Below are 72089 nucleotides of genomic sequence, written 5' to 3'. Positions count from 1 at the left end.
CATTATTTGTTCCTTTTTTTCTGACTCTGTAAGCAAACTTTGGTAAGTGTGTGAGAGAGATGAAGCTAAGTGATGGTCTGAATCACAGTGATGATCATAACAACAATGTGGTCAAGAAGGAAATTGTGGAGGAGGACGAGCAAGTTTATGCTTGGGAATGGCCAATATCAGCGGAGACTCTCAAATCTGTGGAAGACGATTTGAATCTGACCCAGTTGTCTAACAACCCACCAACCTGTCTCCCTCGATCCCTCCCCTTCTTCCATGGTTTCTCTTCCTAAAAACTCTATTTCTCTCTCCTCTCTCTAAATTTTCATAATTAAAGTTGGGTTTAGTTTACTTTTTTCAGGGTAAACAAAAGAAGCCCAATGAAATCAAAGACAAGATGTCTCCAGTGAAGACGAAGAAACGTTTGGGTTCAATATCAAAGCATGTAAGAGCTCATTTCTTCAAACCCATTCTTCATTTTTCTGCAACAGTACCCTATATATCTGTTTCTCTCTGATGTTATATATATATATATATAGATAGACACCCACACACTTTTGATATTGGTGGAAAACATCAAATTGAGCTAACTTTCTGCATGCTGTTAATGTGCTTGAATGTTTGTCCAATTTATGCAAGATCAACTTCGACTTGGTGAAGCATATGCCCTGATTCTTTTGGTTAGGGCAAATGATTCTGGTCACAAGCATTTGCCCTAACCGTAGTTCCTCACTACATCAACCAAAGTCCATTTGGTCTTAAGGGTCCTGAATCCATGTTGCTCTTTCTCTTGATTCCTAGTTTATTGAAAGTTGTCAACCCGTCTTAATTGTTCCTTCAATTTCTCACAAGTAAATACAAGCAACAACATTGGTAAATATTAGTAATTTTATCCTATAACATAGTAGGTTTTTGTTAAGTGGAGTGCACTATCAATGGATGATTTTGACTATTTCTTGAACAGGCAGTACCCGATCATGCAATAAAGTTGTCAGTATGTAATCTCCTGATTGCTTCGATCTTTTTATAATTTGTTGTGTTTATGTAATGACAATAGTAACTTGTTGATTGTACTTGAAGCTGTAAGCGAAAAAAGGCTGCAAGTAATGTGTTAAATAGTCCCGGTGAAGTTAAGTCATCCATTATGATTGGAGCGGAGGAGGTTCAATTGAGTCTAGGTACTGAATTTCCTAACTTTGGAAAATGAAAGTGGGGAACAATATGAGTTGAAATTCATTGCAGATGTGCAAGGGCTTAGTGCAGGGTGGAGTAAGTTTGCTACTCTAAACAAATTGCTTGAGGGGGATGTTTTGGTCTTCCAAATAAATAGAGGCTAACAAATTTAAGGTGCCATTCTGAATTATGTTCTGTTTATTCAGTACATTTTTGTTGATTTTTATTCAACATTTATGTTTAATATTTTCAGACAGAAAGTAAGTGAATGATTATGTGTGTAACGATGCAACGCTACCTTTACAGCTCATAAACTCGAGTAGAATGACTATTTACAAAAATGTACATTCCAAAACATGTCACGGAATTATGGAATTGACATTATATCACCATTGTATTGAATATTTACTTCCAAGTTCCATATGTGTAAATAATTAAGATTTCTAAATTATTTTATATCAAATGACAACTTTTAAGTGAGATTTGAGAGTTTAGTAAAGTAAATTGGCGCTAGTATAGACGATCATGCTTCTACGTAGATGTAAAACTCTGACATGCATAAAGGAGCTTCTTATAGGTTGAAGGTATAAGAATGAGGACCTGGACAAAATGTGAATTTGATGGGAAAGGACTGGATATCTGGAATAATTTCCTAAATTAATAGCCAACTTTGGTCTATAGTGTGTCTTGGAGATAAAAGAACATGTGTGGAATTGAGAGGAAAGAAGACACAAAAAAAGTTTTGCCAGGCTTTCTTCATCATGTACATGTTCCACAGAAGGATATCTCACTGTGAGACTAATTGTTTCCTTGAGGTTTGAATGTATCTTATTCATTATATTTTTCCACTGGGTTTGAATTTATCTTATTAGTTATAATGTTTTAAATGTATCTTATTTATTATATGTCTCCATCAGGTTTGACTATATCTTGTTAATTTAGTCTAATTCATCAATCCTATAGCACACTGGATCTATCTGCACCGACCAGCCCTCAAAATGAGAGAGAATTTTCATCCACTAATTTTATGCGAATTTAGAAGCCTTAGTGTTAGATGAGGATTCCAGAGTAATTGGCGAGAATGCAGCCAAACAAAAGGGAACCAAAGGCAGGTTTATGTTTTACTACTATCACTGGAATTTCTGACAATTGCTTGAAAGGAAAAGCATTCTTTGAGGGAAATGGAGCTTCATTATTGGTGGCTATATTATGTAATTAGGTAGGAGCTAAACCGTGGTTAAAGTTTGTTCCTAGATTGACAATAGGCTGGGAGCATTTAGGGGAGTAGGTGGGCACTAACATCCGAGATGGAGCTGAGAGTCCTTAGAGGGGATAAGAGTGATGGTCGGTTGCAACAAATTACCTAGCTAACATTGCAGAGGATGTGGAACCTGCTGCAAGTGATAGATAGGACATTAGGAGGTTGGCTACGTCTTATGCAAGTCATATTCATAGTGAAGCAAATTAGATAGCTGATGCCTCATGTAATGTGGGTCTCCAGTTGGATCAGAACTTTGTTATGATTACTCTTACATGTTCGTTAATTTCTATTGGAAAATAGGATGAAAGCAGTTTTCCTTGTTGATTTATTTAATCTATTAATCATCTTTTTTCTTGCTATGTTTTACTTAATTATTATAATTACAATGGGCATACAAGAGAGAAGACAATTTTTTGTAGTAGCATATAAATACCTTACTTCTTTTGACTGCATGTTCCATTTATATATATATATATATATATATATATATATATATATATATCTACACTTCTGCAGGCGTACATAATAAGGGCAAATGATTTTACGGAGGTATTGGATGCTCATACAAAACAAAATGATGCAGGTTAGTTGACTGATATATCTCTTTGGTAATTCCATTATTAATTAGCATAGCTAAGACAGTTGTTATTTGTTATTTAATTTTTTCAATATACGTCTAAGACGACGAGGGTACAATAGCTTTCAAGAACAAGAAGAGGAAGGGTTTGAAGTCTCTCCCACTAGCTATGGTCCAAAAGAAGAATTAAAAGACAGGCTTGTTAAAATCAGTATCTAGACTTGTGTGGAAGTGGAACAATCTGAAAATGATAGTGATGTGATTGCTTGTGAAGTTCTTGTAGGTTCTAAATTCTCCAGTTCTTCTGCTGCGTTTGGAGACATCAAAAGCTTTGAAGACTTGAAAATTACTGGTAAATAGATTATGTATCGATTCTGAGCTCCCTGAACATATATGGACTAAGTACTATGAGCTCTGCTGCAGTAAGCATTCATTTCTTCTTGCTAATATTCTCCAGGGACTCAGTTGTACTTTAATTACTGCTATTACCTTTGAAACTGTCAACATTTCTCATGCCATAAGAGGTTGCAAGCTTACAACCTCAATGGACAAAGTTGTGAATTGCGAGAAGACCTTGAAATCTTTTGAGCTTCTGGACATGAATGTTGGAATTTTTCTTGCTCGGCTGCGCAGGTTTCAGACCCTTGCTTTTGAATCAGAAGATGGCTTGAAGGCAAAGAGGTACATCGAGGCTAAAGCTCAACGTGTTCGAGTAGAAAATTTAATACGACGTCTGGAAGCAAAGCTTGTGCAATTGAAGGAGGCGTCTGAAAAGTTTGATGCTGATACTGAGACTCTGGAGTCAAAAGCTGAGAGCTATAAGCTCGAGTTTCAGAAAGAAGTTGATACTCCATGGTAATATTCTATATATGTATAGCATATAACAAGAATATATTCTTGTATTTTCTCAAGTATGGCCATTAGTTTTAGTAACATTATAGTATACAACTTTCATCAGTGTGAAATGTGGATGCTAGACAGTTCGAATTTGGGGTTGTTTGTCTAATAAGCTTTTATGCCGATATTCCATTTTTTTTTTTTTTTTTTTGTTTTTTGGATAAACAATCAATAGATGAACCACACAGGTTTATTTCATGTGTCCTTTATCCAAATTTTTTATGTTTGGATAAACTATCAATTGAGGATTGAACCACCGCCGCATAAAATCTAGAGTACAAATCTATAAATTTGAATGGAAGAAATATAGAATAAACTTTTTCTTTGTATCAGCACATAATTTACAAGTTTACATGGGTTCTTTTTATAAGAGGGAATACACGCACATAACTATCTGGCCTAATTAATAATTTCCTAATTTACAATATTTGACTAATATTCTATTTACCACAAATATCCTCCAAATATTATATTTACAGCTAATAATATTTGGTAGTATTACTACCGAATCTTTCCTTTTTAACACTCCCCCTCAAGCTGGTTTGAAGATATCTTCCATAGCCAACTTGCCAATTAGTCTGTCTAACTGTCTTGTAGGAAGTCCTTTTGTAAGCACATCTGCAACTTGCTCGGTAGTAGGAATGTACGGCATACAGATCAATCCTTTTTCGAGCTTTTCCTTGATGAAGTGTTTGTCTACTTCCACGTGCTTTGTTCTGCCATGAAGCACTAGAGTGTGAGAGATCGAAATAACAGCTTTATGGTCATAGTACAATTTCATAGGCAACGGATTAGAGACCTTTAATTCATCTAATAGTCTCTTAATCCATAACACCTCACAAATTCCATGAGCAACTGATCTAAACTCGGCCTCTGCGTTGCTTCTTACTACTACATTCTGTTTTTTACTTCACCAGGTGACAAGGTTACCTCCAACAAAGGTGCAGTAGCCAGAAGTTGACCATCTATCAATAGCACTCCCAGCCCAATTCGCATCAGTATAGGCTTCAACTTGCAAATGCCAACGGTTTTTTAATAGTAGACCTCTTCCAGGGTCCCCTTTAGGTATTTGAGAATTCTGTAGACTACATTAAAGTGTTCTCGTCCAGGTTAATACATGAACTGGCTAACCATGCTGACTGCAAAAGCAATATCTGGACGTGTATGCGACAACTAGATCAGTCTTCCAACAAGTCTTTGATATTGCTCTCTATTCATAACTTCTTTATCTTTAGAAGGCTACAGCTTAAGGTTGGGCTCAATGGGTGTCTCGGCTGGTTTACATCCTAGCAGACCTGTCTCACTAAGTAAATCAAGAATATATTTACATTGATTCACAAATATACCTTCTTTGGATCTAGCAAACTCCATTCCTAGAAAGTATTTTAATGCACCCAAATCCTTGATCTTAAAGTCAGTTGCAAGCCTCTTTTTTAGTCTCTCCAATTCTTCATTGTCATTATCTGTTAAGACTATATCATCCACATAGACAATTAACACTGTAACCTTGCATTCTCTACTGTGTTTGTAGAACATGGTATGGTCAACTTGGCTCTGACAGTAGCCACAATTCTTCACAGCTTTCCCAAATCTCTCAAACCAAGCTCTAAGAGACTGTTTGAGACCATATAAAGATTTTTTTAGTCTACAGACTTTATTAGGTCCCAATTTTCCCTCAAACCCAGGTGGTAGATTCATAAGGACCTCCTCCTCAATATCTCCATTTAAAAAGGTATTTTTTACATTTAACTGGTGTAATGGCCAGTTGAAATTCACAACCAGAGATAACAAAATTCTGATTGAGTTTATCTTGGCTATAGGAGCAAAAGTTTCTTGATAAAAAATTCCATAGGTTTTGGTGAACCCTTTTGCTACTAGTCTTGCCTTGTACCTCTCTATGCTACCATCAGCTTTACATTTCACAGTAAAGACCCATTTGCAGTCTACTGTTCTTTTTTCTTTAGGTAAATCAACTATCTCCCAAGTACCACTTCTTCTAAGAGCATTCATCTCTTCCATTACTGCTAACTTCCAAATCGGATCATCAAGAGCTTCCTGAATGTTTCTCGGGACAAACAAGTGTGAGATTTTTGAGGTAAAAGCCCTATGAGTATGAGAGACTTTTTCATAAGAAAGGTATTTGGCAATGGGATATTTTGGATTTGGATATTTGATTTGAATACCTTTCCTAACAGCTATAGGAATATCAAGGGCTGATGGTTCTTGGTTAGGAGAAACAATAGGAACTGAAGATGAGTTAGGAACAGAATTACCTGTGATATCTGGAAGTCCATGTCCAAGAGGAATAGGTTGACTTTGACTCTTTTGATGAGGTATTCTCCGAGTATAAACTAGAGGCTCAGTATTGGGGAACTTTAGTACCCGGTTGTAGTGATTCTTTCCCTGTTTCAGATACAGTAATGTTTGGCACTATATGACTAGGATTCCCTTTATTGTTTTCATTGGTTTTATCACATTGTTCATGACTTTGAATTTCGGGAATAACAGTAGGATGAGGTGAAGGAGTCAAAATCACATTTGGTAAAGGAGTAGGAGATAAATCCCAAAAAAAAATTTCCATCACCTCATTCTACCCCTGAAGAGAATTTTTGGGAAAGTAGGATTTATTTTCAAAGAAAGAGACATCCATACTTACATAAAATTTTCTTGTTTGGGGATTATAACACTTATATCCCTTTTGATTATAAGCACACCCTATGAAAACACATTTTTCAGCTCGAGGATCAAGTTTGGACCGAATATTATTGGGTATATGAGTAAAAGCTATGCAGCTAAAAACCTTTAGAGGTAAATCTGAGTATATCCTTGATAATGGAAAAATTCTTTTGAATCATTCTAATGACGTGTTATATTTTAAAACATGTGAAGACATTCTATTAATCAAATATGAAACTGTTAAAACAGCTTCCCCCCAAAGATATTTTAGAACATTAATTAAAAACATTATAGCACGAGCCACTTCAAGTAAATGTTTATTTTTTCTTTCAGTAATTCCGTTTTGTTGAGGGGTATCCACACATGTAGACTGATGATGGATACCATTTTCTTTCAAAAAACTCCCCAAAATTTCATTAAAATACTCGGTTCCATTATCGATGTGAAAAATGCTAATTTTTGCTTGAAATTGAGTTTCAATCATTGTGTAAAAATTCTTTAAAATCTTTTCAACCTCAGACTTTTCATTTATCAAATAAACCCAACATAAACGGGTATGATCATCTATAAAGTAACACACCATTTTTTCCTAGAGATAGTAGTGACTCTTGAAGGTCCCCAAACATCACTATGTATTAAATAAAATTGTTTTGAAGAAGTATAAGGTTTTGGCAAATAAGTAGTACGATGACTCTTAGATAAGTAACAACTCTCACAATAGAATGATGAACAATCCAAACTTTTAAATAAAGCAGGAAACAAATGTTTAAGATATGGAAAGTTAGGATGTCCTAGTCTTAAATGCCAAAACATTATTTGTTCGTAAACAGAGTTAGAACTAACACTAGTAAGGCCCTGAGCCTTTTTATTACTGGAAAAGTCCCCATCAAAGTATTAAAGTCCATCTATTATCTTAGCACTGCCAATCTTCTTCCCTGAGCTCTGGTCCTGAAATTCATAGTAAGAATCACAGAAAATTACACGACAATTAGATTTTTTAGTTAGTTTACTCACAGACAAAAGGTTACAGGCTAGTTTAGGGACATGGAGAACAGATTTAAGATCTATATTCTTAGATAATTTTATCAAACCTTTTCTTTGTAATAGGTGAGAAACTATCATCTGCAATTCTAATTTTTTCAAGGCCAGAACATGGTGAGTAAGTGCTAAAAAGATTGGAAAGGCTGGTCATATGATCAAAGGCTCCAGAATTGATGATCCATGGAGTATAATTTAAACAACAAGAAAGGGTATTAAGTGCACTACCTGTTTATGCAAGAGAAACATTAGGAATACCAGATGAGGAATTAAATTTCAACAGCTTCAGAAGGTGATCCATCTGCTCCTTGCTTAAGGGACTTGTCTCAGCTTCATTAGCAGTAGGAATCGCACACCTATTTCTGTCACCAGGCTTGCTACTCTTCCAATTTGCTGGTTTTTCGTGGATTTTCCAGCAGTTCTCCCGAGTATGGTGCGGTTTGTTGCAGAAGTTGCACCAGACTTGTGGTTTCTCTTCAGTTTTTCGCTGAAAATTGACTGCTTTATTAGCAGCAGTTTCTGCAACAATAAGGGCGGAACTCTCAACAGGTCCGCTGGTAGTCTTCTTCCCCAACATTACATGTCAGTGACTTTCTTCTCTTTGAACCTCAATAAACACTTCACCAATTAGAGGAAGTAAAGTCCAGCCAATGATCCGTCCTCGTACTTCATCAAATTCCACGTTGAGCCCAGTAAAGAATTTGTAAATGCGATAAGCTTCCACGGTCCGTTTGTAGTGATTGGCATCTTAGTGGATTTCCATTCATAATCATTGAACAGATCCATGTCCTACCAAAAACGCTTCAATGAATTAAAATACTTGGTGATCGAGTCTTCTCCCTGCCGAATCTCACCAAGTTTTAGAGTCAATTCGTAAATCTGAGACTGATTTCCCAAATCAAAGTACATTTGATTCACGTTATCCCAGAGCTCCTTGGCCATGTAGTAGCACATATAGTTAGAGCTAATATCCTCGTCCATGGAGCTTACAAGCCAAGTCATCACCGTTGAATTTTCTGCATCCCAGGTCACATACGTTGGGTCCTCCGATGCTGGTGCCTTCTTGTCTCCCGTCAGGTACCCGATCTTTCCCCATCCTCTGATGTACATCCAAACTGACTGGGACCACTGTGATACCCCTCGGATCCTAGACACGAGTTGATCAGGCCCAGGCCCAAACCCGAAGAATATCAACCAATTAATATTTAATGAACATAGATAAAAATTGAAATAATAAGAAATAAATAGAAATGGCTGAAAAGAATTCTGATTGAAAATCCTCAAAATAAAATTGTTCAAATCCATTAATCCAATACCTCCAATTATTTAACAACTCGGGAATCCATCTAGTGGACCCCTACTAAAAATCCCAACTGTAAAATAAAATAACGGTAATCAAAATCCAAAGCTAATAATGAAGCAGTCCTACATAGTCGGTGGAATGGAAGTCTGTATCTGCTCTGCACAACCAAGCTCTAACCCTGGAACTGACGAGTGTAATACCCCTAATTTTAAAAGGATAGTCTCGGTATTTATTTAATTATTTTATCGCATTTTAATTGAATTACTTGCTTATTTTGATTTCGTGGCCATTTGTAAATATGTTTTTATTTGAATTAATTATTTTATTAATTAGATGTTTAATTGTTGTATTATGGTATATTTTAAATGTTGTATTAATTAAATGTTTAATTATTGTATTATTTTTATTTGAATTAACTGTTATATTAATTTTATGGTTTATAAGTTATATGTTTAAATGTTATTATTAATTAAGTGTTTTAAGTTATATGTTCTAAGTTATATTATTTTAAGTGTTTAATGGTTGTTATATTAATTAGATGTTTAATTGTTGTATTAATGGTATGTTTTAAATGTTGTATTAATTAAATGTTAAATTGTTGTATTATTTTTATTTGAATTAACTATTGTATTAATTTTATGGTTTATAAGTTATATGTTTAAATGTTGTTATTAATTAAGTGTTTTAAGTTATATGTTTAAAAGTTATATTATTTAAGTGTTTAATGGTTGTTTTAATTGTATGTTTAAATGCTTTATTAATTAAGTGTTCAATAGTTATTTTAATTGTATGTTTAAATGCTTTATTAATTAAGTGTTTAATGGTTGCTTTAATTGTATGATTATTAGGAGTATTTAATTTAATTAAATACTATTAGTCGGTGGATTCATGTATGTATTTAATTCTATATATATATAATATAATATTATTTAAACTAAATTACGTATTTAATTTAAAGTAATTAGAATTGAGAAGGGGAAATGATTATAAGATATTAGTATATTTATATAAGTTGTATGTCTGTGAAAGGGTTGAAAATCCTATTTACGCAGACACTAAGGGAGGTAGGAAAACAGAGGGGTTTAAGAGAGAAGAAAGGAAGGAAAAGATTTAGGGTTTTAAATCAAAAAAATCCAAAGGCAAGTTCTATTTCTTCTCTTCCTCTTTGACTTGTGTTCTATACAGACTTAGATCAATTCCAGGAGAATTAATTGGATTAAAACAAACTTTTTACATGTTTAAAGTCTGAAGTTACAATGTAACTATGTATGTAATGGGTTTGTATATTCTTTTATAATTTGATAAATTGATGTATGATTTGTGTTCTGGATTATTTAAAATATGTTCATATGATGTATATTGGGTATTGGGACATTTTGGGAAGAGGAATCAGAACTTTGAATCTCCAACAATGGAGGTTTGAAGAAGACGATGTGCAGTGCCGTTTTGGCCGATCGAAGGACGGGTTCAGTCAATCGATATGTCGTAGGATTTGGGAATTTTTAATGATATTTATACTGTTCATGTTAATAGTTGTTTGGATTTGTTTTAATTATTTTAAATAGTTAAAATAAATTCATGGAGGTTATGGAATGCATGATTATAATTATTATGCTAAGATATTAAACAATATGAAATTTTAAATGGAGTTACTTGTTGTTAATGGAGAATATAATTGCTTAGATTTAATTTAGCAATTTAATGTGGTGTATATATGATTTAATCATGTAGTTGTAGTATATTATGATCATATACATGACTGATTTATATTATGCTCATCTCTGGATTTAATTGATGTGATATTATATTTAAAATATTATGTGATGAAATGCACCAGTATGGGATGGTGGCATTATAGGGATGGATTAATTTATCAGTTAAGTCCTACCTGTTTTGTATAAGGGAATGGATTAACTAAAATGTTAAGTCCTACTTATATTTAAGTCAGGTCAACAGAACAAATTGAATGACTTATAGAGGATTAATTATAGTTGGATATGATAGATTATATATATATAATTAGGGTGCCATGATATGAGCTTGAGTCTCAGGATCAGTGGTTAGGACGCGTATATCATCAGGGATGTGTAGCTAGATATAGTGTAGTTGTGTGCCCTGGTAGGTATAGGTACTCATGCCCACTATATGTGCGTTTTGCGTGATACCTACTATTCAGGTTGAGGCAACCTTATAGTCTAGTGAGGTTTCTTTAGTGTGTATTTATATATATATATATACGGACTACTAGTTACTGTAGGATTGACTGGGATGTATACGTGTATCGGGTCTCTGTTTAGGATGTAGTAGATTAGAACTTGTTCGTGAGCCTGACCCACTATTATTTTTTTCAGGTGTTCGACAGTTCCAGTCTTAGAAGTTGTTCGTGCTGGGCAGAGACAGTCTATCATCACTCTTCCGATTTGACGTAGGAGTCTTCCTTATGTTTTAGTTTTGATTTCATTTTTATTTCAGTATTTAATTTCAGTTGTTTATGGTTAGGGGTCCACATAATGGATTCCCGAGTTGTAATAATATTAGATATTTTTTTGGATATTGTCCTTTGGAAGATTATTTAATAAGTCTTTTAACGAGTTATGATTATTATTATTATTATTTTTCCTTTCCTTTTATTTATTTATTATTTATCCTTCTTGTACTTTATGCTTGTTTATATACTTAATTTTATGGTATCAATCGGATCTGTGCTCGGACTTGATCACCCGTGGCTCTGGAGTTGAGGGGTATCACAGTTAGTATCAGAGCACTCCAGGTTCAAGTGTCTCTAGGGATCTATCGTTTTAAAACTTCCGCGTAACGTATTCTTTTGTTTGGAGCCTAAGTTTAGGAATCATTGTATTCCTTTACGGTCCGTTTGAAATCGAACTGATGTCTATCTTTCTATATTAACAGAATGGTTAATACTAGAAGAAGACGGGACAATCAAAGAAACAGGCAGCGAGCGACACGTAGGCAGCAGGATTTCCTACGGCGTCAGCAAATTGAGGGAGAACAACAATTGCCTAAGTTTCAGGAGGAGCAGCAGGAGGAAGATTGTAATACCCCTAATTTCAAAAGGGATAAAAATGGAATTTAAATTTTATTTTTGTGCATTTTAAATTGATTTTGTATCTATATGCTTATGTGTCCAATTGTTTGTTTATTTTAATTCATTGTGTTATTTTTTTTAATTGTTTGTTTATTTTAATTAAGGGTGTAATTCTTTATTTGTTTGTTTATTTTAATTAATTGTTTTATTTATTTTATGTGTTTTAAGTGTTTCGTTGCTTGCTTATTTGATTTAATTAATGGGTTTTATTAAATTAATTATTTATTAAGTATTTAATTTTTGAACAGGGTAATTATGTAATTCCCATTAACTGGAGTTTTAGATACATTTTAGTTAGGGTTTTTGGAGCCGTCTCATAAGCATCTGATATGTAACTAAACTGGGTTACTTTGTGGGCCGACGAAGTTAGGGCTCTGTGGATTAGGGTTTTAATCTTGCAATTATAAATACCTCAGTATATGTTAAACCTAGGGTTACATATTGTCATAGCTTTTACACGGAAAAGTCTACCAAATAGAGAGAGTTACAGAGGGAGTTTTAGTGAGAACAAAGCAGTTTGTGAGAATTTCGACTGGGGTTCCAAGGTTTAACCAAGGAGAAGGAAGGAGCAGAGGTTTTAGGAGGTTAGACAAGTTTCAGTGGATGTTGAAAAAACTGAGACCAACGGCAACAAGGGTTTGTTTGCAAACCTATTCAGGCAAGTTCTATCTTCCTCTTTCCCTTTGGGCCGTATTCTGTGCACCTAGATAATCTCTAGGGTTTAATCAAGCAGAAACTAGAATTGATATGTTTATTATGTGTTATATTGTTGGTCTGTATGTGTTGAAATCAATATCTGTTACAGTGTATGTAAGTGTTGTTTCAGTTTTCTGTACTTTAAGCATATGGTTTCTATCCTAGCCTTAGTTTCTGTATTTGATTGCAACTCTTGTAGACACAATATAGGAACTCTACTGGGGTTACACAAAACTCATAGGGATGTTATTATTCTGTTTTAAATACGTGTGCAATCTGTTCCATTTATATTTCTGCATATAGTTTCAGTTTTGATACTAAAAGCTTGGTAAGTTCAATAGCAACCTTAAGCTTTGTAATTGATTTAAATTACTGTAATCAAACCTTGGAGATGTTAATAGAGTGATAATAAACCCTTAAGATCAGTTTAAGAAATAAACAGAAGGGTAGGGACTGACCAGAGAACGAGCAGATAGGTAAAAACGGAGCATAGATGAACTGGAGGCTCTCAAGAGGGAGAGAGCCGGCTCTAGGAAGTCAAGAGCCGGCTCCTAGGGAATTGGAGCCAGCTCCAATAGGGGAAGAGCCGGCTCTTCCATTCCAAGAGCCGGCTCTAATTTGTTTTACGTCCAGAAAGTGTTTTCTAGGGCTCTGTTTGGTGTTTTGAGCACTGTTTGAGCTTCTAAGTGATTCTAATGAACTGTAGGGACTTAACAGAGGATATAAGTAGTTAATTCTAAGTGATATTAAACTTATTGTTGCATAGTTTAAGTCTCTAAGACAAAGGATATAGCAGTGTAAAAATATACAACGGTGTATGCTACTAACAGAAAAATGAACTAAATGGCTTGATTAAATTTTAGAAATTTAATGAGACTTCACGGAGGGATTAAATAGTTAATTTTTGGGTGTTATTAAGACCCTAAATTGATTTAAGGTTAATTCTAAATTAATGGACCAAACTGTTTAACACTTATGTACATTGTATACGGTTAGTGGATAGATGGAGTTTTAAATACTTAAGCTTATTTTTAGGCATTCCAGTGGGATTTAATATATTTATAAAATGGTTTTAAATATATTATAGGGTCATTGATGTGTTAGATGTGATCTATGCAGGCTCTGGATGTTAGTTGTTGATTTATTAAATCATCTCCTGCAACTATATGGTTAATTGTTTGGATTTAAATTGCTGAAACATTTAAAAATCTTCTGTAATTAATTGGATATTGGTTTTGGATTTTAAATTGCTGTACTATCATTCGTAGTCTGTAATTTACATGGTTTTGGTTTTAAGTTGTGGAAACACTAAATACTATTCTGCAATGATATGGATGGTTGGTTTTGGACTATAAATTACGTGCTTATTATTTATGCCTTGCAATTTTCCTGAAATTATGTATTGGAACATAATTGCTGAATTCTTATACTTAATTCGGTCAATTATTTGGAATCATATATTGGATTATAATTGCTGAATTCTTATATTAAATTTGGCCAATTATTTGGAATTATGTTTTGAATTTTAATTGCTGAATTCTCACATTAAAATTCTATCAATTATCTGGGTTTGGTTTTGCATTGTAACTTACTTGCTTATCATTTGAATGTGGTAATTTACATGAATATGGAGGATTGTATGCACCGGTATGGGACGGTGGCATACTAGGTATGGTTTAGCTCAAAATGCTAATTCCTACCTTATGGATTTTAATTGGTGAACAGCTTTGCTTGTTCTATCAATTATATGGATTTTGTGGATTGTATGTACCGGTATGGGACGGTGACATACTAGGGACAGACTGATTCAAAATACTCAGTCCTACCTATTTTGGGAAGAAGGGTACGAATTATAAAAACATAATTCTCCTTATATTTGAGTCTGTGCAGTTGAATAAACTGAACGACTTACTGGATCTCTTATATAAGTCTGTGCAGCTGAATAAGCTGAACGATTTATTGGAGTTCCTATGGACGGATTTGAATAGACTTTAAATATATGGTTATGGTACCACGAAATGAGCTTGAGTCTCAGACTCGTTGGTTAGGACGCGTATATGCAGTGGATGCGTAGCTAGCTATAGTAGGTTGAGGTGTACCCTGTTAGGTCTAGGTATTCATGCCCACCTTTGGGTGCGTTTTCGCATGTTACCTTCTATTCAGGTTGAAACCCCTATTGTAGTTCAGTGAATGTCCCATAGTGTGGATATATATATGTATGGACTAGATAGATATTGTGAGGTATCTACCGTGTATCTGTGTATCGGGTCACTATATGGATTGCAGTTAGATTAGAACTTGCTCGTGGGCCTGACCCACTCTTCTATTATTCTTTACAAGTGTTCGTTAGTTCCAGGCTGCAGAGCTTGATCGTGCTGAGCAGATACAGTTGTTCACTCCACCGATGACATAGGAGTATATTTTGTGTGTAGACTTGGGTTTTGTTTCCCGTCTTTTGAGTTCAGTGGGTTATTTTAGGGGTCCACTAGATGGATTCCCGAGTTGTATTGGAGAACGATATGTGTTCGTGGTGAATCAGTTGTATCTGAAATATCTTATTTATCAATGGAGTTATTTTTCTGAGGTTTTCAAATATTGGATTACTCTATTAGTTTTCATTTCAGCAAATTTTATTTATCTCTTTTGATATAATTATTCTGTGTTCGATTATTGCTAATTGTTTTGATATCCTCGGGTAATCGGACGTGGGCCTGGCAACCCGCATCCGGAAATCGGGGGGTATCACAAAGATGGTCAGTTGCACATTGAGTAGGAGGAGGTACAGCAGACTAAGAGTCTCAGGATCGGGGCTACAATCAGGGCAGGGATCTAGAGTATCCTCCTCATATAAATGACCTCATTGCTCGGGCTATAGAAGCAGGTGTAACAACTGCACTTCGGAATCAACCCCAAGTTCAGCAGGCACCTATAGCAGCACCAGTGGTTCGGACTGATCCTTGGGAGAAGGCTAGGAGTTCTTTCACAAAGGGGAGCCCACCTGAATTCTCAGGCTCGACTGATGCAAAAGCAGCTCACCAGTGGAAAAAGGATATCGAGCGACATTTTCACATGGTTAAGTGCACAGAGGTTCAGAAGCAGATGCTTGCTACCTTTAAGCTTGTCGGAGATGCACTCCAGTAATGGGAGTCAGTTACCACCGCGGAAGAGAGGACTTCATTGACCTATGATCAGTTCAGTGCTCGCTTTGATGAGAAGTACTTTCCATATGCAGTCAGGATAGCTATAAAGACAGAGTTCCTTAATCTATAGCAAGGGAACATGACAGTGGCAGAGTATGAGCAGCAGTTCACAAGTTTATCTCTATTTGCTCCAAATGAGGTGAATGCTAAGGAGAAGAAACGTAATAGCTTCGTTAAAGGGCTTATGTGGTCTATTAAAAGATCTATTACAGGTAGTACCGCCTACACTACTTATGCTCAGGTGGTAGACGCTGCTCTGCAGCAGTACCAGTTGACTGTGGATTTCAGACAGGCTAGGGGTGCGAAGCGGGGTGACGGAGACTCTGCTAATCAGCCAGCTGAGAAAGGGAACGGCAATGAATATCGACACAATGATAAAGGTAGAGTCCAGGGACAACAGTCTTGGAAGAAGCACAAGGGTGGTTCAGATGCTCACAAAAATGGGGCACCTATTCAGAGGCAGCAGAATGGGGGACCACAGGGAGGACGGGATCAGCCATAAACTAACCAGCAGAGGAGGCCGTTTGGTACTTTCCAGGGTACTTGCTATATTTATGGAGAGCTTGGACACACTTCTAGGCAGTGTCCCAGAGCTGGACGGGGACAACAAGTGCAGCAGAGACAAAGGGCACCATTACCTTTACCCGCTCCACAGATTCCACAGATTCAAGGACAGACATATCCGGCTTTACCAGCACCACTACAGCCTCATCACAGCCTTAGGGACAGGCATGCGGCAGTTGCATTATGGCAGGGTGTATAACTCTATGCCACAAGATGTTCAGGCACCTCAGGCTGTTGAGGGTATGTTTCTTATTCATGGTACATATGGTCGTGTTTTATTTGATACTGGTGCTACACATTCATTCGTATCTAAATCATTTGTTGCATTATATGGGATGACGACGCGAGTATGCGATAGACCTCATGGTATTTCTACACCTTTAGGCGATACTGCCATTTTACATGAAAGTGATGGCCCTGTGACACTAGATATTGGTAGACTTAGATTTCTAGCCAATCGTTTGGTCTTGGACATGCATTCTTATGATGTGATACTTGGGATGGATTGGCTATCTCATTACCATGCTCAAGTAAATTGTTATGATAGGTCTATTATTTTCATGATACCTGGTCAGGATATGTAGGTCGTCGCTATACCACGTTCTAACGGGGTTTCTAGCATTTATTTGTTCTATGTGGAGGAAAAGACCAAGGAGGAAATTAATGTGTCACTGGATAGCATACCAGTTGTACATGAATTTTTAGATGTTTTTCAAGAGATTCCAGGGTTGCCACCTAGTCGAGAGATAGACTTTGTGATTGACTTAGCTCCAGGTATTGTGCCTATTGCTAAGGCACCATACAGGATGGCACCAGTGGAGATGCGAGAGCTGGGGGATCAGATTCAGCAATTACTTAGTCAGGGTTTAATTCGGAGGAGTACTTCACCCTGGGGAGCACCGGTTTTGTTTGTAAAGAATAAAGATGGTTCACTTCGCTTGTGTATAGATTACAGGGAGTTGAATAAGGTTACTATTCGTAACAAGTATCCTTTACCCAGGATTGATGATCTTTTCGATCAATTGAAGGGAGCTACTTATTTCTCTAAGATTGATTTACGTTCTGGCTATCATCAGCTTCAAGTTAGGGAACAGGATGTGCCTAAGACAGCATTTCTCACTAGATATGGATCTTATGAATTTCGGGTCATGCCTTTTGGGTTGACTAATGTGCCAGCTGTCTTTATGGATTTGATGAACAGGGTCTTCAGGGCTTACTTAGATCAGTTCGTCATTATTTTCATCGATGATATTCTGGTTTATTCTAAGTCGGAGGAGGACAATGCTAGACATCTTTGCATAGTGTTACAGACACTTCGTGAGCATCAGTTGTATGCCAAGATCGAAAAGTGTGACTTTTGGCAGCGAAAGGTGAAGTTTCTGGGTCATGTGGTGTTAGAGGAGGGAATAGCGGTTGATCTAGCCAAGATCTCAGCTGTTTTGGAGTGGGGACAACCTACATCACCCACTGAGATTCGCAGCTTTTTGGGATTGGCAGGATATTATCGCAGATTCATCCAAGGTTTTTCGAAGATAGCTGGACCACTTACTCATTTGACTAAGAAGGGTGTACAGTTCGTATGGGATGAGCACTGTCAGAAAGCTTTTGATGAGCTAAAGCGCAAGTTGACCTCTGCACCAATTCTGTCTACTCCACAGAGCGGGATAGAATATATGGTTTACACAGATGCTTCTTTGCAGGGTCTTGGGTGTGTTTTGATGCAGGAGGAACGACAGATTTCATATGGATCTCATAAGCTTAAGCCTCATGAGCTTAATTATCCGACGCATGATTTAGAGCTGGCAGCTGTGGTCTTTGCTTTACGTATTTGGAGGCATTATCTGTTAGGAGAGTCTTTCAGACTATTTAGTGATCACAAGAGTATGTAGTATTTGTTCACTCAGCGGGAGCTGAATATGAGACAACGCCGATGGTTAGAGTTTGTGAAAGACTATAATTTCTCTATACAGTACCATCCAGGAAAGGCGAATGTAGTGGCAGATGCACTCAGTCGCCGACCCTATGCGAGTCTTTCTGCTTTATTCACCACTGAGTGGAATGTTTTGAAGACAGTTGATGAGTTGTCCAATGCTTTTATGGCGTGTATGGTAGTTACACCTTCTATCATTCACAAGGTTTTAAAGGCACAACTCACGGATCAGCAGTTCATTGACAAAGTTGCAAAGATAGATTCTGGGGATATTCCATTCTATCATGTTGGGATTGATGGAGGCTTGAGATACAAGGGGCGGTTAGTAGTACCTTCTGCTGATGAGTTGAGGAAGGATGTGATGACTGAGACTCACCGTTCTGAGTTTTCTGTTCATCCAGGAGGAGACAAAATGTACCAAGATATGAAGCGACAGTTTTGGTGGGCAGGTATGAAGAAGGACATTGTTATATTTGTCTCTAAGTGTATTACTTGTCAGATGGTTAAGATTAAACACCAGAGACTACCGGGTTCTTTACAACCACTACCTATACCAGAGTGGAAGTGGGAGAGCATTTCTATGGATTTTGTAGAGGGATTGCCTAATTCGTTTAAGGTTCACAATTCCATCTGGGTCATCGTTGATAGGTTGACTAAATCGGCTCATTTCTTGCCTATTCACACTGATTTTACTTCAGAACAGCTGGCAAGACTTTACATTACAGAGATTGTGAAGTTACATGGCATTCCGTTATCTATTATATCGGACAGGAATTCGAGCTTTGAGTCAGGGTTTTGGAAGAGTTTTTAGCAGGCTTTGGGTACAGAGTTGCATCTTAGCACTGCTTATCATCCTCAGACAGATGGACAGACCGGGAGGGTTAATCAAATCATACAGGATATGTTTCGTTCTTGTGTCCTTGACTTTAAGGGTCATTGGGAGGACTATTTGCCACTTGTGGAGTTTGCATATAATAATATTTTTCAAAAGACTATTGGTATGGCACCGTTTGAAGCCTTATATGGCCGACCGTGTTGATCTCCTGTTTGTTGGATGGAGGTTGGAGAGAGTAGACTTTTGGGTCCTGAATTCATTAAGGATACCTCGGAAAAGATTGCTCTTATTAGGGATCGCATGCGCACTGCCCAGAGTAGGCAGAAGAGTTATGCAGATCGTCGTACTCGTGCTTTGGAGTTTCAGGTGGGAGATCAGGTTTTACTTAAAGAGTCTCCTATGAAAGGAGTAATGCGCTTTGGGAAGAAAGGGAAGTTGTCAGCACGTTTTGTCGATCCTTTCATGATTACAGATCGAATTGGAGCGGTAGCTTATCGCTAGCACTTCCGGACAATTTAGATCGTGTCCATAATGTGTTTCATGTTTCCATGTTACGGAAATTCTTGCGTGATGAGGATCGTTATCAGCATATAGATGTTGGTGAGATTGAGTTGCAGCCGAATGCAACATATGTGGAGCCACCGTATCGTATTGTAGACTGTCAGGACCAAATTCTTCGCAACAAGGTTATACCGTTAGTGCGTGTCAAGTGGAGTCACCACAATGAGGCTGAGTCCACGTGGGAACGAGAGGATGTCATTCGCTCACACTTTCCCGAAATAATAGAAGAAGGTAAGGGCGAATTCCGAGGACGGAATTCCTTTTGTTAGGAGGAAAGAATGTAATACCCCTAATTTTAAAAGGATAGTCTCGGTATTTATTTAATTATTTTATCGCATTTTAATTGAATTACTTGATTATTTTGATTTCGTGGCCATTTGTAAATATATTTTTATTTTAATTAATTATTTTATTAATTAGATATTTAATTGTTTTATTAATGGTATGTTTTAAATGTTGTATTAATTAAATGTTTAATTGTTGTATTATTTTTATTTGAATTAACTGTTATATTAATTTTATGGTTTATAAGTTATATGTTTAAATGTTATTATTAATTAAGTGTTTTAAGTTATATGTTCTAAGTTATATATTTTAAGTGTTTAATGGTTGTTATATTAATTAGATGTTTAATTGTTGTATTAATGGTATATTTTAAATGTTGTATTAATTAAATGTTAAATTGTTGTATTATTTTTATTTGAATTAACTATTGTATTAATTTTATGGTTTATAAGTTATATGTTTAAATGTTGTTATTAATTAAGTGTTTTAAGTTATATATTTAAAAGTTATATTATTTAAGTGTTTAATGATTGTTTTAATTGTATGTTTAAATACTTTATTAATTAAGTGTTTAATAGTTGTTTTAATTGTATGTTTAAATGCTTTATTAATTAAGTGTTTAATGATTGTTTTAATTGTATGATTATTAGGAGTATTTAATTTAATTAAATACTATTAGTCGGTGGATTCATATAAGTATTTAATTATATATATATATATAATATAATATTATTTAAACTAAATTACGTATTTAATTTAAAGTAATTAGAATTGGGAAGGGAAAATGATTATAAGATATTAGTATATTTATATAAGTTGTATGACTGTGAAAGGGTTGAAAACCGTGATACCCCCGGATTTTCGAATGCGGGTTGGCCAGGCCCATGCCCGAATACCCGAGGATATCAAAAACAAAATCGGCAATAAACGAATACAAAGTACAAAAGAATAAAGAAGAATAAATAAAATGCTGACAAGAAACTAAAATGATAATCTAATAATAAACCACAGAATATATTTCCATTAATTAATAAACTCTTCTGATACAACTGATCCTCCAAAATACAACTCGGAAATCCATACTGTGTGGACCCCTAGAAAATCCAAACTAAACAAATGCCAACAATAACTGTCTAAATCAGGAAACTGAATCATAAAGGAACTCCTATGTAGCATCGGAGGAATGAAGTAGACTGATCCCAGCTCAGCACGAACAACCTTTACTCCTAACGAACACCTGAAAAATAATGGTGGGTCAGGTCCACAAACAAGTTCTACTCTACTACAGTCCAAGCAGAGATCCGATACACGTATACATCCTAGTCAATCCAACAGTAACTAGTAGTCCGTATATATATATATACACACTAAAGGAACCTCACTAGACTATAGGGTTGTCTCAACCTGAATAGTAGGCAATATGCAAAACGCACATATAGTGGGCATGAGTACCTAGACCTACCAGGGTACACAACTACACTATATCTAGCTACACATCCCTAGTGATATACGCACCCTAACCACTGATCCTGAGACTCAAACTCATATCATGGCACCATACTTATATATATATAATCTAGTAACCATCATATTCAGTATAAATTAATCCTCCATAAGTCATTCAACTTGTTCAGCTGACCTGACTTGAATATAAGTAGGACTTAACATTTTAGTTAATCCATTCCCTTATATAATAAATTAATTCTCCATAAGTCATTCAACTTGTTCAGCTGACCTGACTTGAATATAAGTAGGACTTAACATTTTAGTTAATCCATTCCCTTATATAAAATAGGTAGGACTTAACTGATAAGTTAATCCGTCCCTAGAATGCCACTGTCCTATACCGGTGCATTAAACCACACAATCCAACAATTGATGTAACAATTAAAGAAATACATCAAACATTCCAGAAATAACTATAATAATATGATATCAAGTTTTCACATAATATGAATGACTTATTATTTATTTAAGCTTCCTATATCATATGTCATACACAAACTGAATCTTATATATGATGATATTTTATTATATCGTCAAATAAACATTCTCTATATCCAATTCATCCTACACATTTAATTTCAATTGCTAAAGCATTTTAAAAGATTAAATCCATTCGTTTGTTTAAAAGATTCAAATAGCAAGCATCGTTATGATTGAGTGTATTTAAATTTATTTAAACCCAAACCTAGTCCCTATTTAATGTTCAGGAATCCTAGGCATGTTTCTACGTTCCATCATTCCACAGATATGAAAAATACATAATTCAAACATGTAAAAATTCACACTAGAAATCAAATCAAAATTATGCATTTATCAATTCATAACACAGGAACAGATATGAACCAATTTCATAAAAACCTATGTTTTAATCCAATTAAACATGCATAATTATTTAATTTTATGTGTTTAATAAATCTTGGAATTTCCTAGGCATGTACAGAAACATGAATCAAAGGGAAAAAGATAGAAGAAGAACTTGCCTTAAACTTTCGGATCGAAAGTTCAACTTCTTCTTCCTAGATCCTCTTCTCTAAAAAGTTTTCTCCTCCTTTTTTCATCTTTCTCCTTCTCTCTCTAACTTTCTCTCTAATATAAAATCACGTACTATATTTTTGAATCATCCTACAGACTTATACTTATGTATATATAGGCTAAAGAAAATTAACCCTAATCCTAATTTCATTCCAAATCAACTTAATAAAGAAAAATTAAAATTAAAATATAAAAAAGGTAACGTAAAATATGTTACGTATATAATTTATATATATCCTTATTAAATAAATAAATTATATATATCCCATTATTTATTAACAGATTATCTAATAATATTTAAGTTACCATAATATTATAAGGTAACCTAAAACATGATACGAATATAATTTATGTATATCCTTATTAAATAAATAAATTATATACATCCCATTATTTATTAGTTATTATCTAATAATACTTAAGTTACCATAATATTATAAGGTAACCAAAAACATAACACGTATCAAATCTAAGTATATTTTTATTATTTAAATATAAAATATATACATCAGATTAAATATTATTACCCAAGTTACCATAAAAGTAATTAATAAATTATTTTCCCTTTTATATATATTAAAAAAAATAAGTAAAATATGTTACGTATATAATTTATGTATATCTTTAATAAATAAATAAATTATACACATCCCATTATTTATTAATGGATTATCTAATAATACTTAAGTTACCATAATATTATAAAGTAACTTAAAACATAAGATGTATCAAATCTATGTACATTTTTATTATTTAAATATAAAACATATACATCAGATTAAATATTACTAACCAAATTACCATAAAAGTAATTAATAAATTACTTTCCCTTTTATATATATTAAAAAGGTAAGTAAAATATGTTACGTAAATAATTTATGTATATGTTTATTAAATAAATAAATTATACACATTCCATTATTTATTAATGGATTATCCAATAATACTTAAGTTACCATAATATTATAAAGTAACTTAAAACATAACACGTATCAAATCTATGTATATTTTTATTATTTAAATATAAAACATATACATCGGATTAAATATTACTACCCAAGTTACCATAAAAGTAATTAATAAATTACTTTCCATTTTATATATGTATATAATATATATCTATATATATACATACACTATCCATGGGTAATAATCCATACACATCCAACCTCCTATCCAAGTAGTCCATAGAACCCAATTGGTTGGTCCATTACTACTAACCATAACCATAAAAGAAAAATAAAATAAAATAATAAAATAAATGAAAACATTTAATTTACAATTAATCAAAACACCATTTAAGCACATAATCTAATTAAACAATTAATACATAGACAAATACAAATAATACATAGACACATAATCAAATAATCAAGTAATACCTAATTCAATTAAACACATAAGCAATTAGTCAAATAATTAATTAAATAATTAAAAAATATAATTAAAACAAATATATAAATACCGAGACTATCCTTTTAAAATTAGGGGTATTACAAAAACCCTATTCACGCAGACACTAAGGGAGGTAGGAAAACAGAGGGGTTTGAGAGAGAAGAAAGGAAGGAAGAGATTTAGGGTTTAAAATCAAAAAAATCCAAAAACAAGTTCTATTTCTTCTCTTCCTCTTTGACTTGTGTTCTATACAGACTTAGATCAATTTCAGGAGAATTAATTGGATTAAAACAAACTTTTTACATGTTTAAAGACTAAAGTTACAATGTAAATATGTATGTAATGGGTTTGTATATTCTTTTATAATTTGATAAATTGATGTATGATTTGTGTTCTGGATTATTTAAAATATGTTCATATGATGTATATTGGGTATTAGGACATTTTGGGAAGAGGAATCAGAACTTTGAATCTCCAACAATGGAGGTTTGAAGAAGAACCCGTAGAAGAAGACGATGTGCAGTGCCGTTTTGGCCGATCGAAGGACGGGTTCAGTCAATCGATATGTCGTAGGATTTGGGAATTTTTAATGATATTTATACTGTTCATGTTAATAGTTGTTTGGATTTGTTTTAATTATTTTAAATAGTTAAAATAAATTCATGGAGGTTATAGAATGCATGATTATAATTATTATGCTAAGATATTAAACAATATGAAATTTAAAATGGAGTTGCATGTTGTTAATGGAGAGTATAATTGCTTAGATTTAATTTAGCAATTTAATGTGGTGTATATATGATTTAATCATGTAGTTGTAGTATATTATGATCATATACATGACTGATTTATATTATGCTCATCTCTGAATTTAATTGATGTGATATTATATTTAAAATATTGTGTGATGAAATGCACCAGTATAGGTTGGTGGCATTATAGGGATGGATTAACTTATCAGTTAAGTTCTACCTATTTTGTATAAGGGAATGGATTAACTAAAATGTTAAGTCCTACTTATATTCAAGTCAGGTCAATGGAACAAGTTGAATGACTTATAGAGGATTAATTATAGTTAGATATGATGGATTATATATATATAATTAGGGTGCTATGATATGAGCTTGAGTCTTAGGATCAGTGGTTAGGGCGCGTATATCACCAGGGATATGTAGCTAGATATAGTATAATTGTGTGCCCTGGTAGGTATAGGTACTCATGCCCACTATATGTGCATTTTGCGTGATACCTACTATTCAGGTTGAGGCAACCCTATAGTCTAGTGAGGTTCCTTTAGTATGTATTTATATATATATACGGACTACTAGTTACTGTAGGATTGACTGGGATGTATACGTGTATCGGGTCTCTGTTTAGGATGTAGTAGATTACAACTTGTTCGTGAGTCTGACCCACTATTATTTTTTTCAAGTGTTCGACAGTTCCAGTTTTAGAGGTTGTTCGTTCTGAGCAGAGACAGTCTATCATCACTCTTCCGATCTGACGTAGGAGTCTTCCTTATGTTTTAGTATCGATTTCATTTTTATTTCAGTATTTAATTTCAGTTGTTTATGGTTAGGGGTCCACATAATGGATTCCCGAGTTGTAATGATATCAGATATTTTTTTGGATATTGTCATTTGGAGGATTATTTAATAAGTCTTTTAATAAGTTATGATTATTATTATTATTATTATTTTTCCTTTCATTTTATTTATTTATTCTTTATCCTTTTTGTACTCTATGCTTGTTTATATATTTAATTGTTTGGTATCCCTCGGATCTGTGCTCGGACTTGATCACCCGTGGCTCTGGAATTGAGGGGTATCACAACGAGCACCTGAAAAATAAAAGAGTGGGTCAGGCCCACATGCAAGTCATATTCTACTACGATCCAAACAGGAACCCGATACGCAGATACATCATAGATAGACTCAACAATATCTAAAGTAGTCCATATATGTATAATTACACACTATAGGACGCTCACTAGTCCAATAGATCTGTCTCAGTTTGAGTAGAGATACCATGCAAATCGCACATAATGTGGTCATGTGTACCTAGCCCTACCAGGGAACAACACCTCTGTCCAGCTATCCATCCTAGGCGATATACGCACCCTAATCATGGTTCTAAGACTCAAGCTCATACCATGACACCATAACATAGATATATAAAGTTCGTTCCAGGTGTGTCATTCAAAAGGTTTATTGATTTGACTCCTAGTTATAAGTAGGACTTAACTTTTGTAGTTAATCCATCTTATTCCAATATAAGTAGGACTTAGTATTAGAACTAATCCGTCCCTAGAATAGGTAGGTCTTAGTGTTCTGAACTAAGCCATTTCTAGTATGCCACCGTCCCATACCGGTGCATACAAACCTCCACATAACATAATTGTTAAAACAATAATTGTTATTTATCTACTACAATCCAGGATATGCATCATACTGTTTAATACATATATCATGATATTAGACAATCATTACAGATTCTAAAAATCACATTCCAACTATCTAAATTGCTACCATGAGTCATAGCATTTAAATCCTCCATAAAATCTATAAATTGATACAATTAATACAACATACATATCAATTTTGTTCCAAACCAAGCATAAATGATTTCACTAATTTACTATACCTGTAACTCTGTTTAATTATAATTAAATAGTAATAGATTATTCATATCAAAAGCTTCAAGTATCTGCAAGTAATTGAAATATCCGATACAGTGTGCAATTTACAGTTTTTCCTTAACTTCAACTTGTTCTAATCCTTAGTCCAATTATGAATTAATGTTTTTTCATCATAATACCAGCCTGATACAGTCCTAAGCATCACTTAAAATAATTTAAACAAAGTGCAACACCCTGTATAGCCCAAACAGTCCCTAAAACCAAACCCGTAGCAGTTTAAGGAGAAAACACGCTCTCTCAAAATTGAGAGCCTGCTCTGTTACAACTAGAGCCGGCTCTAGGGCTCTAAGAGCCTGCTCCAGAGCATCCAGAGCCGGCTCCCCTTCCTTGGGAGTCGGCTCTAAGGGTTTGGGAGCCGGCTCCCTCCTCTGTTGGAGCCCGCTCTCACTTCCGTAGATGCCGTCGTCCGTTTTCCCTTTTTCTTCTTCAACTCCAGTGATTTCCAGGCCTCTGTAATATGTTTAAATCCTTGTTCTAGTGTTCATTTAACATTCCAGATTAATTACAAGGCAACCATATGCATCGTTGTTCTCAAACAAGTAAACTTAAACATATATACAAAATGAACCAATTAACAGAAACTTAAAGAATTTTCAACATAGTTTCAGTAAACGAGATTAAATACATATCAAGCATGCATAACAGATTATTGAAGCATTCATTAAATCCCTGGAGTCCACCTAAGCATGCACAGAACACAGGTTCATGGGAAAGAATAGAACAGAAACTTGCCTTTAATTTCCAGTTAGAAATCTTAAATTGTTGTCTCTAGTAACTCCGGCAACGTCGGTTGTTTTTATCGACCTCTGCTACTCCTAGTTCAACCCACAGACACAGGCCAAACTCCCCTCCTTGATTCAGTTTTAGCCTAAGCCAAAACCCTAGCCTTCCTCTCTTTATCTCTCTTTGTTTCTCCCTGTATCTCTCTGTCTCTCTGTTCTACAGAGTTACGCTTACTGTTCTCTAACCCTAAACCACCGTAATGTTTATATTTATAGGTTTATAACAATAACCCTAGTCCATGTGTAATTAGAGACTAAGCCCTACTTCCAATCCTAGTCGGCCCATCCGTGTAGTCTAAAAGTTATCCATGTCGGCTACACACACTGACTTCCTAAAGACCCTAGTTAATTAACTTAATTTAAAACTCATTTAACCTATTTGACATTAAAGTTAATAATTACTAAATTAATCCAAAAAAAAAAAAAAAAAAAAAAAAAAAAAAAAAAAAAAAAAAACCAATTAAATACAACAATTCAAAGAAATACAACAATTAAATAAAACAAATAAGCAAATAGCCAAATACACATATATCAATGCACAAATTACAATAAAACCATAAAATAGAACTACCGAAACTATCCTTTTAAAATTAGGGATATTACAACCACCGTAAATAATTATCACCATTAAGGCGAATATTGGTGATCTGAACCGAGTGAGAATCAGTACTGGGGGCTTGGGTTGTCGGATTGGTTGACTGGGTTGTGATAGGTGAGGTTGACATGGAGGAAACGTTAGATATAGTTGATTAGCGAAGAAATTGTGCAGAAAAGAAAATCAGGTTTTTTTTTTTTTTTTTTTTTTTTTAAGGGTGGCTTTGATACCATATAAACTTAAATGGAAGAAATATAGACTAAACTTTTTCTCTGTATTAGCACACAATTCACAAGTTTAGACGGGTTCTCTTTATAAGAGAAAATACGTGCACATAACTAGCTGGCCTAATTAATAATTTTCTAATTTACAATATTTGACCAATATTCTATTTATAGCAAATATCCTCCAAATATTATATTTACAGCTAATAATATTTGGTAATATTACTACCGAATCTTTCCTTTTCAACAAATCAATGCCAAGAAAAGGCTTCAAATTCGGTAGAACAATCTCCAAAAGACTCCATTTTGAACAAAAAGGAAACCAAACAGGCCTTTTCTTCAGGCAAAAAAAACTTTAATAAAACAACGATACCAATAGGAGGTTGAATTGTAACCAATGACGTCTAGTGCTCACACAAGGATGCTAAACCAGCAAGCTTCAATCACACAAGCCATGTCTAAGAATGTGCCTTTTTTGCTGATAAGATGGTGTACCAATTGGTGCGAACCCTTGATTATTTTATATGCCATTTTATATGCATTCTTAACTTTGCACAAATACTCAAATCACAACTATATACATAAGACGCTGAAGCTTGTTGCGAACTCCATTGCCGGATCACTCAAGAATTCAAAGGAACCCATCTTTGCTCTTGCAAGGGAATGGAGCTTGATTGCTGCTCCTTCCCGACCACCAGATTGACTGTGCGGGTGATCACTGCCATCACCATCTTCTGTTGCTCACCGGAATGAGAATTGACATCCATTGCTAACTGCTGCTACTGAGCAGTTATCAACGGCTACCTTTCATGCTGAATACCAAGAGTAACTGTACCTAGTTGGGGTTGGGGTTTGGGTTTGGGTTCAATGTTTTGGGTTCATAGCCTTTGGGCCTTGCTGTTGTTGCATAATCTTTTGGGCTACCTGTTGTTGGGCTGCTTGGGCCAAACTATGTACATTCTTATACATTTATACAATTAAAATAAGGAAAAATTTAAAAAAACTCTACTTATGCATATTTTAAAATATGTTAACTTTTTCAAAGTATTAAGTTTGATTGTTAACTTTATCAAACTAATTACAAAAGTGTACAAAAATACTATTTAGACTTTCTAATGGTCCAAAATGTCCTTATCTCTTTCAAAAAATTCCAACGCCTCTAAGTTCCTAAATTCCATTGTTTCTAGCCATTACAAGTGTACTAAAATAGGAAAAGAGAACTTTGATTACCAAAACCAAATATCCAGCTCTCACCACCCTCTCGAGAAGCATTTCCCGCCATTACTCAACCCCAGTTGCAATAACTCATATCTAGAAAGAGTTTTCCCTCAACAACCTCTAAACATGGCCGACCCTGACCCAAGACGACCAAGGTGGTCGCCTAGGGCTTCCGAATTTAAGGGGCCTCAAAATTTATAGGCCCATGAATGATGCCACAAAAAAAAAAAATTGTAACCAAATGCAACAAATTATTTAATGGGCTTCAAAAAAAAAATTTACACTTTTAGTATTTTTTTTTTTTTTTTTTTTTGCACGTGTAAAACTTATCACATTTAAAGTTCGCTTGGGTCTCTCAAGATTTTTTCAATCTCAGGGCGGCCCTACCTCTGAAGCAAGTGACTTCTCACAGTCTGAAAGGAAATGAGTAATGAATTCAAAAGAAGATCCAGTGTCCACCGACTACATGTACAACAACCATGTGCTAGAATTAACCTCGACTCAAATATTCAAAAAACTTTTTCACATCCTCAATAATTCAGCACATTCTAATTGAGAATGTCCATACAAAGTTCATGGCCGGAATCACTTTTTTGTATATCGGAGTTGACATGTTTTTTATTCATCATAAACCGGAATCACTTTTTAGTATATCACATGTTTTTTATTTATCATAAGCCGGAAACAATGGAGTTTAAGAATTTGGAGGCCTTGGAATTTTGTTGGATGAGATAAGGGTATTTTGAAAATTTTGGATCATTAAAGAGTCTAAATAGTATTTTTGTACACTTTTATAATTAGTTTGATAAAGTTGACCATTAAACTTAATAGTTTGAAAAAGTTAACATATTTTAAAATATACATAATTAAGTAAAAAAATTTAAAATTTTTCCTTAAAAGGGTAATTGCGAGTGATCTTTTATTTTCTGGTTGTAAAGGTTACTTACATTGGTTAACACGCACAAGGGGTGAAAATGACTTTGTTGCAACACTGCAATATCACTAAATTAATAATTCAACAACTTTATGAAATTGTATTATTAATTTAAAATTATTACATTATCAATTTAAATTTATTGCGTTGTTGATTTAAAAGCATAGGAAGGGGAAATTAATCCATCTTCATATCTATTAAGGCACATGTTAGAAGAACCTATATTACAAAAATAAAAAATGTTCATAGTAATTACTCCCCATTATTATCATAATTGAAATTTGTCCCATATTAGATGTTCACTATTGAAATTTAAATTTTTTAATAGGATATATAACTAATGCATTGTTCTCTCGTAAAAAAAAATAATGCATTGTTCTCATATAAAATTACCATGATGACCTTTCAAGTTCAAATATATATAGCACTAATTAGAGAGATTTTTAAAATCTTAACGGGTTACCATGAAACAAATATATTTGTTTTGCTTTCACTTTTGAATAGGGATGGCAAAATCCCCATACCCGGCGGGTCCCCGCCCCACTCTGCCCTGTTTATGACGGGTTTCGAGATCTATTTATGTAAATATGGAGGGGATGATGATTGTATTTGAAACCCTGGCGGGGGCGGTGAAGGGTAACCCCGCCCCACCCCGCCCAGTTTATAGTGCATTTTTACAAAATTGCCCTTACATGTTATAAAATATTACTAAATTACATAACTATATATATATAATATATTCCCTTTTGAAAGTGAAACCCTATATCTATTCCCTTGCAGCATAGAGAAAAAACATAATCGTTGTGCATCAAACATATGATCATGTTTTAAATTATTATAATTATGCCGAAACTTTATTTAATTATTAGGTTGAAAAATATTATGGCTGTGTTGATTTTGTTAAAGGTAAATTGGAATTTAAAAATTGTTATGCTAGACGGGGTGGAGCGGGGATGGGGACTAATGTGGTGGGGCGTGGCGGGGATGGGGAAGGGGGTTGAAAATTAAACGGGTATGGTGGCGGGGATGGGGGTAAAAAATTTGATCGGGGATGAGGATGGAGAATGAGATCCCCGCCCCATTGCCATCCCTACTTTTGAAGATGAACAAGTATTTTGGGACAACACAAAATGAACGAAACGAAGGACAACTAATATGGAACAGAGGAAATATATTCTATTATGAATGAAAAGAAGGACAACTAATATGGAAATGAGGGAATATATTCTATTATGCTGTGTTTGGTGTGCAGTAATGTAATGGGATTTGTTTGGTATGTAATTTAAAGTGGGAATGATAATTCTATTGAAATGAAAATCCATTTATGGGAATGAAAATTCATTTGACAACTAAACCTATAGAATGGCCATTCCACCACCGTTACTGCCACCACCACCACCAAAAAAATTAAGTTCTAAAAAAATCCTCATGTTTCAAATCCAAAAACCACCACCACCTCTGCCGCTTTTCATCACTGTCACCTCCATTGCCTTCCACCACCGTCACTGCCACCACCATCATTGTTACCGCCTTCAACCACCACACTACCGCTCCCTCTATTACCTTCCACACCGTCACCTCCACCATCGCTACCACCACCACCAATTTCTGCCGCCACCACTTTAGGCCAGCGCCACCTCCATTGCCTTCTACCGCCACCATTACCGCCACTGCCACCTTTCACCACCACCACATACACCTCTGCCGTCTTCTTCTACTGCCACCACCATCCCAGCCACAGCATCCACTATAGCCGCCTTCCACCACTACCACTACCACTACCACCACTACTTTCATCGCCGCCTCCACTACATTCACCGCCATCTCCACCATTATCGCCACCTCCACCGCCACTGACTTCAGCCATTATCATTGCCACCGACTTCCACCACCATCACCGCTGCCTTCCACCACCACTACTACTGTCACCTCCACTGCCTTCTACCAGCACCACCACCTACACCGCTGCTGTCTTCCACCACTGTCATCACACCATTGCCACCTTCATTGCCTTCCACTGTCATCACCACTAACGCCTTCCACCACTGTTTCCGCCACCGCCACCGCCACTGCCACCACCTTCCATTAACACAACTGCCCACTTTCGCTACCACCACTGCTGCGGCCTTCCAACATCGTCACCACCACCGCCTTCCAACACTACTACTGCTTTCCACCTCCACCACCATCATCACCACCATCCACCATTGCATTATTTCTATAAAGAAAAATTATAGAAATAATATTATTTTGTTAATTTAATTTATTTATATCTTGTATGATTAAATTTGAAATTCATTGGATTCTTTAATTTTAAATTGGTTCAACTAAATTATAGAATAGTTATTATCATTTTATTTCATATTCACAAGTAAACAATAAAATAAGAATCACCATTAAATTCTATTCCCATTCTTATTCCTTTTCATTTCATTTAAGTATACTTCTTTTTGACACCTCGTTTGGTTATACCAAACACACCATTAATTCAATGAAAAAATAATACTACCTCCGTTTCAAATTAGATGTCCTATTTGAAAAACCGTGAATCACAATTTATGAATTATGGTTTTTCAAACATGACATCTTTTTTTGAGACAGAGGGAGAGTATGTAAATTCTAAAATAATGTCATTATTAATTCAACAATTACTGTCTTTTTTTTTTTTTTTTTTTTACCAACAATTACTACTGTCACAGCAACCACGTTTATAGGGTTTACCTTTTCTACTGTCAAGCAACCATTTTTGTCTGCAACCGTTTTTCTCGTCATAATTATAAGCAAACTTTGGTGTGTATGTGTGTGAGAGATGAAGATAGAGAGTGTGAACCTAAGTGAATTTCTGAATCATGGTGATGGTCATGACCACATTGTGGTCAAGGAGGAAGTTGTGGAGGACGACAAGCAAGGTTTTGCTTGCGAATGGCCAACATCTGAACAGAGTCTCAAATCTATGGAAGACAATTTGAATCTGACCCAGTTTCCAAACAACCCACCAACCCTCTCTCCCTCCACTCCTTCCCCTTCTTCCATGGTTTCTCTTCCTAAAACTCTCTTTTTCTCCCTCCTCTCTCTAGATTTTCATAATTAAAGTTGTTTCTGGTTTGCTTTCTTCAGGGTAAACAAAAGAAGCCCAATGAAATAAAAAACAATATGTCTCCAATGACGACGAAGAAACGTCCGGTTTCGATATCAGGGCATGTAAGAGCTCATTTCTTCACATCCGATCTTAATTTTCAGTAACAGTACCCTATATATCTCTGTTTCTCTCTCATATACACACACTTCTTATATTGGTGCTTGCCGTTAATGTGCTTGAATGTTTGTCCGATTTATGTAAGATCAACTTCAACTTGGTGAAGCTTATGCCCTGATTATTTAGGTTAGGGCAAATGTCTGTGACCACAAGCATTTGCCCTAACCATAGATCTTCACCACATCAACCAAAGTCCTTTTGGTCTTAAGGGTTGTGAACCCATGTTGCTCTTTCCCTTGATTCGTAGTTTATTGAAAGTTGTCAATCCTTCTTAATTGTTCCTTCAACTTCTCACAAGTAAATACAAGCAAGGACATAACACAATAGGTTTTTGTTCAGTGGACTACACTATTAATGGGTGAATTTTATTATTTCTTGAACAGGCGGTACCAGATCATGCAAGAAAGTTGTCAGTATCTAATCTCCTGATTGCTTCTTTTAATCATTTGTAAAGTTTACATTATGAAAATAATAACTTGTTGATTGTACTTGAAGCTGTGAGCGAGAAAGGGTTGCAAGTAATGCATTAAATAGTTCTGGTGAAGTTAAGTCATCCACTATGATTCGAGCGGAGGAGTTTCAATCGAGTCTGGGTACTGAATTTCCTAGCTTTGTGAAACTGATGGTCAAATCACATGTTTCCGGTTGTTTTTGGATGGTAAGCACTAAAATCAAACAGATTGAAGAAGCGAATAAAACAATATTGGGCAGGGCAAAATTGTTTCTTTTTTACCAATTCCTTTGTTGACAGGGGGTTCCTATGCCATTCTGCAAGTCGCACCTACCAAAAATGGAAGCTATCATCATTTTGGAAGCTGAAAGTGGGGAACAGTATGAGTTAAAATTCCTTCCACATAAGCAAGGGCTTAGTGCAGGGTGGAGGAATTTTGCTACTCTACACAAATTGCTTGTGGGGGATGTTTTGGTCTTCCAATTAACCGAAGCTAACAAGTTTAAGGTGACATTCTTAATTATATTTTGTTTATTCAGTATTTTTTGTTGATTTTTATTCAACATGTATGTTTGTATTTTCATAAAGTAAGTGAATGGTTAACTATATCCAGGTTTTTAGTTGCATCAAAGTGTGTTACAATCAGGCCTGAGGGCAACGCTACCTTTATAGCTCATACTCTCAAGTAGAATGAATATTGACAAGTACGTAAATTCCAAACATGCTGGGAAATGAGTCAAATGACATGATATCACCATTGTATTGAATATTTACTCTATGTTCCATATGGGTATATAATTAAGATTTCAAAATAATTTATGTCAAATGACAACTTTGAAGTGACATTTGAAAGAGTGAAATAGTAGAAATTGGAACTAGTGTAGATGACCAGGCTTGTGTGCGGAAGTAAAAATGTGACTTATGTGAAGGAGTGTCTTACAGGTTAAAGGTATAAGGAGGGCCAGGAGAAAATGTGAATTATGATTGGAAGATATCCAGAACCATTTCCTAAATTAAAGGCCAACTTTAGGCTATGGTGTGCCTTGGAGATAAAAGAACATTTGAGGAACTCAGAGGGAAGAAGACACAAAAAAGTTTTGCCATCCTTCCTTCCCCATGTTCTGAAGAAGGATTTTGCATAATTCAAGCTTATACATAGGGCAATTGAAGAAGATGAACAGGAATAACCTCTGTACAGGAACAACTTCTGTATTGTTATATCTCATTGTGATACTTATTGTTTCCATCAAGTTTGAATGTATTTTATCCATTTTATATTTCCATCGGGTTTGAATGTATCTTATCAACATAATGTTTCCATCAGGTTTAAATGTATCTTATCAACATAATGTTTCCATCAGGTTTAAATGTATCCTATTCGTTATATGTTTCTATCAGTTTTGAACACATCTTGTGTATTAAGTATGTTCCATTAAAACACAACAATCTATAGCGCACACGGGATCTGTCTGCATTGACCAGCCTTCAAAATGAGATATCGTCTATTTTTCCATTAATTTTTATGGAAATATTTTAAAGCCTTAGATGTGGATTGTAGAGTAATTGGAGAGAATACAGCCAAATAAAAGGGAACCAAAGGCATGTTTATGTTTTAGTACTATTTCTGGAATGTTTGATGATTGCTTGAAAGGAAAAGCATTAATTGAGGGAAATGGAGCTGCATTATTCATGGCTATATTTTGTGATGAGGTAGGAGTGCACTGAACACTCAAGATGGAGCTGAGAGTACTTGAGGGGATGAGAGTCATCGTTGTTTGGAGCAAATTAACCAGCTAACATTGTGGAGGATACATTGGGAGGTTATCATAGCAAAAGGAAAAATAAATAAATACATTAGTAGGTTGGCTACTTACGCATTTCGTATTCATACTGAAGTAAATAAGATACTACGTAGCAGATGCCTTCTCAAATGTGGGACCCCAGTCGGATCAGTACTTTCTTATGAATGCGCTGACATGTTTGTTAAATTCTATGTGGAAAAAAAAAAGCTGAAAGCAGTTCTACTTGTTGAATTATTTAATTATTAATCATGTTTTTTGTTGCAATGTTTTACTACTTAATTTTGTTTTCTACAATGGGCATACAAGAGAGATGAAATCTTTTAGTTGCAGCACTACAAACACATTACTTGTCTTCACTACTGGTTCCAATATATATATGTCTCCTCACTTCTGTAGGTGTACATTATAAGGGCAAATGATTTTACTGAGGTAGATGGTGCTCTTGGCCTTCTAAATTTGGATGCTCATACACAACAAAATGATGCAGGTTAGTTGACTGATATCTCTCTTTGGTAGTTCCATTATTAGTTAGCATAGCTAAGAAAGTTGTTATTTGATATGTATGTTTCGATGTCTCCATGGTTTTGTTTTTCTGTTGGATGAAAAGATGGCAGGGGTACAATAGCTCTCAAGAACAAGAGAAAGCATTCGGAGTCCGTTCCAATAGCTATGGTCCAAAAGAAGAATAAAAAGACAGGCTTGTTACAATATGAAAATGATAGTGAATTGATTGGTTCAGAAGTTCTTGTAGGTTCCAAATTCTCCAGTTCTTCTGTTGCGTTTGGAGACATCAAAAACTTTGAAGACTTCAAAATTACTGTAAATAGGTTACATATCAATTCTGAGCTCCCCGAACATATATGGACCAAGTACTATGAGCTCTGCTGCAGTAATAACTCATTTCTACATGCTAATCTTTTCCAAGGCCTCAATAGTACTTTGGTTACTGGTTTTATCATTGAAACTGTCAACATTTCTGATGCCATAAGAGGTTGCAAGCTCACCACCTCATTGGACGAATTTGCAAATTGGGAGAAGACCTTGAAATCTTTTGAGCTTGTGGGCATGGATGTTGGATTTTTACGTGCTCGGCTGCGCAGGCTTAAGACCCTTGCCTTTGAATCAGAAGGTGCCTTGAAGGCAAAGAGGTATTTAGAGGCTAAAACTCAACGTGTTGAAGCAGAAAACCGGATCAGAGATCTGAAAGCTGAGCTTGTGCAATTGAAGGAGGTGTCTGAAAAGATTGATGCTGATATTGAGACTCTGGAGTCAGAAGCTGAGAGCCATGAACTCAAGTTTCAGAAAGCTGTTGATACTCCATGGTAATATTCTATATATATAGCAAGAATATATCTTTAGTTTCTTAACTATGGCCACATGTAACTAGGAAAGAAGGGTAAATATGTTTTTGGTAGTAACTTTTGTAGTTTTGGCCGTAAGTTCTAGTAACATTGTAGCAGTAGGCTATTAACTTGGTACAACTTAGGAATGGACAATTTTTTTGTTCAAATCATGTATGGTGTATGTATATGCGAACCTGTGCATGTCACTATATTTTTCATTTCAATATATGGTGAATGTGGTCACGTTCCCGTTAAGATCCTGTAGGAGTAGCTTCATTCCAGAAAAGCGGAAGAAGAGCAGCACACGACTTTCGTCAGTGTAAAATGTGGATGTTGGACAGCTTCTCTTTTTAAATGGGATTTTGGGGTGGTTTGTCTATTGAGCTTGCACGCCAATATTCCTCTTTTTTTTTTTTTTGGATAAACAATCAATACAAATCAATGTGACGATGGGTTCCTAGACTCCTAGTGATTTGTTCATGTGCAGTGGGAGGAATTTGAACACACTGCAAAGGGAAACGAGATATTCTTTCCTCTGTTGTCAAGAATCTGTGAACAAAGAGGAAGCCAAACAAGGCCATTTCTTCGGATAAAAAAAAAAAAAAAAACTTAAATACATCTATAGAACCAATAATATTGAATTACGGATTAATTAAACACTGATGCATTAGGAGGCTGAATTGTGTCATGCCCATGTTTGTTTCACTATGGGAAGTTGCACCATCAATTCTTTCCCAAAAAAAAAAAAAAAAAAAAAAAAAAATTGCACCTTCAATCGAATGGAATCTAATAAAGAAGCTAGGGGCAACAGCCATTGCAACTCTCCCAATGTTGACTAGCAGTGGCCACTTTAAACCAGAAATCTTCAATCATACAAGCCATGTATAACTATGTGCCTTCTTTGCTGATAAGATGGTGTATCAATTGGTGCAACCCTTGACATGTGTTTTGGCGGTTGTGAATAATTCTAGTTGTTGGGTGATATTAAATTGGCCTAAAGACAAGGGTTAAAAGAATTCAAACCAGTCCAACCCTAGATCATTATTATATAATCAGCACTTTTTTCATTTTGAAATTAAAACTAATTCGACTATAAATCAATTCAACAATTACAGGTGGCCTCTACTGACATTTTTACAAAAAGTAGTGCAACCATTTATGAACCCTTTCAACTGTCGAAGGACCATTTTTGTCCTCCTCTTTTTGTCGTCCTCTCTTTTTCTGCGCTCTTCCTTCAAAATTCTGTAAGCAAACTTTTGTGTGTGTGTGTGTGTGTGTGTGAAAGATGAAGATAGAGAGTGTGAAGCTAAGTGAAGGTCTGAGTCATGGTGATGATCGTCATGTCCACAATGTGGTCAAGAAGAAGGTCGTGGAGAAGGAAGAGCAAGGTTATGCTTGCAAATGGCCAACATCAGAGCAGAGTCTCAAATCTATGGAACACAATTTGAATCTGACCCAGTTGTCTAACAACCCATCAACCCTCTCTCCCTCCATTTCTTCCATGGTTTCTCTCCCTAAAACTCTATATTTCTCTCTTCTCTCTCTAAATTTTCATAATTAAAGTTGATCTGGTTTGCTTTCTTCAGGGTAAACGAAAGAAGCCCAATGAAATCAAAGACAAGATGTCTCCAATGAAGACCAGGAAACATTGTCGTTTGATATCAAAGCATGTAAGAGCTCATTTCTTCACACCCATTCTTTATTTTTCTGCAAAAGTACCCTATATATCTGTGTCTCTCTCTCAGATATATATATATATATATATATATATATATATATATATATATATATATATAAATACTTCTAATATTGCCGGAAAGCATCAAATTGAGCAGTATATCCCTTGGCATTTGGACAGTTCTAACTTTCTGCTTGCTTTAGGTTTGGGCATATGCTTCTGGTCAAAAGCATTTGCTCTAACCATAGCTCCTCGCTACATCAACCAAAGTCCTTTTGGTCTCAAGGGTCCTGAACCCGTGTTGCTCTTTCTCTTGATTCATACTTCATTGAATGTTGCCAATCCGTCTTAATTGTTCCTTCCACTTCTCACAAGTAAATATAATCAACAACATCAGTAAATATTATTTTTATCCAATAACATAATAGGTTTTCGTTAAGTGAAGTGCAATTATTAATGGGTGAATTTTATTATTTCTTGAACAGGCAGGACCCGATCATGCAAGAAAGTTGTCAGTATCTAATCATCTGATTGCTTCTTTTAATCATTTATCGAGTTTACATTATGAAAATAATAACTTGTTCATTTTACTTGAAGCTGTAAGCGAAAAAAGGCTACAAGTAATGCATTAAATAGTCCTGGTGAAGTTAAGTCATCCACTATTCTTCGAGCAGAGGAGGTTCAATCCAGTCTAGGCACTAAATTTCCTAGCTTTGTGAAACTAATGGTCAAATCACATGTTTCCCGTGGTTATTGGATGGTAAGCACTAAAATCAAACTGATTGGAAGTGCATCAAACAACATTGAACAGAGCAGTAATGATTCTTCTGTTACTAACTCTTTTGTTGACAGCGCATTCCTAAGCCATTCTGCAAGTCGCACCTACCAAAAGACGATGTTATCATCATTTTGGAAAATGAAAGTGGGGAACAATTTGAGTTAAAATTCATTGCAGATGACCAAGGTCTTAGTGCAGGGTGGAGGAAGTTTTCTATTCTACACAAATTGCTTGAGGGGGATGTTTTGGTCTTCCAATTAACAGAAGTTAACAAATTCAAGGTGACATTCTGAATTATGTTCTATTAATTTAGTATGTTTTTGTTGATTTTTATTCGACATGTATGTTTTGTATTTTCAGCAGAAAGTAAAAGTGACTGGTCAAGTGTAATGATCAGGCATGATGCAATGCTACCTTTATAGATCATACACTTGAGCAGAATGAATATTGAAAAGAATTTACATTTCAAAACATGTCCTGGAAAGGACATTATATCACCATTGTATTGAATATTTTCTCCCAAGTTCCATGTGGGTAAATAATTCAGATTTCTAAATTATTTTATGTCAAATGACAACTTTTAAGTGAGATTTGAAAATGTATAGTAAAGTAAATTGGCGCTAGTATAAATGATCAGACTTGTATGTAGAAGTATAACTGTGACATGTGTGAAGGAGCATCTTATAGGTTGCAGGTATAAGAATGAGGACATGGAGAGAATGTGATTTTTTTTTTTTAATTTTCCATAAATGGACGTGGATTTCATTAGAGATCAAACGAGTGAAGTACAGATGAAATGAGGGCATACTCTCAAAGGACAAAGAACATATAAAGATCAAAAGGAAACAGCAATGAGTTAATTGAATAAGCATACTTCCAATACATGAAAGACAGCAAAAAGAAAACCTTAATCAATAAAAATAAAAATAAAAAAGGTGAATTATGATGGGAAAGGACTGGAAATTAGGAACAATTTCCTAAATTAAAGGCCAACTTTTGGCTATAGTGTTTATTGGAGATAAAGAAAAATATATATATGTAGAACTGGGACGAAAGCAACAAAAATTATTTTGCCAGACTTTCTTCATCATGTTCCAAAGAAGGATATCTCATTGTGAGACTAAATGTTTCCTTGAGGTTTGAATGTATCTTATTCATTATATTTTTCCATCAGGTTTGAAGTTATCTTGTTAGTTATAATGTTTCAATTCAGGTTTAAATGTATCTTATTCATTATATGTTTCCATCAGGTTTGACTATTTCTTGTTAATTTAGTCTACTACATCAATCCGGTAGCACACTGGATCTTTCTGCATCGACCAGCCCTAAAAATGAGAGAATTTCTTCCTCTAATTTCCATGAGAATTTAGAAACCTTAGTGTTAGAGGTGGATTCTAGAGTAATTGGTGAGAATGCAGTCAAACAAAAGGAAAGCAAAGGCATGTTTATATTTATCTGTCACTGGAATTTCTGATAAATTGCTTGATAGGAAAAGCATTAGTTGAGGGAAATGGAGCTGCATTATTTTTTTTTCTTAGTTGTTACTAACTCACACATCCATGCTTTCATTGAGGTTTGAACCCCTAACCTCCTTTTGAGAAGTAGGGGCTTGGTATCGCTAGGCCACTGGCCTGCTGGTAATGGAGCTGCATTATTGGTGGCCATATTATGCAATTAGATAGGAGCTAAACTGTGGTTAAAGTTTGTTCCCAGATTAACAATAGTCGGGGTGGCATTTAGGGGAGTAGGTGTGCACTAACACCCGAGATGGAGCTGAGAGTACTTGAGGGCATAAGAGTGACGGTCGGTTGGAACAATTTCTGTAGCTAACATTGCGGAGGATGTGGAACCTTCTGCAAGTGATAAATAGAACATTAGGAGGTTGGCTACTTCTGCGCCGGGCCTCCAGTTGATCAGAACTTTCTTGTGATTGCTCTGACATGTTTGTTAAATTCTATTGGAAAATAGGTAAAGCAGTTTTCCTTGTTGATTTATTTAATCTGTTAATCATAGTTTCTCTTGCCATGTTTTACATAATTATGTTATCCACAATGGGCATACAAGAGAGAAGGCAATTTTTTGTAGTAACACTACAAACCCATTTACTTGTTTTGACTACATTTTCCATTTATATATATATATATATATATATATATATATATATCTCCTTACTTCTGTAGGTGTACATAATAAGGGCAAATGATTTTACTGAGGTAGATGGTGTTCATTTGGATGCTCATACGAAAAAAAATGTTGCAGGTTAGTTGACTGATCTCTCTCTTTGGTAATTCCATTTTCAGTTAGCATAGCTGAGGCAGTTGTTATTTGATAGTAGTAATTAATTTTTCAATGTACGTCTAAGACAACAAGGGTACAGTAGCTTTCAAGAACAAGAAAAGAAAGTGTTTGAAGTCTCTCCATTAGCTATGGTTCAAAAGAAGAATAAAAAGACAGGCTTGTTTAAATCAGTATCTAGACTTGTGTGGCCAGTGGAACAATCTGAAAATGATAGTGATGTGATTGCTTCTGAAGTTCTTGCAGGTTCCAAATTCTCCGGTTCTTCTGATGGATTTGAAGTCATCAAAAGCATTGAAGACTTCAAAATTACTGTAAATAGGTTATTTATCAATTCTGAGCTCCCGGAACCCATATGGACCAAGTACTATGAGCTCTGCTGCAGTAAGAATTCATTTCTTCATGCTCATCTTGTCCAGGGCCTCAATTGTAATTTGGTTACTGGTATTATCTTTGAAACTGTCAACATTGCTGACGCCCTAAGAGGTTGCAAGCTTACCACCTCAAGGGACGAATTTGTGAATTGGGAGAAGACCTTGAACTCTTTTGAAGTTGTGGGCATGAATGTTGGTTTTTTACGCGCTCGGCTGCACAGGCTTCAGACCCTTGCCTTTGAATCAGAAAATGCCTTGAAGGCAGAGAGGTATATAGAGGCTAAAACTCAACATGTTAGAGCAGAAAATTGGATAAGAGATCTGGAAGCAAAGCTTGTGCAATTGAAGAAGGCGCCTGAAAAGATTAATGCTGATACTGAGACTCTGGAGTCAAAAGCTGAGAGCTATAGACTCAAGTTTCAGAAAGAAGTTGGTACTCCATGGTAATTTTTGTATTTTCTTAAATATGGTCACATGTAAATATGTTTCTGATAGTTTACTTTCGTAGTTGTGGCCATAACTTCTACTCACATTGTTGCATTAGGTTATCAACTTACTGTAAATCTTCGGATCGCACATTATAACAATACTGCAAGGATGATGGTAGTGGCATAAATTTTTGTTAAAATCTGGTATGAAGTTTTTGTATGTGTACCAGTGCATATCACTATATTTTTCAGTTTAACCATGAGCATGGTGTTGTTCCAGTTCCTGCAAGCTCCTGTATGAGTGAGTCAGTAGCTTCACTCCAGAAGAGGGGAAGAAGCACAGCATACAACTTTTGTCAGTCTGCTCTTCATAGGGACTCCTTTTTCTATCTATTCTGGCTTCAGGCCAAATGTGCTCGACGGTTTTCGAGCTACATAAATCATACGTTGGATTGAATCCCAATAATGTATTTCAGTACGATGAACCCCAAGTAATCTGTATTTTCAAACGAAGTATAAAGGTGGATGTTGAATATGATGCGTAACGGTTACTTTTTTAAAAAATTAAGAATTTGTGTTGTTACTCTAATAAGATTACATGCCACCATTCCGAATTTTTTAATGTTTCGAATTTTCGATTATGAATCGGTAGATGAACCACACGCTTATAGCATAAATATGTGGGATTTCGATGTTGATTGAATTTGATTTTTTTCTTGCTTTTGTTTTTTTTTTTTGGAAATTGAAGCAATTTTTGTATAAATAGTAATACGTACAGTGTAGTGTGGGCCCAAGAACAAAAGGACTCAACAAGCCCATTGGCAATACAAAATAGCCCAACCTATAAATACACTGTGGGAATACCCCAGCCCAAGTCCATTCCCTAGGAGATTGCCCCCAAATAATATCTATTAGGGGAAACAAAGAAAAGGTTAAAAAAAAAAAAAAAAAAAAAAAAAGGTCCCATACTGATTTTTATTTTTATTTGAAAAAAAATTAAGAGTTATTCGAATCGCCAAGTTCATATCGTGTTGTATTCGGATCTTCGTATCCTGCTTTCTAATCAATTAGTAATATCATGTCATTAATACAACATGAGCAATAAAGTACTTCTCTCCTGATAGTGAACTCGTGCTTCGCCTTCTCATTCGTTGAATCAGTTTAGACGATAGACCTAATAAAAGAAGGCACAAACTCACTCTGAAGGTAGTCATGGCAGACTTACTCTTAATTATAGGGATTATTACGAATACATGGTGTTATGGATGCATATTTACCATTTGATGGAGTCAAAGTTATGATGTTTTGAAAAAATTAATACCAAAATGCGTAGACATTGAAAAACATTGTTCATTGTCCAAATCACCCTTACTATTTCCATATAACACTTTTGTCTTGTGTTATAGATGTATCAATTTGTGCACGCATGTATCATTTTTTTGTCCTCCACAAAAAGTGTTATCTGCGTGCACAAAAAATAATATCTATATGCATATAAATGATACCTTTATAGCTAGTCCATGACAAAAGTGGTACCTAAAAATAGTAAAAATATTTTTTCATGTCCACGTCAATATTTTTGTCAATTTTATATTTTGAAAACATTATTTACTTTGATTCCATCAAACGGTAAATATGGTCCATAAGTCCATGTATATGTAATAATCCCAATTATTATATTCTAACTTTTTCATGCTAATGTCAACAAAACTAAATTTTGCAACAACCAACTTATTTTCAAAACTTTTAATACGAATTCCATGAAATAAAACCTCCTAAAAACAACTTAAATTACTTATAGTTATAGATACAGAAAAATAATCAAACAATTTTGTATGGACTTAATTATCATGATATGCCAAGATATTGGTCATGAAAAAATGTTTAGGTACCACTTTACTTCAAATGTTTTGGTCTAATGAAGTTGTATGGATTACTTATAGTTTAGATACAGTAAAATAACCTAAATCCATTACTTATAGTTTAGATACAGTAAAATGAAGTTAGGTTAGTGGCCAAGAAAATGCTTTTATGGAGGAGCAGGGCTCGACCGTAAGCCTGCAAGATACCTTGGGAGAAGAGTAGTGGAGTATAGTATAGTGACCATCAAGTTTGTTGCAAAGTAGCTCTCTCTCTCTCTGCCCAACTAAGAGAGGTAGATATACTTGACTGGCACCAATCCATATATATGTTGGGATATGCCCATTTGCATTATTTGTCCAATTTATGAGATCTTCAACCTAACTGTACTTTTTTATACAGCATTTTTGAATGATGCACAGCTGTGCCTTAGTTGTCCACATTGACTGCTATGTCTGACTCCCCCAGCCACGCTGCTCCAATTCACACCTCAAAAATAAAAGCTTTTTGGTGGTCAAGATTCAACAAGTTCCCATTAATTTACCTTTCTCAAGTAAATGGAAACCAAGAAACACAAACAAAAAAATTGACAGAAAGCGTGTGTATAAACAACATATATATGGACTGCCCATAGTTTGAATCATATAGGAGGCTGGTTTAATGGTTATAGGGTGATTTTGTTTGTCAATTGTCATCCATTCAGTGGGGCATTCCCTTTGTGAAGGCTTACTGGGTGGATGTTAAAAAAATAATAATGTTTCAATTATTTTCTTGAGTTAAATTATGTGTCTCTGCTAACAGAACCAAGTACAAGAGTGATTAACTATTGTACCGGAAGGAGAAGAAAAGAAAAGAAAAAAAAAGATTATTATATATAAATGGTGCTAATAATTCATATTTATTATTTAATGGAGTCAAAATTTCATAATTTAAAAAAAAAAAAAATTTGATCAAAATGTTAAGGTAAATATAAAAAAAGACTGTTTACACCCACTGAGGTACTACTTTTAGGTATATAAGTACCACTTTTGTTTTTTGTGCAACTCAAAAAGTGATATTTAATAACAAAAAATAATACCTGCATGCATAAAAAGTGATACCTATAGTGATACCTATGTACCTAAAAGTGGTACCTCAGCGAAGATAAACAGTATTTTTTCATGTCTTCGTTTTTTTCAAACTATGAGACTTTGAAAACATGATAAATATGAATTATTAGCACCATTTACGTGTAATAATTCCAAAAAATAATGATAATAGTTAAAAATAATGAAAAGTCTTGTAATCTACCCAACAGACAAAAGAGCAATCTTCCCATGACCACCTGAAAAACACACAATGGCCCCAAGTCAAGAAGACATGATTTGAGATGGCTCTGTGAGTGCCAAACATCATACACAAGTTCTCCAACTGCAAAACATTTTGTAAAGAAAACAGCCATACACAAACTTCTAGGAAATAGAAATAGAAATAGAAATGAATGGGAAGACTCCAAAACAACTTCTGAAAACATGAATCACAAGTTAGATCCAACCGCACTACCTAACACAAATAAGAACCTCTTAATTTATCAAAATCTCAGCCAAAAAAAAAAAAGATAAAGCCTCACACCTCTACAAATCTTACATAACCATCAACAAACAATTCCATTCATTACATCCCCAACTCCATATCCTTGCAACTTGTCCCTCCATTATTCAACTGTTCCTGCACACAGACAATCACAAATTAGACGAATATATATATATATATATATAAATGTGTGGCTTACAAAAAAATGTTTCGTTTCAGTAATTGAATCAAATAAGCCTCACCGAAGTATTGCCACGGTGTGCCTCCTGATCAAGAACCAAACCAGGCCTTTTTTCCACAAACCCATCATTCTTATTCGATTTCTTGGATCTAATGTGGGACTTCCTGAGACCGAGAAGCTCCTTCAACCTCACAGCACCCCTGGGAGGCCTCATCGAAACGTCGTCGTCATCCTCATCATCCACCAACAGCTCATCTCTGAGAGTGGTCTTGGTGCAACTGTCCTTGAAAGGCAACAACCTGCCCTTGAAAAACAGCTCATCAGCACTCATCATGGAATAGTTGGTCACTGAAAATTCAAAGTCGGAGGACGGCGGCGGTGGCGGTGGCGCCTCTCTGGAGGTACCACTCCTGATGGTGGTTGTGTGGTGTTGATATTGAGAATGGTTGGACTCCACAAAGTCATTAGAGAAGGAGATTCTAGGGCTCATTGGAGTGGCGGCACATGAGGAGAGGCCAGCTTTGTGGTCGGAATTTTTGTTGTACATTTCTAAGCCGCATGCCATGGGACATTCAAAACAACATAGGGGATGGGATTGGGATGGAACCAAAAATATGGACCCTAAAATAATTCTATAGTGAAGAGGACCCAGCTCTTTGAATCTGCGACCCACCAAGATGTCTGTATTTATATTAGAGTAGGGGATCTATCTTGAAGGAAATTTTTTTTTTTTTTTTTTCCTTGACTACATGCATGCATGTCATGTCATGATGTGATTGCTTTCTTTGTCATCACATGTCCATTGGCATTCATTGAAGGACAACTAGTATTGGATAGAATCAAGTTCTTTCGGTAGGTAAATCCAAAAAATTCACTGTTACTAGTATTTGTCCTTGGTCGGGTTGTAACTTTTAAAGACTAGGGTCACAAATGGAAGAATATTTTACATTTTTGGTGATTATATGGTCCAACAATTATAATTTAGGCAAAAGTACAAAAAAAAAAAAAAAAAAAAAAAAAAAAGGAAGAAAACTCCTTAAACTAGTCATTTTGTTGCAAATACCCCTTAAACTATAAAAGTGTGTAAATACCCCATTGAGACTCACCGGATCAACTTTCTAATGTCGGATGATTTGAAATGACCGAAATAACCTTACTTATTAAATTATATATATATTTAAAAAAAAAAAAAAAACAAACCCTGATTGTGAAATACCAAATTTACCCCCATTGGATGACGTTAAGAAAGTAACCCAAGAGTTCCTCTACCACTAAAAAAAAAATTCGTCACACGACGAAAGGGTACACATGTGCTTGCTGGACTAAAATGTTCTTTGGGCTTCGCCAGACTGAAATAGAACTTAAGTGTTGCCGGAATTAATGGTCACTTGTTGAACTTCTATGAAACTCTCCGTTGATGAAGATTTTGGAGTTCTTCTCTTTGTTTTGTTCTTTCTATTTCCTTAGAGACTAACTGAACTGAAAACGATTGAGATTCTCCGGCCAAGGTTAATGAAGCTCGCCGAACTAGGTTTGTTAATAGAGCTCGGAGTGGGTCCATTAATGAAGCCCCATTGGACTGTTACGAGGTGAATTCGCCGGAGATCACAGGCGAAGAGTTGGACCCTTATCTAGTTACAGTTTTTTTCTTGGATTGGTACTTATCTTCCTAAATCTGAGAGCAAACTGCTATAATATCATTTGAATTAGAGAATCTAAAAATTATTGGGTTACTTGGGTCTTTCTTTCTCTAAACCTTCGATTTTCTCTCTTCTTTACTTTATCTTTTCACTTCTCTCACTCTCTTTATCTGAACGAGAATAAAAGGAGTACCAAAAAGGCCTTTCCTTGTCCTCGCCGTTAGGTTTTCTTTTTTTCACTTAAACATATATTCATATATATATATATCAATATATATCTCATTCCCCGGAACCCTAGACAGTGTAAGAATCGGATCTGAATAAGAAACTCTATTTAATTGTTTCAACCAGCATGTATATATATATATATATATATAAAGCAGTGAGCATATGTGTGTGCATTTCACGAAATTGATATCAAAAAGTAAAAAATCATAAATTTTATGCGTTTCCACTAGTTTTTTCCTTTATTTTACTTTAATTTTTGCCTCTTGCAGTTTAAATTATATGATAATCTACAAACATATTATCTAGTGTATTAATCATTTCAGTTCTTCAACTGAAGGGCACATATAAAATTGAAAGAATCCTAATTTGGTTACTGATAAAACGCAAGAAAATGAATATATAGAAGGTTTTGAAAACACGAGCATTGATGAATTTGAGCAAAAACCCTCTAAACGACAAAGACAGAGAAGGCAATCTGGACAGTGTTGCTATTGGGAGTTGGAAAGTGAAGGAATCCAAGTCGAATAAGGGTCTGGTTCCAACGAAGCGAGTGAGGTCCAGTTGGGTCTCAAAGGTGGACGAGGGCGGTGGCTGGAAGGGACGAAAAGTTTAGCGGTGGCAAAGACATCGATGATGATAATGATAACGACGATGAGGATGATGATGATGACGATGGTGGGTTTATTAGAGATTTTGACATTCTCATAATTTCAAAGGGCAGTTTCGGCATTCTTATAATTTCAACAGGTGCGTGACTTTACACACGTCGAAAAAGTTGATCCGGTGAGTCTCAGGGGGGTATTTGCACACTTTTGTAGTTCAGGAGGGTATTTGCAACAAAGTGAGTAGTTATATTGAAAAGTAAAGTGCAGGACTAAGACTAATTATATTGAAAGTACATTGCAATGAAAAGTAAAATTGTATTGAAATGATGTGTTTGGCGTTGAGCAGGCTTTCTAAGTTACAACATCATGCCCTATTTATAGAATTTAGTAATGGTAGCTTGCATGTAACCGCTTGCTTCCTAAGTTGCCATGTGTCCCATGACTTAATTTGTATGTAACCGCTTGCTTCCTTGGCTGCCATGTGTCCCAAGACTTTCCACTAGAACGTCGTAATACTTTTCCATTGGACCAACCAGCTTCTTAGGCTGTCATATGTCCCATGATTTTGCATGTAACCGCTCACTTCCTAGGATGTGTCCCATAACTTTGCATGTAACCACTTGTAACCACTCACTTCCTAAGCTGCCATGTGTCCCATGACTTTGCATGTAACCGCTTGCTTCTTTGGTTGCCATGTGTCCCAAGACTTCCCATTGGAATGTCGTAGTAACTTTCCATTGGAATAGACCAGCTTCCTAGGCTGCCATGTATTCTATGACTTTACATGTAACCGCTTATAACTGCTCACTTCCTAAGCTGCCATGTGTTCCATGACTTTCCATGTAACCACTTGTAACCACTCACTTCTTAGGCTGTCATGTATCCTATGACTTTGCATGTAACCACTTGTAACTGCTTGCTTCCTTGGCTGCCATGTATCCCAAGACTTTCCACTGGAATGTGGTAGTACCTTTCCATTAAAATCGACCAGGGTAATCTCCTACTGGAAAGTGAAAAATAAGGGTGTAAACATTGCCCCCCCAAATTTGATGTGCCTGATATTCTTTGAAGAATTGTAAGACATATCAAATTTTAGATGTGAGTGAAAATTTATCATGTGATATTCTTATTGAAATAACTAAAATTTTTCAGCCGAAATGTACTATTGGGCCAAAAACTTTAAATAGCCTATTAACTAAGACGAAAGTCATAAGCTTAAGGATTTGAAGCCTCACGTCTAATTTCGTTGCCCCCCGGGGTCTGGAGGTTTACGAGGAGGACGAATTTGTACATCTTCTGGCCAAATACATAGTTGATTGGCCAAGTTTTGCCCCCCAAAAATCATAAGATGTGAATTTGGGATAAATAAAGTACTAGCATTTTTTTCCAAAATTGGAAGAGAAATACTATAACCATTATATTCTTCAAGTGGAAGAAAATACAATGATTGAGAAGCATGTGCCGTTTCCGAAGGAAAATCTGACTGTGGAAAATCGTCTTCCAATGGAAGAAGTGATAACGCCTTCCTATGGAAAGGTTTATCGACCTTCCTCATGGAATAAACTACTTCTAACTGAAGATTCCAACTGAAATGGAACTTGAACTGCTACTGGTAGAATCAACTTCACTGTTGTTGGAATCGACCTCACTGTTGCTGAAAGGTTATGTACCTTAGGTGGAATCTGTATCTTCGATGGAAGTGGTGGTGGAATCGACTTTACTACTGGCGGAATCGACTTCACTGCTGGTGGAATCGACACCATAGGTTGGGGTAATGAGCAAGTATTTTTTGGCCAATCTTTGGGTAAGTTGGCCATTGAATTCCCCCCAAACATCATTGGAAAAGTGTTTGGGTCTGGGTTATTCCTTCAGCGACCTCTATTGCCTCATTGGTCAAGAAACTCCCTTGATACATTCTTGTGATACCCCTTGAATCCGAGATATGGGTTGATCGGGCCCAAGCCCAAACCCGAGAGAATATCAGACAATTAATATATAAACGAACACAAAATATAAAAGATTTAAGAATTAAATATTAAATAAATATACTGAAAAGAATTATTAAATATAAAATCCTCAAAATGATAATGAATAATAATAATCCAATTCTCCAAAACCTCCAAGTGTACAATTCGGGAATTCATCTAGTGGACCCCTAAACAAAATCCCAACCGAACGGAAAAACTGAAAATAAAATCCCAAACTAAAACATAGATAGAAATCCTACGTAAACAGATGAATGAGTGACTGTTTCTGATAAGCACGATCAAGTTCTAAGGCTGGAACCGTCCCGTACCTGAAAAGAATATAAAAGTGGGTCAGGCCCACGAACAAGTTCTAATCTAACTGCAATCCATACAATGACCCGATACGCAGATACACCCTAGATATCTCACAATATCATCTAGTCTATATATATATATATATATCCACACTAAGGGACATTCACTGGACTACAAAGGGGTCTCAACCTGAATAGAGGACAACATGCAAAAACGCACCCAAAGGTGGGCATGAGTACTCAGACCTAACATGGTACACCTCAACCTATCATAGCCAGCTACGCATCCACTGCATATACGCACCCTAATCTATAAGCCTGAGACTTAAGCTCATCTCATGATACCATAATCATATATTTAAAGTCCGTTCAAAACCAGAATATATCATTCAATTGTTCATTGATCTGACATACGATTTATAATCCAGTTAGTCACTCAACTTATTCAGTTGATATGACTTAACTACAAACAACAGTTAATCCATATAGTCACTCAACTTACTCAGTTGATCTGACCTAAATATAAGTAGGATTCAATGTTTATAATCCATTCCCTTATTCCCACAGGGTAGGTCTTAGCGTTCTAAGCTAAACCATTCCTAGTATGCCACCGTCCCATACTGGTGCATACGATCCATATCATTCATGTAAATTGCAAAACCTAAATAACAGTTCAGCAATTAAAATCCAAAACCATAATCCAGTTCAAAACCAAAATCCAGGTAATTGCAGAATAGTGTATAATATTTTAGCAATTAAAGTTCGAAACCATAATTCAGTTAATTGCAGAATAATGTATAATATTTCGACAATTAAAATCCAAAACCATAATCTAGCTTAAAATCATTATCCAGTTAATTACATAATAGTGTAAGATATCTCATCAATTAAACCCAATCCTCTATTCATGTAATTGTAGAAACGAACTAATATTTCAGCAATTTAAAATCTAGAGCATGCATAGGTCAAATCTGTTAATTAAATGACCCTACTATGCATCTAAAACAAGATTTAAAATCATGCCATAGTCCGTTAAATCGCCGAATAAAAACTAGGAAATTAAATCCTTTCCATCCGTAAACAACGTGCAAAGTTATTAAATTTCATACTGTTCATTCTATTTGCATAACTGTATAAAATATGCAATGAGAGCTTTTAATAACACCTGAATTAAATGTTAAATATCCCCAGTATACGTCCAGAACAGTTCAAAACACTTAAATCGTCCAAACTGTGCACCCGAACCAACCCAGAACGCATCAAAACTTGGGAGCCTGCTCTCAAAACAACAAAGCAGGCACAATGCATCATGAAGTCAGCTCCCTAGCCCTTAAAGCCGGCTCTATGAAGGGGGGAGCCGGCTCCCAACCTCCTGGAGCCTGTTCTCTCCCTCTTTGAGAGCACTGCTCCGCCTTTGCTCCGTTTCTGACCATCTGCTTCGTTTCCAGCCTATTCCTACCCCTATGTTCTTCCTTAAAACTGATCTTAACAGTCTAATATATATCCAGTATCACCCCCAGTCCTTAGTTTACAACAGTAAGAATTAATACAACGATTTAAAACAATACCAATTTATTATGCTTTAAAACCGACGATGAACTTCCAAACTTGCAAGAATAGTTTCAGATTCAATTAAAACACATACAGTTGATTAATTTAATATAAACTAAGCATGCAAGATTTAGTTAATGATCCATTAAAACCCTAGAGACTATCTAGGTATGCACAGAACATAGGCCAACGGGAGAGAGAAAGAAAAGAACTTGCCTGTGATTTCAGTTATGAAATCTCGGCGTCATATCTAAGTTTCCGGCAATTACTAAATATCGTCAAGTCTCCTTCTGTTCCGGCTCTTCCCTTATACTAGGTCCGACCTTTAATTCACAGCCGAAACCCTCACTGCAATTGTTCTGTTTTTCTCACAATCGCTCTCAGTTTCTTTCTATAACTTTGGTACGTGAATAGAGTTTTTCCAACCCTTGGCAGACCTCTACTGTTCTATGTATAGGCTTCAGAAAAACCAACCCTAAATCCAATTTAATTTAGAAACGAAAAATAAAACACTTATTCAATACCTAAGTCGGCTAAAACTTAAATCCTAACTATAATTTAATTATTAAAAACTGATACAACAAATATATCAACTAAGTCATTTAAACAAATAAATAAAACAATTTAAAACATTAACAAGTTAAAACATTAACTCACATAAATAAAACAAATAATACAATTAATTCAATTAAAACACCACAATTAAACCAATTAAGCAAATAATTAAATTAAATAACAATTAATCCATTAATTAAAACAAACAGGCAAATACCCAATAAACAATTAAAAAATGCAATAAAATTAAAATTAAAATTAAAATGCCGAGACTATCCTTTTAAAATTAGGGGTATTACAATTTTGCCCCCCCACCTGCCATATGAAAAACCTGAGGTGGTCTTTGAAGAATGGTAAGAGGTGGTTGAACATTCTGTTGGCCAACATTGGGTGGAAAATACAAAGAATTTCCCAATTGACCTGTCTGAGCTGTACCCTTAGAAGACCCAAATTGATGCAAATTGTTAGAAAAAATTTCATGCTAACCTGTTGAGGCATAGTCAAAGGAGCTGAATTCTGAACTTGCTGGGTCACTGGAATGGACATCGATTGTACAAATGGCACCTACACTGTCTGTGCCTGTAGTATAGTACTCATAGGTTGATAAGATGGACTTCCCTCAAAAAAAGTACTTGGCCTGTTCACTGGAACGGCCGATTGCTGAGAACCTTCTAAATTGCTTAGCCTGTCGGCTATGCTTTGAGAAAGAGTGGCCCAGATTTGAGGAATACCGACCATGCTTTGAGAAAGATTGGCCATGTTTTAGGAAAGACTTGCAGAAAACCGTTCAAGCAAAATTCCCAATTTGTTGGTCATTTGGTCGACCAAACATTCTGTAATACCCCTAGTTTTCAAAAGGATAAGATTGAAATTTAAATTTTATTTTATTTGCAATTTTAATTTGATTTTGTGGATATGTGCTTAGGTGTCAAATTTTGAATTTGCATAGTGGTTTGGTTTAATTAATTGTTTTTTTTTTTATTGTGTTTATTTGAATTAATTAATTGTATTTTGATTTTCGGTGGTTACATTAATTAATTGTATTTTAATTACGTTAATTACTTACAGTCTTTTGAACGTCACGTATGTGGAGCCGTAGATTATAATTTAGGTGCCGTGGATGATAACTTAGGTTTTGTTCTATGGGCCGACTAGGATTTAGATTAGGGCTCTATCTTTAGTCCTACAGGGAGTATGGTTTTATTAAGTCTAGATATATATATAACAATATGGCACCATAGGGTTTTAGCAAACACAGACCTTATTTACGTTCAGAGTTGTTGAGAGAAAACAGAGAGGAACAGAGAGAGGTTGTGAGAAACAAACAGAGCAACTTTGGTGAGAGTTTGGCCGTGGCTTGAAGGACGGACATAGGAGAGAGGAAGATGGAGTAATAAGAGATTGAATAGTGAATTGGATCGTCGGGAAAAACTTAGAAAGATGGCAACAGAGTTTTGAATCCAAAACTATAAAGGCAAGTTCTTTTCTTTCTCCTTTCCTTTGGCTTGTGTTTTGTGCACCTAGGTAGCCTCTAGGGTTTATTAATCATGAACTGAGTTTTATAGTTATATTAGATGCTATATTGATGCTCTATATGTGTTGAAATCTGTTCAAGTATAGTTCATGCATGTCTGATTTAAATTGTGTTCATAAAACATGTTTAGTTTGTAGAACTTGTAATCTCTGTATTGGATTTCAACTGCTATAAACACACCATGGGGATTGTACTGGACGCAGTTAAGACTATTAGGAATAGTTTAAAACCAGATAGAAAGGGTTGGAAGTGGCCGGCGTTGAAGAAGAAGGTCGCAGAAAGCGCAAACGCAAGAGAAGGTTCTCAGAGAGGGAGAGAGCCGGCTCCAGGAGGAGGGAGCCGGCTCCCCCCCATTGTAGAGCCAGCTCTAGGAGAGGTAAAGCCGGCTCTACCTATCTAGAGAAGGCTCTAAGAATTTGGAGCCTGCTTTTTTGTTTTCTGGAGCATGCTCTACAAGTTTTAGAGCAGACTCTCCCACGGGAATTGTTTTCTGAAGTTTTCTGGGCAGTTTTTGGATGGTTTAATATTCCTGAACTGCTTTGTGAGTGTACCGGGGTTCCTAAGTGAAGTTTTAAGAGTTATTAAAATCTCTTATTGCATGGTTTATGTTCTATGTAAAAGAATGGAACAGTATAAAAGTAAATAATTTAGCATACGGTTAATGGATGGGAGGAACTGAATTGTTTAATTTAATTTTAACAATTTGTTGGATTATAGCATGAATATAAATCTTGTTTAAAATGCATGATTTTTATATTTGACTTTGATCATCTGTTATTTGTGAAAACTTGTCTGCAATAGTTCTGTCATGCATGGCTTTTATCGTCTCTGTTTTAACATAGAAGTCATCATTGTGTTATTTTTTAGTATTGAATTTTACTGCAATAAATCGAAGTCTGGATTAATACTAGATGTAATTTAAGACCTGTAAGTTCAATTTAGAGGAAGAACAGTAAGGTCGGATGTGCCAAAGATGAAGTAGAAGACGTGTAGTAGGGAAAAGAGAAGGCTTTTAAAAAACTTAGAGAAGGCTCTCCCTTAGTTGGAGACGTCTCTTGTAACTTAGAGCCTTCTCTAGTTTTTTTAGAGAAGGCTCTAGATGGTTTAGAGCCTTCTCCAGTTTTTTAGAGAAGGCTCTTTTCAATAGTGTTTTCTGAATTTTTTTTTTTATGAACTGTTTGGTTACTGTTAGAGCATTGGAACTGTTCAATTGACTCTGGGGTTTTACAGAGGGATTAGAGGGTTGGTTTTGAGTGTTATTAAGTCCTTAAATTGAGCTGAAATTAACAGTGCGCTAATTTAACAACTGTGCATACGGTTAAAGGCTGAAAGGAGATTTGTTGTCTAGTTTTGGTTTGACAATTTAAAGTGCTAGATCATAATTCCAAATTAAATTTTAAATACATGGTGAAGTCTTTTAATTAACAAATTGGACTTGGGGCATAGTGTATGGCTCCGTGTTAGAGGATAAAACAGAATACAAGTATAGAACTTAATACGCTGTTACCGGATGTAAAGAATTAAATTGCTTAAAGTAATTTAGCAATTGTTTGGACTATAACATGATTACAAAACTTATTTAAATGCATCATAGAGTAGTTGATTCATTAAAACTGATCTATGCATATTTTGGATGCTAGTTGTGGAACTGTTAAACAATACATTGTTTAACTCTTGGATTTAAATTGCTGAAACTTAAAACACTTTTCTGCAATTATTTGGATTTTGGTTTTGGATTGTAAATTGCTAAACTGTTATGTACCTGTTGTAATTTACATGGATACGGAGCATTGTATGCACCGATATGGGACGGTGGCATACTAGGGACGGTTTAGCTCAAAACGCATAAACCTAACTTAATGGATTAATGGAATGGATTGAAAGACATTGAATCCTAATTGTGACTAAGTCAGATCAACTACAATTAAGTTGGATGACTTCTTGGGTTAATGGATTGTAGTTCAGTCATATCAACTGAATAAGTTGAGTGACTAACTAGTTTGTCTATTGTTTGTCAGCTCAATAAATATTTGAACGACATACCCTGGTTTTTGGACGGACTTTATATATATGTTTATGATACCACGAGATGAGCTTGAGTCTCAGACTCGTTGGTTAGGGTGCATATATGCAGTGGATGCATAGCTGGCTATAGTAGGTTGAGGTGTACCCTGTTAAGTCTAGGTACTCATGCCCACCTTGGGGTACATTTTCGCATGTTACCTTCTATTCAGGTTGAGGCCCCTACTGTAGTCCAGTGAATGTCCCTTAGTGTGGATATATATATATGGATTAGATAGCTATTGTTGAGATATCTAGGGTGTATTTTCGTATCGGGTCACTGTTTGGATTGTAATCAGAGAAGAATTTGCATGTGGGTCTGACCCACTCTTATTTTTACAGGTGTTCGTTAGTTCCAGTCTTAGAACTGGATCGTGCTGAGCAAATACAGTCATTCACTCCACCGATGCTGTAAGACTTTGTTTCATGTTTTAGGCTTTGGTTTTATTTCTAGTCATTTGAGTTCAGTGGGATATTTTAAGGGTCCACTAGATGGATTTCCGAGTTATATAATTTGGAGAACGATTTGTATTCGTGGAGGATCAGTTGTAACATAATAGTTTATTTATCAATGGAATTATTTATTTTGAGGTTTCAATTATTGGATTATCATTTTTAGTTTTCATTTCAGCAAATTTTATTTATTTCATTTGTTTTAATTGTATTCTGTGTTCGATTATTACTAATTGGTTTGATATCCTCGGGTAATCGAGCGTGGGCCTGGGCAACCTGCATTTGAAATCCGGGGGTATCACACATTCCATCTTTTGGTCTTGTGCATTAGCAATGTTTATTTGATCATAAATATTCTTGTCTTGATTATGAGCAATCGAGCGTATAGTTTCCATGAAAGATTCGCTTAACATCGCTTCAACGAACTTTTTAACCATATTTTCTCCTTCTTCAAGAACGGCACGTGAACTTTCATCAGGAAGTTCAATAGCCTGTTCCCTTTCATTTTCGGTAGGATCTTGAACAGATTTGCCGTGTCTTTTCTCTCCTGCCATGGAAACACTCCGTTCAGAATGTCTTGCAGGGCATGCCACTATGTTTGGCCTGAAAAAAGCTGGTGTCGGTTCCGATGGAACCGGTTGGGTATGCGAGGAACTGCAGTAGTTCTAACGAAAGATCCAAACAATATTCCAGAAGGAAGACTGCGAGACTAGGTGATTGTGAAGTGGTTTGGAATTAACACCTTTGAGTTCTTTTTACCTTTGATAAAGGACTTTGGGATGGTTAACTAGCTAGGAGGAACTACGCTACTTATGAAAGTAAATAAATTATCTAATGAAAAGTAAAGTGTAGGACTAATACTAATCATATTGAAAGTGCATTGCAATGAAAAGTAAAATTGTATTGAAATGTTGTGTTTAACGTTGAACAGGCTCTCTAAGTTACAACATCATGCCCTATTTATAGAATTTAGTAATGGTAGCTTGCATGTAACCGCTCTTCCTAAGCTGCCATGTGTCACATGACTTTGCATGTAACCGCTTGCTTCCTTGGTTGCCATGTGTCCCAAGATTTTCCACTAGAACGTCGTAGTACCTTTCCATTGGACCGACCAGCTTCCTAGGCTGCCATGTGTCCCATGACTTTGCATGTAACCGCTCACTTCCTAGGATGTGTCCCATGACTTTGCATATAACCGCTCACTTCCTAGGATGTGTCCCATGACTTTGCATGTAACTACTCACTTCCTAGGCTGCCATGTGTCCTATGACTTTGCATGTAACCGCTTGCTTCCTTGGCTGCCACGTGTCCCAAGACTTTCCACTGGAACGTCGTAGTAACTTTCCATTAGAATCGACCAGCTTCCTAGGCTGCCATGTGTCCCATGACTTTGCATGTAACCGCTCACTTCCTAGGCTGCCATGTGTCCCATGACTTTGCATGTAACCGCTCACTTCTTAGGCTGCCATGTGTTCCATGACTTTGCATGGAACCACTTGTAACCGCTTGTTTCCTTGGCTGCCATGTGTCCCAAGACTTTTCACTGGAATGTGGTAGTACCTTTCCATTAAAATCGACCAGGGTAATCTCCTACTGGAAAGTGAAAAATAAGGGTGTAAACATATTTAGTATTTTTACATACGTGTCATATTAAATGAGGTTTTTAAAATTTTATATATATTTTTTATTTTTATATATAGTTAAATTTGCACACCAAATGATTACGCTACGCTAGCATCACACCTACAACATACATGACATGATAGCTTGCATGGATTGTAAACGTTTTAGACTTCTCTACAGAGTCGATTCTTTTAAATTTCTCTAAAATAGTGTGAAGTTACCTATACTTTTTTTAACTTTTTTAGAATTATAGTGTAGAATTCTCTAAACTTTTCTTGTATATTGTCGATAATTCTTAAACTTTATTAATTGTTAGATTAACACACTTATATAGATAATTACTATTTATAGTAAGCCCAGTGTCATATAACGAATTCATTTGCTACTTACTAAGTAATCCGTGTTATAATATTCTCTTTAATTCAATACAAATTCTATAAATATGTGAGTATGTTATTGACTGTGATTCCACAATAAATTATTTAAAAAAAAAAAAAAAATTCATGTATGCACATGTTAACCGTTCTGATGGATGAAAAAATAATTCATGTATGCACATGTTAACCGTTATGATGGATGGTAAGAATGTTGTTATTATTTAATTTGAAACTTATATATCAATATAAAATATAGAGACACTGTGAAAGGCGTTGGCATGCATGCATGCATTGCCCAGGTTGACTGAGGTTTGACTTGTAAGTGATTAACAGTGAATGAGCTGGCGATATAGACAGATCGATGGGACCATGTGATACCAGGATTTCCTTTAGTGATAAACAAGTAATAAGTATATACTGATATAAGTATATATAAGTATATATAATAGGATCATTTGCTACAGTTTTTTTTTGGTGTATATATAACAGGATCATCTATTGTTGATGTTTAATTTTAATATTTTTAAAAAAATAAAAATATCGTTATTAAATATGAAGAGCTCAAACATCATGGTGCTCTTCTCATAATATTTCTGCAATAATTATATCGTCCTCTTCTATTTAAATAATTAAAAAAAGAAGAAAAAAATTAAAAAAAAAAATCCAACCCGTTTAGAGATAGAGGGATTAATTAGCTAGGTTGGTAATATAGTCTCATGTGCATGGGTATTTGTTTTAAATTGCATTGAAAGGGGCATGGTTGTCAATCACATGGGGTTAACTTTCCAAATGGGGATTGAACACTTTGGTGGATTCCCACATATCAATACAGTCAAAACTACTACTGCATTGAATAAGCAAAAACTGATTGGACTAACTTGGGTTCGAGATCAAATTAATTGACTAATATAAAAAGCATGCTTTTAGGCTTGGTCTAAGGTTACGGTCTCTCTTTTGGTCTCCCATCTTATGAGCAAAAAGTCATTAATTTCTTAAACTAATATACTCTTAAATGTCATGTAGTACTACACTACTACATTTGTTTATACTTTTGTAGATATGTATGTATGTATATATATATTTGATCATTTTCCAATGACATAGGGAGGTCAAAGGAAGATGAAAATTTTCTTCCCTATGCAAGTAGTCATGGGACACCTTCATCAGCTTTGTAATAGCGCGGGAAACAAAAGAATTAATGTCCGCTGGTCTAGGGTACGGACGCGTACAGGCCATAACCCAACAGTACTGTTTCAGTTTCATACCTAATTTTTACATTTTTTTCTTTTTTCTTTTTTCCTACCTAATTTTTACATTTAAAACATGAAAAATGCCCTTCTTATAGGCATCTATAATAGCATCTCTAAGTATAACTAATTAACTAGAATACCATTTTAATATGTAATATCAAATGTGAACATGCTAGAGTGATTTTTTTTTTTTTTTTTTTTGGAAGAAAATATATTAAAGGGAAGAAAACTGTACAAAGACTGCAAAAGCCAAAAGCCCAAAGCAAGGACAAGCCAAAGTCCAAGACAAGAACAAGCCTTACAAGGCAGCCCAAAAAGAGAGCGAAAAATCCCAATGAAGGCACAGTCCAGAACAAAAATGAAAGTAAAGTGGTGTTACGGAGATGTGAAGGCCCATCTATGTTTTTAAATTCTCTTTAATCACCATTTGATAATTTATTTGGTCAAATCACCTGCGCTTCAATTACTCATCATGGCCACATGTCATTTATTCACCTATCACAATTTTGGATGTAATAAACCCCCCATTTTATGATAATTTGATTTGTAGGCAAAACTAAACATATTATCCCTTTTGTCTCATAAAAAGTAAAAAGTCTCATGTTTGATATTTTTATAGGACGAAGGAAGTATTTAAATCTGAGATTAATTGTACTATCTTTGATGTTAGGGTACTATGTATACTATTGTATATAACTCAAATTAAAATGAATATTTTCTATTGTTTTGATGTAACTAAATGAATATATATATATTCAAATCACAGAACGAATTTAATGTGTAATATATATGTATTTTTGTGTGTATCAAGATATATATATATATCCACGTACCCTTGTGTTATGTAGGAAGTCAGCTAAAATCTTAAGAAATATATTTTTAAAAGGAAATTAAGGAAGCAAAACAAAACATTTAGAAGTAAATAAAAACAAATGTAACAATATAAAGAAAAAAATAAGGTTTTTGTAGGTGATATATACAATTTTAATTTAATGTTTGAAGATTTTTAAGGAATTTGTGGATAATGTACAACTTTTTTTTCCCCATAATGTACAACTTTTAGGTTTTAGAAAGTCAGAAGATTTTATCTGCAAAGCGTGATCACTAGAGGCATTTGCATGACAACTCTAAAAAAAGTAGATTCTAACTATTTGTGACCATGTCGACCTTTTTCAGTTTCCGAAAATTCTTTTATCTTCTTAGGTATAGGTAATATTCTCTTTTTTTCTTTTTCAACTTTTTTTTACATGGCATCGATAAAATGATTTAGTAGATATCTTGATGAGATTGTGAATTCAAATACCTTTTAGATACGTGGTCCATTGGTCCCTAATTCTTTTTTTTAGTATGCGTTATGACAATTTCACATAATTTCACATAGGGTTGAGGGAATAACACTTAAAAGTTGTAAAATTCTTTATGAATTTGGTTTCTTTTTCAACTAAATATGAAAAAAATCAGAATTGGAGCTATATTACAACTCAGTAATGAACTAATGAAGATATACTAAACAAGACATTCAATTATGGAATTATGGACTGTTATTAAAAAAATAATAAGAATGTTCTTTTTTTTTCAGTAATTAATAAGGATAATTTATTTTAAGGTTAATGAATTCATAGAGAAGATTATTTCAAATCCACAAAAATCATGAATGACAATGAGTTAACCCACAAGCGCTCAGACTTTTTAAACCACAAATACAAACGAAATTAGTGTTTAATACAAAAACCAGCATGACACCATAAAAGCACCAACACTTATTACATGCGCATGACACCATAAAAGCACGATACACAAAAATACTATTGATAAAATCACCAATTACTTTGGTAAATTTTCATGCCGAGACGTTGTTGGGCATAGTTCACCAGCTTCTCAATTTCCTTGGCATTGTCGATATGGCCAGTTCGATCAGTATCGGCTTCCTTCATTCCTTGACGGGCCTTCCACCACCCGAACCAAGTATGCAGGCTGCGGAGAGCCTCTTTGAGCTCTTCCTGACTGATCCGACCATCATGATCCATGTCAAAGCGGCGTAGCCAAGCTTTGAATTCGTCCACACTCATCTCCCGGTCAGGCTGCACCTCAATACAACACATAATAGCCATTCTCTCTCTCTCTCACACACACACACACACACTAGCCTCAATTGCACAATTACAACAGGTAGCTAAAGGTGCAAACTGGAAAGGCAAGTTAGTTTGCTTGGGGTTGTGGTGGAGTTTTTATGATGCATTTTAAAGCTTATGATGATGATGCCCTATGGCTATAGGATGGTAGTGGCTGAAGAATCTGGATGACAATTTCACTTTCCATAAGAATCTTTTACTGTACCTTTCAATTGGAGTTGTGTGCTCCATTCCTTTTAATTAAAATATAACCTCATTTATCAAGTGATTACTGACCATCACTGGTTATTGATATTTATAGTGTTAATGGCCATGCAAAATGCATCTTTACAATCTAGCTCTCCGAATCAAAGTAGTTTTATTCTCCCAATCATGGATTAAAGAAATTTTTGGGAACAAGGGACTAAGTAATTTTCTTTTTTTTTTTTTTTGGATTAAGTAAATCGTATGGAATTCTGAGGTCGGCGTGACCGTGGGCCAGGTTTGGTTTGATCTTTATCTTAAAAGTTATTTTATTTTATTTTATTGAGCTACATCATCCCTTATAAACCCAACATGTAACATGTAAAGCTAGGGGGCTCAACATTTTTTCCATTAGAACTCAAGAAAGTCCCTCGACTATATGCTTTACCTGTTATAAAATAAATAAATAAAATAAACTAAAATAAAAAATTATAGGTCCCATCTGATGTACATATTCAAAATGGGTCTTGATTGTAGTTGAGGCCTAAAACTTAATTTGTCTCTTTGAAAAGGTATGATGAATATGGCTCAAATTCTTAACCTCACCTCATTACTTGGATTGGCGTCCTCCCTGACTGTTCGTTCCCGTTGGTATGGGGTCAGATTTTCAAACATAAACAGTTTTTCTCATGTTTAAGTTTGGTTGCCATAAAGACCTAAAAGACTAAACGAAAAAATGGACGTTGCACCACTACTGTCAACCCTCAGTAAAATTTCAATAATTTTGTTCTTATCATTTCTCACATGTGAGGGTATAAATGGAGGTCCATATCTACGAATAGTAAAATATTCCACAGTAAAAAATAAAATAAAATAAAATAAAATGTTGCCTTTCAAGGCATGGATGCCAAAATCCCATCCCATTAGAGATACCTTACACATTTGAGAAGAGAAGTGATCAAATCCTCTCAAACAAATTTGGGAATCCGAGGGTCCTAGCACCTTCAAAACATCTCAAAGATCTGCATCACAACCACATTCAAGATTATCTCAATTAAAATTTGTCAAGAGCAGGTGAAGAACTAGAGAGTGAGTGTTCTGGGGGGGGCCCAAGGCCATGCAAAATGAGAACAGACGAGCATGAAACAAGATGCAAACTTACATGTATGGGCATTTCAGCTATGACAAGATTGCTGCTTTCTTCAATGCTTTTGAGAGTCACTACTTCACCCCCAACAACCATGTTGATCACGATTCCATCTGCTTATATTTATGAAGAATTCTGTGAAAACACAAATCCCTATACTCTTCTACAACAAGAAAATGAAACGCATTGAATAAATAACCTGTTGCCAAACAAGTTGCCATGCGCCTCATATATGTTTCCTGCAAGCAACCACCAACAATAATAAGAAGCAACCCAGAAAGACATTATATTTGTGGCATTGGCAACAAAAAAGAAAGACACTCATGCTAGAGAACAACATTTAGTATCAGATATTGAAATTTAGTTTCATCTTAACAGCCCTCAAGGTACCATGTCAGGCAGGACTAAAACCAACAACATCATGAAAAGGACAAACGCTATGGCAGGGAGAATTCTTATGGATGGAAATTCATACTAATTACTTATTACGAATAGCAAGGATATACAGCTGTTCCATAGTCAAAGGTGACTTAAAACTAAATTTGTTATACGAGTAGGTATAAGAGTTCAGGCATTTGTGAATATCTCTAAACACGCCATATGGAAAGGGAGCTTTAAGGTTCTTTCTGTGTGCCATACCTCCTATTTGGGGGGGGGGGGGGGGGGGGGGGGGGGGAAGGGGTTCTATTTGGACAGGCACACGAATCTAAATTTTCAAAAGGATGAATTATACGGTGTCCTTAAGGGCTTTCCCTACTCCATCAAATGATCTAATTTCATTTACCAAGTAGATTCAAGATCAAGCACAACAAAATAAGCGATGGTGTTTTAGCTATGTCATCTTTAGTTAAGTAGTCCTTGCACCTTTCTAATAACAAAGACACTACTTTATACTTGAAACAATAATTTGATTCTACACCTCAATAAAACTTGCTGTCTTCTTCCTTTAGCTAATATACCTCTTCTAAATTCTAATGATACCTTCTTGAGAGTGGCATCTCTTGTGGTTTCTATACATTCATATCCATATGAATTTAGAAGTCAGAGGCCCATTATTATACTTTTGGAGAATTGGACATAGAGCATCATCTGTTGGTGTACTTGTTACCTAGGTTCCAAATACAACTGGACATTATAGGACTGCTGGTTCAACTAAGGGCTTCAAATTTAATTGTGACAAATGATTCATATCAAGTCAAACCAAGACCCAGCTTCAAGACCCTTTGTGTTGAACATTGGGCTCTAACAGGTATGAGCAGCGCTGAATCATAACATGATATTGTATGCTTAGCAGACAACAATGGCTTTTACTCGCATTTACTATTAAGATGTCCCTAAACTTGGTTTGATGGCAATTTTCTTGAGGGTGAGAGGCATTGAGAGTGTTATTAGATTTTTGTTTTCCTTTTCTTTATTTTAATTTTTCCCTTTTTTTCCAGTAAGGTCAATTTTTCCATATTGTGAAGTAGATAAACCGGAGAATATGGACAGTGATCATAATATATGCAGCTAAGCAAAATCTATTAACAAGGGGCAACAACGTAAAATTTGTGAAGAACATTCACAAATGAAGGGCTCATTGCACAATAAATTTATGATTAAAGAACGCTGGCAACAATAAAAGCAGTGCAAGGGGGCATCAAAACAAGGATATAAGTTTTGTTCATATTTTGTTTTCATTGGAAGGGCCAAATTGTTTTGGATTACAATAAAGCACCGACGTACGGATGTTTCAATTAAAATGAAGTTGTTTTGGTTGAAAACTTGAGATTTATGCTTTTTGAAATTCTGTCTATATTGGCAACAATCACAAAACTAACAAAAGGTAGTTTCATATTCTCTCTTCGTGAGAAGTTTGAAGATTATGGGGCAAAATATCTCTAATAGATAAATAGAAGAAATAGAAGAAGAGGAAGAAACCAACGGGCTGGCCTAGTGGTACCAGGCTCCTACTTCCCAAAGGGAGGTCAGGGGTTCAAGCTTAGGTGGAGGCATGTGTGTGTGAGTACCAATTAAGAAAAAGAAAAAAAAGAAGAAGAAGAGGAAGAAAAACGGAGGTAAGGAGGAAAAGCTTCTTCAGTACTTGGATGCTAATTCTTATATTCCTACTTCCTAATTGTTTTACTTAGTTATTTTCTATGTAACTTCTCTTATTAATATAGTATATTACTGATTACATGAGTAAATCAGCTTTAGAATTAGAATCATTTAAACTTTTCTTTCAATAGTAAAAAATTATTTGACATTACTTTGATGACTTATTCACATTTATGTTTACTCCTTAAATTTACCCCACTGTCCTATGATAGCTGCAGGGCTGCAATCCAGCTAAGTTGTGCTGAACACAAGCTGTTTGACTCAGCTTGTCCTGAGTTGAGCCAAATATGAGTATTTGAGCTTGGCTTGAATGCAACTATCCAAGCTCAACTCATTTGGCATATTTTTAGCAGATTTTGAGCTCAAACTGGAGCTCATTCTCGAATTTTGAACTTGAAATCCAACTTATATCAAGATTCATATGGAGAAAATTTGATTATAAACTCAAATAAGCCCTAAAAAACGAGCCAAGTTCACGAGCGTTCATGAACCTCTTCATGAACATGTTCTGAGTCCAATGAGTTGATCCATGGGTTTTTCGAGATTGGCTCGTTTGCACAAATACTTAGCAAACCAACACAACCGAGCATTATGATCCGAGCCTAAGCTATTCCTGAAAGACTCGGGTCAATTGCAGCCCTCCGTAGATGTGTAGGCTTGAAATATACGTAGTATACAACTATAAATTATTTGGCTTATCTTCATCAATTAATGAATTTTAGATTCTATTTACAAGTGTTTCTATGTATTTCTATACATTTCACCGTTTTTATTGCACTTCCAAAATGATTACATTTTCAAGTCAGCAGAAATGGCATAACAAAATGATTTTTTATCCGTGTCAGAGACACATAGTATTGCAATAAAAATAAAAAAAAGGCATTGGCCAAATGGCAACAAAATGAAGTGTTTCTCACAAAAATTAAACAACGTCGCCACCAGTTGTATGTTAAGTAGCATTGTATGCAGTGAAAAGCATGTGCTGGTTCCAAAGAAACCATATATTTCTGTCCTTTTTCTTTTTTTTTCTTTTTTTTTTTTTTTTTTTTTTTTTTTTACTTTTAACCTCAAGTATTTTATCTAACTTGTGTTTTTGGCATATTCAACACAACTTCATAAAGCCAATTGCAAAGCATTTTGGGTAGCATATGCAAATCTTTACTTAATTTATTTATCTAATTTTGCCATTTTGTTCTATCTAAGGTTACAAGTTCCACTACTTTGTAGTCCATCATGCCTTCCTCACCACCTCAACTAGCATTGTTGTTAGATAAAATCTCTCCTTCATTAAGCAATCATTAGTCTTCACCACCGCGTGATCTAGAATTGGTGCAGTCACTGGAATGCATAAATAAGCCATGCTATTTTTTTCTTTCTTTTTGACAAAAGGGCTACCGGCTACTCATCCTGGTTGGACGGATAAAGTTTTATATATATATATATATATTAAAAAGCATATGGTGCAAACACACAGTAGTTCTATTTAACATAACTACATTTTATAATTTAGGTGGCCAAGTCAGTCACTGATATCATAATGCCTGCCCAACATCCAACACATATCTAAGTTAAACCCCATTTCCCTACCCGTATCAGCAATTGTTGCTTTTCAAATGCCAAATTTCAAACACTCTACAACATTAAGAAGAAGAAGAAGAAGAAGAAGAAGAAGAAGAAAATGGAACTGATTTTAAGTATGGATTTATCCAACGGCAACAGAAATCTGGAAAATAATTGATACAAAGGACGTCAAACAGTTGTATGCTATTAAAATTACAAGATCACATATTGTTGTGTAAATGGGGGAAGCAATTGTATCATGGTAACCGTGAGATTACAATAAAAATGCACAGTGATATAATGTGGCTGAAAGTAAAAAAGTAAAAACTTGCAAATTACACCAATTACCACACAACAATGCAATGCACAACAGCACTGGTGACCCTACAAACATATGCATGGAATTTTGGAACATATAAACCCATAAAAAGGAAAAGAATTTTACCTTCTTTGATGGCAACTCATAATTTATTAGAACACGAGCAGTAATAGGTGACTCCCCTGCAGCAAGAAGTGGAAGGCAAGCATCCGTTACGACAATCAGATGAGATTTTTGCTCTTCTTTCTCGATTTTACTATCATCTTTGGATTGATCATTGGCATTCTGATTCCACCTCATCATTGCTTGGCGAAATTTCTCCAAAATCAATGCACGTTCTGCTTCAGCAAGGTCACTGTACTGGGGTACAGGAAACAAAGTTACATGCTATATTAGCAAACATAACGTCAACACACAAAGACAACTGCAGTTAACACCGTAAATTTATCCATCAATCATTTTTCATTAGTTTAAGGTACAAACTTGAAAGAGACACATTATTATACGCCAAGGTATTAACCGTATTATTAAAGGCAACATCAACAGGCATATATCAACAATTTGGAAGATTCAACATCGAGCAATTTGGCTATGCATACTAATACCGTAGAGGTATATATAATGACAAAAAATCTGAAGCTTTTGTTGCACTCGTACAATATTCACGATGAGATTTAATTCTCTTAAAACTCCAAAGTATAAATTTTATTTTTGCATAATTATTTTTAGCTTATGCTACATAACAAGGACATGGACATGACCACAGCCACAAGAGCCAAAAAAATGAGATCTCAAAAGGAAGTACAATATGGGCACTTGTCTGAGGGTTTATGAACAATACATAAAATGCATATAAAAAATGTGATTTGTAACACACAAACAAAGAGTGTTTGTAATGAAATAAACAGGAACTTCAATAGCAACTTCATCTGCACTATGGAATACAATAATCTAGTTTGCCCAGCCAATTCCAATTTCACAAATATGTGAGACCAAAAAGAAATATGCCCTCAATACACTGGTAGTAAGCTGTAGATGAGGCATATATTTGCATAAGAAGAATAAGTGTGTCAATTTACTGGGCACAACCCATTTATAGAAGCAGTTAACTAACTGAGCAATTGAAATACTATTATCGTCAACTAGGTTTGATGAATGGGAATGAATTTCAATCTCAAATTCTACATGTAAAGTCTGTTCTTGTTTGATATCTACCAAAATCAAAGAAATAAGGGAAATTGAATGAGATAGAAAATAAGTACCAGACAGGACAGAGAAATGTAAGAGAGGTTGGAGACCGCGAAGCAGACCGCGTCGAGCTCATCGCGCGTGCTGCAACATACCACCATTGGCATGCTCGGACGGTGGCCCGCCATCCCCAACAGATCCACCAATGTCTCCTGCGCAATCCAATTTATGCCAATTCGATCACTTGAAAAAACACAACCTCCTAAAAGAAAAGGAAAAAAAAAAATTCTAAAAAATAAAAAACTATATTTGATAATTGAGATATAGATTCACCATCTTGAAGTTAAGTCTGTCGACGGCAAGATAGAAGTGGCGTGTTTGGCTGCAACATATAAATGCATATACATGGTTAACCTTATAGTACAAGATAAACCCAATTGATCAAAATTAGGGTAAAAAAGAAAAGGAGAAGAAAAAAAAAAAATTTACCCGAAATGGGTAGGTGGCTGAGATGGAGTTGAAGGGGCTTCAACCACATCCGTCGCCATAACGCTCCCACAAACCACACTCCTGAGCTTCCCAAAACCAGAGGACCTCTCCGTCTCTCTCACTCTCTCACGCCTTGACTTGTTTCCTTAGTTTTGTTAAAAGTAAAACGATGTCGTTCAAAGGTCATTTATTTTTTATGGGGAGGGACTCGCCCCATACCCGGGAAATGTTTTGTTAAAAGTATAAATGATACTATACTACATGGCCAATTTAGTAGGAGGTAAATGTTTTCATAAATAAAAATAAAATAGTGAATTGTTTTTTTTAATGATATTCTTAGTACTCAGCTCAGGGGAGAGTGGGGAGTTCTAAACCTCTTTATGGTTAATCTCAAAATTTTCCCTATTACTCTTTCAGGAAGCTGCTAAGTTCTCTTTCAACCAGAAAAGTTAATCAATTTTGTTGGAGTCACTTTCCAAATACTTATTTATTTAGTTAGATAAGTAAATAAATTCAGCATTCTTTATAAAAACAAAATAAAATGACCTTTCATTAATATCACTTTCAAAGAAATTTTTCCTGAATTAACATTTACAGTTTTACACATGACTTTAGTAAGTGAACCACAACTTCAACAAAATGTTGTTGTTAGCTGCCTCTCTGCTCCACATGCTCATTCTGACTTCTTCAGTTTCACATTTGAAAACATTGAATGGTGAAAGCACTTTTCCCACCCAAAAAAAAAGGGTTAACTTCAGTTACACCCTCTGAGGTATGTCCTAACTTCAAGGAGACCCCCCACGTTTGCAAAATTTCAGTCAAACCCCCTGTCAGACATTGTCGGCTGGCAAAAAATAATAAGTGAATGAAATGACTAAATTGCCCTTTTGTCGTTTTCCTCTTTACACTTAATCAAATCAAAGTTTGTATAACTTTAACCCAATTTTGCTTTATCTTGTGAACCAAACACATTCTAATCATAGTGGCCAAACACTTCAATCCACTTTACTTCGTTAACCCAAACTTAGGTTTTGGAAATTTCATTTTGTCGACTAACCCTAGATAGAGAGGTAGAGAGAAGAGATAACAGAGAGATATAACCCTAGGTTCGTATGTGAAGACATCAATTTTAGTTGATACACACACTGAATACGTTTGATCAAACAACATATCTACAGATAGTTGAAGGTTCGAAGGGGAAACATTTGTTTGATTTGAAGCTGTTGAGAAAAAATCGCGATTTAGAGGTATGGATTTTGTCTTTCTAAAAATTGATTTTGGTTTTAGTTGATAGGGGATTTCGGGTTTGGAAAAATGGGTTTCTTTTTTACTGTTTCTTTGTTCGGTTGTTTTGGTTTGGGGGTTTAGGGTTAGTTTTTGAGTTTCTTTGTTGGGTTTGTTGAATTGTTCTATTGTCTGTAAATTTAGGATCTTGATTTTTTTTCAATTTGTCTGAAAATTGTTCAATTTGGGGGTTTAATTTGAAAATGCATGAATTTGTTTAATTTATGTTAAAATGTCTGTAATTTGAAAATGCATGAATTTGTTCAATCTGTCTGCAATTTCTTTGTTTCAATTGGCCAGTGCCTTATTTATGCCATTTATTTTTTATATTTCTTGTTATTTGAATTATTGACAATGATGGGAGATATTTATCATAATTTTCACGTGCACTACAAGTCAAAATGTAGAACTATTAATCATGTAGACCCTGATAAGTATGGTTTGTATGATTTCCTGGAAGACATAAGTAGAGCTGTTCTTGAGGATTATCCTGGGGGTTTGGGGTTTACTTATTCTATATACTATGATGTTCCTGGTTCTTATTCTAAGATGTTGGTTGAGAATGAAGCTGATTTGTTGGACATGTTATACTTAAATAGTGAAAGAGTTAACATTAATGTGTATGTTGAGATAGAAGAAGTTGAACTCTTAAATATATCAACTAATATGGATGACCCTTATGAAGATATGGATTATGGAGTGGATGCTGAAAATAGTGAGGGAGAGGAAGAGGATAGTGATGAGGAAGTGGGTGATGAAAACAATGAGGAAGAGGATAGTGATGTGGAGAAAGATGATGTGTATGATTTTAGGAAAGAGAATCAAGATTGAATGGCAGAAGGTGATATTGATTGTGTTGAAACTGACAGTGATAGCTCAGATGGTGAGTATGTAGGGTTTCAAGACAATGATGAAGACTACAATGTGGATTGTGAGGATGGCATGTCAGATTATGAGTCAAATGATGAAGCACATTCTGATTCAAGTGTAGAGATTGGTGTGAAATATCCAAAGAGAAATAGATCAAAGAGTAAGGATTG

The 72089-nt window shown here is 35.2% G+C and overlaps 5 protein-coding genes across 8 annotated transcripts; 2 read left to right on the top strand and 3 right to left on the bottom strand.

Annotated features, from left to right (window-relative positions):
* Nucleotides 1-31951: 31951 nt before the first annotated feature.
* Nucleotides 31952-32341, bottom strand: LOC132282064 (glycine-rich RNA-binding protein 7-like). The gene is made up of 2 exons (XM_059783695.1): nucleotides 32245-32341; nucleotides 31952-32151 (listed from the first exon to the last, which is right to left on the bottom strand). Exons 1-2 carry the CDS (start codon nucleotides 32339-32341, stop codon nucleotides 31952-31954), a joined length of 297 nt encoding a protein of 98 aa, XP_059639678.1.
* Nucleotides 32342-33065: 724 nt separating this feature from the next.
* On the top strand, nucleotides 33066-37575 carry LOC132284806 (B3 domain-containing protein Os01g0234100-like). Its single transcript, XM_059786934.1, has 7 exons — nucleotides 33066-33508; nucleotides 33592-33675; nucleotides 34114-34139; nucleotides 34226-34388; nucleotides 34482-34688; nucleotides 36380-36470; nucleotides 36591-37575. Exons 1-7 carry the CDS (start codon nucleotides 33284-33286, stop codon nucleotides 37307-37309), a joined length of 1515 nt encoding a protein of 504 aa, XP_059642917.1. The 5' UTR covers nucleotides 33066-33283; the 3' UTR covers nucleotides 37310-37575.
* Nucleotides 37576-37678: 103 nt separating this feature from the next.
* LOC132284807 (B3 domain-containing protein Os01g0234100-like) lies at nucleotides 37679-43081 on the top strand. 3 transcript variants are annotated; one of them, XM_059786936.1, is made up of 8 exons: nucleotides 37679-38830; nucleotides 38913-38996; nucleotides 39490-39515; nucleotides 39602-39764; nucleotides 39857-40063; nucleotides 41963-42041; nucleotides 42324-42894; nucleotides 42996-43081. In XM_059786936.1, exons 1-8 carry the CDS (start codon nucleotides 38612-38614, stop codon nucleotides 43033-43035), a joined length of 1389 nt encoding a protein of 462 aa, XP_059642919.1. In that variant the 5' UTR covers nucleotides 37679-38611; the 3' UTR covers nucleotides 43036-43081. The 3 variants fall into 3 exon arrangements, with proteins under 3 accessions (XP_059642919.1, XP_059642918.1, XP_059642920.1); XM_059786935.1 differs by having other exon boundaries at nucleotides 42315-42894; XM_059786937.1 differs by having other exon boundaries at nucleotides 42315-43081.
* A 3098-nt stretch (nucleotides 43082-46179) lies between these two features.
* On the bottom strand, nucleotides 46180-47159 carry LOC132286010 (uncharacterized). 2 transcript variants are annotated; one of them, XM_059788263.1, is made up of 2 exons: nucleotides 46554-47159; nucleotides 46180-46440 (listed from the first exon to the last, which is right to left on the bottom strand). In XM_059788263.1, the coding sequence occupies exons 1-2, from the start codon at nucleotides 47055-47057 to the stop codon at nucleotides 46393-46395; spliced, it is 552 nt and encodes a 183-aa protein (XP_059644246.1). In that variant the 5' UTR covers nucleotides 47058-47159; the 3' UTR covers nucleotides 46180-46392. The 2 variants fall into 2 exon arrangements, with proteins under 2 accessions (XP_059644246.1, XP_059644245.1); XM_059788262.1 differs by having other exon boundaries at nucleotides 46180-46446; nucleotides 46554-47157.
* Nucleotides 47160-63193: 16034 nt separating this feature from the next.
* Nucleotides 63194-69926, bottom strand: LOC132284308 (uncharacterized). Its single transcript, XM_059786400.1, has 7 exons — nucleotides 69766-69926; nucleotides 69610-69658; nucleotides 69351-69488; nucleotides 68215-68448; nucleotides 64312-64351; nucleotides 64128-64225; nucleotides 63194-63987 (listed from the first exon to the last, which is right to left on the bottom strand). The coding sequence occupies exons 1-7, from the start codon at nucleotides 69822-69824 to the stop codon at nucleotides 63970-63972; spliced, it is 636 nt and encodes a 211-aa protein (XP_059642383.1). The 5' UTR covers nucleotides 69825-69926; the 3' UTR covers nucleotides 63194-63969.
* Nucleotides 69927-72089: the final 2163 nt, after the last annotated feature.

Source organism: Cornus florida, unplaced genomic scaffold, assembly GCF_030987335.1.
Source record: "Cornus florida cultivar Cherokee Brave unplaced genomic scaffold, ASM3098733v1 CherokeeBrave_3.0.0_Hap2_Chr11, whole genome shotgun sequence".
In the NCBI taxonomy this organism is placed as follows: domain Eukaryota; kingdom Viridiplantae; phylum Streptophyta; class Magnoliopsida; order Cornales; family Cornaceae; genus Cornus; species Cornus florida.
The sequence above is the reverse complement of the archived record's forward strand: the minus strand, read 5'-3'. Positions and strand labels throughout refer to the sequence as shown.

Excerpts from the sequence above, each read along its gene's own strand:
- LOC132282064 (XM_059783695.1), bottom strand. The coding sequence starts at position 32,341 with ATGGCTGAAGTCAGTGGCGGTGGAGGTGGCGATAATGGTGGAGATGGC. Across the intron at positions 32,152-32,244 it reads TAGTGGTGGTAGTGGTAGTG|GTGGCAGTGGCGGTAATGGT; the intron begins GTAGTGGTGGAA and ends TGGTGGTGAAAG.
- LOC132284806 (XM_059786934.1), top strand. The coding sequence starts at position 33,284 with ATGAAGATAGAGAGTGTGAACCTAAGTGAATTTCTGAATCATGGTGAT. Across the intron at positions 33,676-34,113 it reads CGGTTTCGATATCAGGGCAT|GCGGTACCAGATCATGCAAG; the intron begins GTAAGAGCTCAT and ends TTTCTTGAACAG. Across the intron at positions 34,389-34,481 it reads TTTCCGGTTGTTTTTGGATG|GGGGTTCCTATGCCATTCTG; the intron begins GTAAGCACTAAA and ends CTTTGTTGACAG.
- LOC132284807 (XM_059786935.1), top strand. The coding sequence starts at position 38,612 with ATGAAGATAGAGAGTGTGAAGCTAAGTGAAGGTCTGAGTCATGGTGAT. Across the intron at positions 38,831-38,912 it reads CTCCCTCCATTTCTTCCATG|GGTAAACGAAAGAAGCCCAA; the intron begins GTTTCTCTCCCT and ends TGCTTTCTTCAG. Across the intron at positions 39,516-39,601 it reads CCCGATCATGCAAGAAAGTT|CTGTAAGCGAAAAAAGGCTA; the intron begins GTCAGTATCTAA and ends TTTTACTTGAAG.
- LOC132286010 (XM_059788262.1), bottom strand. The coding sequence starts at position 47,057 with ATGGCATGCGGCTTAGAAATGTACAACAAAAATTCCGACCACAAAGCT. Across the intron at positions 46,447-46,553 it reads CACACCGTGGCAATACTTCG|GAACAGTTGAATAATGGAGG; the intron begins GTGAGGCTTATT and ends GTCTGTGTGCAG.
- LOC132284308 (XM_059786400.1), bottom strand. The coding sequence starts at position 69,824 with ATGGCGACGGATGTGGTTGAAGCCCCTTCAACTCCATCTCAGCCACCT. Across the intron at positions 69,489-69,609 it reads ACAGACTTAACTTCAAGATG|GAGACATTGGTGGATCTGTT; the intron begins GTGAATCTATAT and ends TGGATTGCGCAG. Across the intron at positions 64,226-64,311 it reads GGCAACTTGTTTGGCAACAG|ATGGAATCGTGATCAACATG; the intron begins GTTATTTATTCA and ends AAATATAAGCAG.